This window comes from Geotrypetes seraphini, chromosome 2 (assembly GCF_902459505.1).
Source record: "Geotrypetes seraphini chromosome 2, aGeoSer1.1, whole genome shotgun sequence".
Lineage (NCBI taxonomy): Eukaryota > Metazoa > Chordata > Amphibia > Gymnophiona > Dermophiidae > Geotrypetes > Geotrypetes seraphini.
The window spans coordinates 389,666,499-389,738,587 of NC_047085.1; the positions used below are offsets into that span (position 1 = coordinate 389,666,499).

Here is a 72,089-nt window from a genome sequence, read left to right on the forward strand (position 1 = left end):
CCTCTGGAAAAAATTGGAGTTTGGGAGACAATTATCAAAGATCTGATTTTTTGTTTTCAACTATTTATAACCTAAGCTGTTGGAGACATTAAACACTCATTTAATTAACCAAAAATAACAAACTGTATTTAACCAACTCTGAAGAACAAGGGAGCAGAAAATGCGAATGGAAGGATATGTAAAGAACCAGATCTGGAGAAATGTTCATTATCAAAGCTTTTGCATATTCGCTAATTCGAGAGGGGATATGCACCCTGACCAAATAGCAAAATAAAACAGATTTGTTATCTAGTGTACTAGAAATTGAACACCCTCTGAACTGAAATTTTTTTCATATGGTCCATATAAATCTTTGCATTTCAAGGTAAAGCGGAAAATAGTGCAACTTTGAGAAATAGCCCCAGAATAATAAATATTTTTGTTTTTAACAAGCACAATCACATTTATGTGAAATACAGTGTTAAAAAAAAGTGTCTCACTTTTATTGTCAAATGGTAACAATCTGTAACACTATTCGCTGGGTGTCCCTATTCATTCTGTGTAAACAAAGTTAAACTGTAAAAAAAAATAAAAAAAACAAAACACCCCAAAAATCAAAAACACCCACTTAGCACAGCTCAGTATTGTATTTGAAATGTCAGGCTGAAAATCGTGCTTCATTCAGTAACAGACACTTCCAGCCAAATACCAAATCAATCCACTTTGCAATGTGCAATAATAAAGCAATATTTAAAAAATAAAAAAGTCAAAATACTGTAAACAAATTCCCTGAAAACGCATTAACAGTGCAAGAAAGTGAACGAAAAAAGAAAAAAGATGAACCGGTGAAATCCAGGTCTATAAAGCCTAAAAGGATAAACATTGTTGTTGTTTTTTTTGTTTTTTTTTAAGGCAAAACAGAAAAGGAGGCAAATGCATTTGATCCAATTTGCAGACTAGTGATTGTCTGAAGGAGGAGTTCTGTTTTCTAGATCACCTTAATCGCTTCCCTTGGCGGCTTGTTAGTGTCTGGCATAAGGTCTCTGTACAGAGAATATTATTATACATTTGACATTCAAAAATCCTCCTTACATATACATCACTTGTTAATTTCGTCAGTGTGTGCACTTTTTTTTCCAGCAGCTGAGAATAGAGAGGGGCGCTGAAAAGTTCTCAGCCCAACCAACCAACTTCTTAAATTATAAGCTGTTATTTTGCTATTGTAGCTGAAAAGGAGTGTTATCTTATTTCCTTAAGTGCCAATCTACATAAAGGAAATGTTATTTATTTTTTTTTTTTTTGACATTGTTTCAGATTAACCGATTGAACCATATCCACCTCATTCTCTTGGTTGGGCTGAGAACTTTTCAGCACCCGCTTAAGACGTTTGCTATTGTAAAGGAGACGTAGTTATAATCCACATTCTGGTAAAAGCCCTCTCCCCCCACTATAAAATTCTTATCCTGAAGAAGGGGAAGGGAGCAATGAAATATATCATGGTAGGAAAAGGAATATTTTATAAGGACTGAGACGCAGGCAAAAACGTAAAGAATTTAAATGAACCACAAAATATAATATACAGTCAAATTATTATTATTATTATTTTTTTTTAGTAAAAATGAATGTATAATACTGTCGCGTTGCACTTGAAAATCTTTCTTCCTTCCCCACCATTTAAGAATCAGGATAGATCTCTATGATTATTCACACATTATTTCCCTCCCTATGGACAGCATTTCCCTTTTCAAGTATTTCAGATTTTATTTCTTATCCATAGACGATTGTGCATAAGTTTATCGTTTTCTGAGCAGACTTGCCCTCGTGCACGGTACCGTCCAAAGGAAAGACAAAACGATGTCCTCTCAGATAATTTCTACCATTTGAGGTAGAAAGCAGCTAAACTCAATATTTGTCCTCAGGAGATAGAAGTCTGAATAAACTCTTTTTCACATAATCTGTCAGTGGATTTCTTTTCCATCCCATATCTTGGAATATACATTCCCCGAGATAAAAAGTCTGAATAAATTCTTCTTTATACCTATTCTTTGTCACATGTATTTTTCTCTTTCATATCTTGGAATGTACATTCTCCGAATATGAGTTTTGAATTTTAAGTCATTTCCCCTTAAACTGTCCCTTTACAGTTTACATTTAAAAAGGAAAAAAAAACAACCCCAAAACCAAGGACACAAAGTATTTCAACCAGATGCAAACTCGTAAAAGGATGCTGCGCACACCAGAGATGAAGATTTTATCTTGTTAAAGGGACTTCTTCCCTCTGGTCCAAGGATACTGACGAGGCTTTGCTCAACAGAGAAGGTGTGAAAGTGAGAAAAGTATCAGTCCTGGTTGTGGGGGAACAGGTGAATTCTGATCCTGAAGGTCTTTGTGCTAATCCAGTGGAGGGACTAGTGTGGCAAGCCAAACAAGAGCAAGGGCTTCCTCCTGCGCCAAGTCCATGAGCCGGGGATGGATACAGAGAAGGGTGTCTAAAGGCACACAGCAGTTCTGGTCTTGGATACGGATGTGAAAGCACCCTAAAAGTATCCAGTGGTCTTAGTGGGCTACTAAACGGAGCGGCAGCTGAAGCCGAGGCGGTTCCGATGCCCATGTGAGAGTAGTAAGGAAGGGGCAAGTGGGATGGGAAAGGATACGGGAGGTTGCCAGTAGCTGCTGCGTGACTCATCATGTAAGTATAAAAGGCAGGATCAGCAGGATGGGGCCAGGTCATCGCCAGCCGCTGTCTCTTGTCCTTCATCCTACGGTTCTGGAACCACACCTGACAAAAGACAGAGGAGAAAGAAGATTCCATTAACCCCCGCAGATTAAACAGCCATAAATACCAGCGTGGAACACACTGAATTACGCAGGTATTCTGATGGCGCAGACTCTCTAGGTTGAGAAAGTTGCCATCTACGATATCAAATGGTTTTATGACCTAGAACATCACTCTCTTTTTCCTTAGATTCACACAGAAGAATCTATAATGCGCTTGGTTTGAGATTCCCCTCATTGAAACATAAAACACCAATGCAAAGTATAAAGAATTCTTATCTGGGCAGGGTCTACATAACATGCAGGTATATTTGCTACAAGAAAAGTCTTGAAATAATAATAATAATAAAAAAAAAGGTCAGAGTTGAGCAACATTTGTTCTCTACTATTCCGTCATTGGATTTACCTTCCACGTGCCCTATGCTTGAGGATGTAGGCTTAAAATAAAGCTAGATGAAACAGTAGTTCTAGAAATATGGAACCGTTAGCTAATCAGATAAGGAAGTTAGCATATGCCAATTTATGTATTTATATACCGCAATGCCTGGTGGATATGCCACTTGACTACTTCTGAGAAGAGCCCAAACAGCTTAGCCTACGCAGACAGAACACATGAAGCTGGGGTTGTACCTTGATGGTGGTTTCGGGCAGGTTCAAGGCGGCGGCTAACTCACACCTCCGAGGCCTGGACACGTAGTTCTCCCGGTAGAACTCCTTCTCCAGTCGGGCGATCTGCTCACGGGTGAAGGCGGTCCGGTAGCGGCGCATCTGGTCCCCGGCGCAGGCCAACGAGCCCTGGGAGCCGGCGCCGCTCTTGGGGAGCTCCGCTGCGCTCAGGGGGCTACCAGCCATGGCCTCCGAGCACTGCCCTGCACACCACACACAGGCACGTTACACGGCCGTCACGTAGGACGTTATCTGTACAGGTCTATAGGTATTAGGAAGGCATTTTGCACATGCATTTTAGTCATAACTGGTGCACATCAAATAGGCAGCTCACTTTGAGCCCCACGCTCAGCAACCCTGCTCTCTGGGCCTTGCTCCTTGACACACGTCACCTTGAAACATTCTTGGCAGGCAAGGGGCATTTATCATCAACATTTACATCACTTCCTTATACCCCTGCATGCAGATAATATCTATAATCTATGTACACTTAGAATAAATGTGTGCAAAATCATACCCTCGCATTTTTCTTTTCGTACAGGTAGAGATAAGCAATGGTACAATACTTCTATCTATGAAATAAGACAATGTTTATTTTTTTTACCCCAATAGCCCAGTGCTCTCTTTTCAGATATTCAGCATCAAGCATCAAAATCTAGTTCCTTTACCCCTAACCTCTAAAGGTCAACCACCTCTGTGTTGTGGTGGGAGGGAGGTGTGGATATGGGTGCACACACAAACAGAAACCCCCCCTCCCACACATACACACACACACACCAATCCCAAAACTCACTGTCTCCCTTTCACCCTGCTTCTTCGCACCCTGTATCCCCCACATCAGATGCCCTGAGAGGACCTGAATTCTACACCTTTATGTTCCCTAAAAAGGGTCCAGCTATTGGGTGGTCAATCCAAGCAGAAGGAAAATGTGTCCATTACTTTACCTTTGGTCCGGAATTCTTTTCCGTTTCAGGGTCAATAGGTGTTTTCATTCCAATCAAGTGCTTTTGTTGTTGTTTTTAAAGAGGTGCTTATGAAAAACTTGTTTCCTATCATACCGTACTTTTATGAAAGCCATAAAATTCTAGTATAAATGGGTGTACTAGTTAAGTAATGGGCTTTTTTTAAAAAAACATATTTTCCTCTAAGAAAATAAGAATTTGGTGGAGTTTACCTTTTAATGATTTCGATATCATTCTGCACAATGACAGTCGCACAAAACACGCACACACTTCAAAATAAAAAGCACTAAATTAATTTCATAAAATAGAACATCGATGGAACCTTAAGACTCCCCAGATGAGCTTTTTCAATTTGATAACTTTCTAGAGTTCTGATACATTCTTTAGTGATTTCCCTCAGCCTCATATTTACCATGTTTGTCCAAACCTTCTGAATTGGGCCCGAAGAGGTGGAACCAACTAACCAACTTAATTGACTCTCCTGAACTTCCAACTTTTGGAAACAAGATAAGAGAGAGAGAGAGAGAGAGATCTGAGGGAAAGAGGAGGGGAGTTGAATTAAAGGCCTGCATTCTGCATTTTCTTTCAAATGCACCCAAATTTGATTGTGCCCGAGACCAAAGTCTGTTAGAGGGTTGGGACCATTTCCGAGCTGGCGCCACTGAGGCATGGAAGTGACAGGGTAATTTGGGGCTTTTTTAACCAACATGCAAACAGGATCCAGCGGTGCACCTTGACGGCCGGGTGTCCGCGGCTGCGATTTTACGCTCCCTTATAATTACTTCCGTGCTCATCTAGCTTGATTCAGCCGGAAAACAATTCCTTGCCAGGGAGACTCGGAGAGAAATCTTTGATCCTACAATCCCCCTCCCCCAATACACATACACATAAGTGGCGTGCCTTTAAAATACACTGTCATAAGCCAAAGTACAGAATTAAATAATACAATTTCGATTATTCAGGAAAAATGTCTTTGTTTCCTACTTTACTATCAATATGTATTAATAACAGTATATATGACTGCAACAAGCATTAATTAGTGATATATTTCTGCTATAATAAAAGCACTGCTATAGTCTAATAATATCACGTGTCTAAGTATATGTTACACCAGCTCTATATGACATGTTGAGTCTACAGGGGCCGCTGAAGTTTTCAGCCCAGCCAAGAAGAGAATGATGTGGGAGCCATGGAATTTTCAGGTCGTTTCACACTTTTCACGACACTTTTCGTTTCGTTTCGTATCTCTGAAACGAAAAGTGTCACGAAAAGTGTGGAATGAGTGGTGAGTTTCGTGGCTCCCGCATCATTCTCTTCTCGGCTGGGCTGAGAACTTTTCAGCGGCGCCCCCCCCCCCTCCGATTCAACAATGCGTTTACTTGCACCGTGAAACGTTGTGAAGCTTAATTTCGTTTTCAGAAAAGGATTTATTTAAATAAATAAATAAATAAACCAGCAAATAATTCTTATTTCCGGTTGCCCAAAAATGCGAAAAAAAAAGTTATCTGAAAGCCCAGAGCAGGAGTTACAAGCTGGAACCTGAGCTGTCCTGGCAATAGGCAAAGAGCTGGGCACTTAGGAGCTCGGATCCAGGATGAGAATTGGGGGGAGGTGGGCGGGGGAGGTTGTTTTGTTGTTGGGGGGGGGGGGGGAAGGGATTGTTGTACCTTTATTGTGTTGGTAATCGACGCTTCCTGGGGCGCAATCCGGGGTGCAGCTCACCTCGATCTCCTCGTAGAAATCCGATTCGGTGTCCGAATCGCTCTGCTCCTTGGCCGAAGGAGGCTGCTGGCAGGAGGACGGCAGGGCAGCCGCCGATCTGGACTCCTGGCCGGTCCCCGTCAGCGCTCCCGCCTCCTCCCGGCATCTCAACGCGCCCGACCTGGGGCTTAGGCAAGTGGCGGGGATCGATTGGTCCTGCGGCTCCGGAGCCGGGCTTCCCACCGCTTCCGACAAATTGGCCGCTCTCTTGCCAACTAGAGTGCCAAGTTGACTCCCCTCCAGGAACAGCACCATTTGCTTTCTCGTTTCCATTGCGGCCGGCCAAAGCCAGACCTTCCTTCTGTCCTGCGGAGGCGGCAGCCCCGCCGACGAGCCACGGGGGTGGAGGGGGGGGGAGGGGAGGCTGCGAGAGGGATGGGGAGGGTGACCTGGCGAGGCGATGCGCTGGCTCCGCTGCGCCGTACTGGCTCTGGGAGGGATCACCATTGCCCTCTTCTTTCTAAGCTGTCATCCTTAATGGTGCAATCGTCACTGCGATACCACTGCTGACGCCACTCATCGATTGCGAGTGGATAAATAGAAACGTCTGCCACCCTAAAGATGAAAGGAGGGCCCGAGCGAATAGTTAATGGTGCACCTAAAAGTCTACAGCTTGGACGGGGAAGAAAGTGACACTAACAAACCAAAAAAAAAAAAGAGATAGATGCTTACGGAATTAGCCAGGACATGGGGCCTATTGTAACGTCCTGAAAGTATACCTTAGGGAAAGCTCATTTGATGATTAAAGTAATGTTTAGCTGCTTCTCCCCCCCCCCCCCACCCCCCTTTGGTACAGTCTTGATGTAAAATTGATGAGCCAACTACATTTCTTGAAGTGTGAAAACACTCTTAAGCCTCTTCATTTGATGCATTATTTAGTGTTTCCCCCCACGTTTACTGTCGGCGCCCCATTTGGGAAATCTTTTGGTAGCAGCTCAAGGAGAAACCAAGGACTTGCAAATACTTCTGTTTAAGAAATGACAGAGCCCGACCCGGGAACTCAACGCTGGATTTATTAATACAAAACTAGGCGCGCTCTAAGTTCCATACGTGCCTTTTTATGATTTTTTTTGTTTCGCAATGTATTGTATACTGCCTCCCTATTATTTTCTGATTGGTACATAGTTCTGTAGCATTTACGACCATCCTCCCCCCCCCCCCCCCCCCCCCCAGTGTTGGCTTCCTCTTGGAAAGGTGACGTTTGGTGTAATGGTGTTTCTACGTTTCAGAGGCTAGTGGATGCTTTCGATTCTGTGGTATATACTGCTCACCGCTAGAAGAGGCATTTCCAGAAGAAATATTGTATTCTCTGGACTTACGGATTGAGCAACGAATAGGCAGAGACAAAGGGACGAAATGCATCGTATATGAAATATGGGAAATACCGCCCGCTGTATAAAATAGAAGTGGCCTATGTTAAAGAAACTGGGGAGATGGGGTGGTCTCTGCCGACATTCTCATCCTCTCTGTTTCGAAAATAGGACAGTCTCTGTGGAAGTGTATGTAGCAATGATGTATGCTTTTGGGCATATATTGTGTGTATTGATAAAAAAAAAAAAAAAAAAGAGTATAAAGTCATTTGTACTTTAAAACCTGGTTGATTTGATGAAAGAAAAAAAGAATAATTTGTTTACACAGTTTCAAAGAAATATTACTTTGATAGTAACATTTCTATAATTTTTTAAGTATCTTATTGCTTAGTTAACCAAGGTTCCATTCATAATTTTAGTGCCATTTATTCTGGGGTGATAAATTGGTAAATTGTATGGTTTTTGTTTTGTGGGTTTTTTTTCTATTAGAGATAAGTTAAGGTTGGATACAGAACACCTGCTCAAGTTGCGTCACCAATATTGTAACTGAAGTGTCCGGACCATAAAAGAGTCAACGACTGCTATTTTTTTTAAAGTCAGATTTTTGTACGTATTAGATTTACACACAGAGTAATACATTTTGGTGACTGTAAATATTAGAATGAAATACAGTATTTGCAAACGAGGAAAATAGTACAGGAATTACTCAGTAGGAATGTATTAAGCACTTTATGGGCAGATTAAATATTTTTCATTGTCCCTATACAAACAAGTGCTCCAAATTCTGCTTTTCCTCTCCCCCCTTTCAATAAATGTACTTTTATTTTATGGTCCTCAGCTTTAAGAATACATAACTTCCATTTCACACTATGCCCCCATAATATAGACACATCTCGTTAATGATCCAACCAAATATAGCTGTATAGAATCTGAACCTTATCTCCCCATCTCTCCCCAATAGATTTTTAAACATCTTGATCTGTTTATCTTTGCTAGGATATATTATTATATTGTCTTAGAGTATTGTCACTAGGTAACATTTTAAGTCATTATTTTTCTTAAGAAAGACGGCATAATAGCATTTTAAAATGAACACATCTGTTATATATGTGTGTACTATATACTGAACGAGGGGCCGCTGAAAAGTTCTCAGCCCAACCAAGTTGGGGCAGCCTCCATTGAGGGCTATATAAAGTGATTTTCCACTTTTTTTTTTTTTTTAGTTCCCTCAGAAAAATATAGAATGAAAAAAGGTGGAAAATCGCTGGACTAAGTGTATAGCCCTCTGTGGAGACTGCCCCAGCTTTGTTGGGCTGAGAACTTTTAAGCGACCCCTGGTGTGTATGTATATATATATATATATATATATATATATATATATGTGCAGGATTCTGGAGTATTTTGGATTAGAAAGTAGGTTGTTTTATTCCCAGGAGGGCACTTCAATGCTACTCTTTCCAGAGGGGTGCCATCTGGACAGTGAGAGGAATAGATATTAAGCCGTGATGGTGATGTTTGGGCCTGTGCAGGAAATTCGAGGTGTGGGGTGGAGAGGTACCTTAAGGCGGAAATTTCAGAAAACTCGTTAATATACAGTTATGGAAAAATTCTAAATACTTTAAAAAAAAAGGAAAAGAAATAAAGGGGAACCAAAATTCGAAGTGTTTCTTGTATTGTAGTAGGCAAGCAAAGTAGGATAATTTACTTGGCCCTTTGAAACCAGGCAGGGAAGTGACTTAGGATAAGATAGCTTTGGTGTCTTATAGAAACAGGCTATGCCTATCTTGGTTATTATGTTACAGCATTTAGACGATTTTAAAAGATTTCCAGTGGCAGTTAAAACAAACAAACAAAAAATACTGTCGATTGATTCTCATTCAACCTTTTATTTAATTTTTAGGTGATATTAAAAATTGGGAATGATTTTCTTGTTTAGCCACGCCCACCATTCCTAAATGAAGATACTGTTAAGCTTCAGCAAATCCCCCTGCAGACCCTATTCTAGTCAACGAAAAGTGAGCAATGATTAAACGAAAAGGGGAAGCAAAACCAGATTTTTAAAACAGGCATTGTGGGACTCTTATTGAGAAGAAATGTAAATATACCAGCCCTTTTTTGGGGGGGAATAAGGACATTCAATAAAACGGCCATTTCAGCCTTATTTCTCTAGTTTTGGGAATTTTCAAAATGCAAAGATTCGAAAACTCTCCCACCGTCCCACCCCTCTTGTTTTAACCAAAATGTCTTATTTTCCAGGTATCACAATGAGTGAAACCGCTTGTAACAGGTGTGCTACTTTTATCCACTATCACTGGCTTGGGAAAATAAGGCGCTGTTTAATTTATTTTTTCTCAATTTTAGTTTTCCGAGAGAAATATTAGCTGAAGACGCTCGTCTCCACCGTTGGATTAAGGCACTGTGTAGCACAGCCAAGTTAAACGAGAGACATCTTTGAAACACAGGACTAATGAGTACTGTTAACTGTACTTACGTCATTATCACTGTTTTATTAAGGCTATTTTTACTGCACTGTTAGGCGTCAAGGCTTGTTTAATCTGGAAGGAAATAACAGGGGTGTTAGCCTTTAACCTTAGGAGCGTAAAGGCTGTTCGAAACAGTAGGGGAATATAACATGAAGGTGACAATAGCATCATTGCGTTTGTCTTTAGAAGGGGTTTTTAACATGCCACATTTTCGAGACTCCTCACTAGAAAAGTGCAAACTGAACCGTAGCTAATTGTTTTATCTGTCATGGGGAAATCTTTCTGAGCTTGACTGATACATATCCCACGGAAAAACAATACCTGAACACTTTTTCGAATGTGTAATACTGTATATAGCTCATGGTATCCACAAAACCACTGACTCGCTTTGGCTGAATTGTTTCTGTAATATGGTGCTTATGCCATCATAGTCTTGAACTGGGAAAACTGAAGCCATGTAAAATTACTTCAACCATTACCAAAATTAGATTAAAAGGATTGTAACTGAACCACCTATCGAATAGTTTGTTGTATATGTTAACAACCATTTTAGTGTGAAATCTGTTTTATTAAAGTCATCAAAGGCAACAGCCAACAAGAACAAAGCAGGCATGGCACAAACACAATCAACTGGTACAATGGAAAACAAGTCACCCCATCATCCCCCTCCCCTTCCCCACCCTGGAGTAGGTGAATAAAAAACCAGAATAACTCAAGACGTAAAGCAAAGAAATCCAACATCGCAAGCCTACCTAACAGGAGAAGCCCCAAGAAGTGCAACCCAAAAGACAAGAAGTCAGGGCCCTGGACTCTGATGGGTCCTGAAAGAGCAAAGCAAGACCTCCCCCTCCCCCCCCAACACACATCTAAAAGCTACTAAACAGCAAACAAATCATATATGAATAACAGCAGTAACAAAAACAAACAAACCAAATCATTAAAAATGGAGGGGGGGGGAAGGGGGTAAAAAAAGAGGACATGAGGAATGGCCAGAAGAGCTGCATCAGCAGGAAATAAGTTCGGGCTCACAAACCCTTCACAGCTCTAAGCCAATCAAACCTTTAATGTATTAAGAATTAAACTACGAATACGGGGAGACAAGAAATATACATAAGGTCCCCCAAACCTGCAGAAAAAATTTTGATTGACCTAAGGAAGCACACACTCGCTCCCTCTCAAGCAACATCAGAACATGTAGACGGTTACGCCAAGCCCAATAGGACGGAGAACGATCAGAGACCCATTCTCCCCAAATAACCTTCTTAGCCACCAACCCGGCCTTACGCAGAAACAACCTGCCCACCCCAGGCGGGAGCCGAAAAGCTTCAAATTTATCTAATAAGAATCCCACTGGGGCAGCCTAATAAACATTCTAAATAATGAATCACTCATCTCCAAAAAGACTTAACCATGGGTCAGCTCCAAAAAGCATGAAAAAAATCTTGGAGGCAGATTTACATTTCTCACACTGATCCAAGTCCAGAATGGTACAACTGGTAAAATGGTACAACTGGTAAAATACGCACGATGCAAGACCCGGAATTGACATTCCCGGAGATCTGCAGATATAGATAGGAACTGGATCTGAGAAATAAGACAACCTATATTGAGAACGGCCGGCTACAGCCCCAATTCCAGCACCCAATGAGCACACAAGGTCTCCCAAGACCGGGCAAACTTCTTATCTACAAAATAGAAAGTATTTAAAAGAAACACAACTCTGCATTTTCAAGACATGGCAATTTTCAGTTTTGCAATGAAATATCCATTTAGGGAAACACTTAGGGCTCCTTTTACTAAGCTGCGCTAGCAGTACATTGCCATGTGTGCTACACGCTAACTCCTCCATAGAGCTGGCATTAGTATTTTTTGTGTAGCATGGGGTTAGCACACGCTAATCTTTAGCGCGCGCTAAAAACGCTAGCGCAGCTTAGTAAAAGGAGCCCTTAAAATCATGACCACAGCAACTAGGACCATTTATGTATCTGCACACCAGAAAGATAAAAACATTGATGCAGGATTTGTGTGTGTGTGTGTGTGTATGCAAAGAAAGAAAGAGGTGTGGTGGGGAGAGAGAGGGGGCAAGATTACCATTCTATAGTCTAAACATTGACCCCCCAAACCCCCTTCTGTTTTCTTCTAAAGATTTTATTTTGTGAGGTTATTTCCAGGGGAAGCCTTCTGATAGGGAAATCAATATCTGTTTTCCCTCTGAAGCTCATTAATAAGTATCTACATATTAGTCAGATAGATCTGAATATTGTTGGTGAATGGTGATGGATTGCCTTTCGAAAAGACAACATTTCTTTCTACTCGTCTGGTGTTCTAGCAGTTCATGATTAATTCCTCTTATAGGGTCTCAGGCTAGCACCCATTTTAGTATATTCCTATCTTGTCATACTGGAGGATATTTGGTGATGATTTATTTTAGATTAAACATTCAAAAATATTATAAATATATGTTTATAAACTTATATATTCAATTTTCTATACTGTTCTCCCAGGGAGCTCAGAATGGTTTACATGAGTTTATTCAGGTATTCAAGCATTATTCCCTGTCTGTCCTGGAGGGCTCACAATCTCTCTAAGGTACCTGGGGCAATGGAGAGGGGGGATTAAGTGACTTGCCCATGGTCACAAGGAGCAGCGAGGTTGTAGCTTTAACCACTGTGCCACACTAGAAATCAAAATGTAATAAAAGTGAGCCAATATAGAACAATGAAGCCATTGTGACATCACTGATGAGGCTGACTCTTAGGCACTGGTGGAATGAGGCATTATGATGTCACAATACTACCATGTTTCTCCAAAAATAAGACACTGTCTTATATTAATTTGGGGCCTGAGAAAGGCACTAGATCTTATTTTCGGGGATGCCTTATTTTTTTCATGTAATGATCATCTCTTCTCCAGCCCAATTCTTCCTATTTCCTTTCTTTCATCCATCCCCTTGTGCAGCATCTTTCCTCCCCTCTCATCCATCCCCTTGTGCAGTATCTTTCTAGCCCTCCCTCCCATCCCTTGTACAGCAGAACCATTGCAGGTTCTATTCCTCCCTTCCTCCCATCCCCCCGTGTAGCATCTTTCTATCCCCCCTCTGCTGCCCGACCCATCTCTCCCTCCCATCTGAACTGCGAGACAGGAATATCTTATAACAAATCAGCAGAGTCGGCACTCAGCATGCTGATGACATCATCATCAAAGGAACACCCAGGAGATAGAAGGCTGCGAAGCAGCCTGTGTAGATTGGTGCCGAATGCCAACGCTGCTGGTTTGTTATAAGGTATTGTAGTAAGATTTATGGTTGTACTAATCAGTTACATAAACAAATACGTGCCTGTTTTAGTTTTCTAGGGAAGACCATAATATCTCATCCAGGTTCATCAAGCTTTGCCTACTTACACGACACAGAGACCCAGTCTATGAGAAATACTTTATTATGAAAATAGAAAAATATAATTCATAAGCCAGCAGCAATAACTAATTATTGTTCACATAATATCCGAATACATATATGAAACTCAGTACATAATTATCACACCACACTTGTTAGATAAATGAGTAAAACTAATTCTTACACTCTAAATAATTCCTTATAATAATAATTCCTGAATAGCAGCAACTAAAAATATAGCTTATCGCCCTGAATAACTTTACATCTCCTTATCCCGAACCACAATAGAATTCTTTTATCTAACCCCAGCTGATAAGATAGATAAGTTCCTTATTCTCACCATCCAATTAGGTTAGGTGAAAGGGAAGACGTCTTCTACTCAGCACTGAAGATAAGAATTCTCTTGGTACAGGAACAAGAGTCCGTTAGTCACTGGAACAGCTGTAAATTAGGTTGGCAGCAAAGGTTTCCTTTATGTGATGGAATCCAGATCTGTTTAAAAGTCCGGCTCTCTCTCTCTCAGGCAGAGAGTCACAAGAGGTAACTTTCCAGGTCTTAATTATTATAGAAGATGTGCAGAAAACACCTATGATAAGATGCGAGCTCCCTCACATCCTAACACAGACTAAATTAATAATTAGCACATTTCACTTGGATCTCGTCAGATGACTTCTCCGGACCAATCCAGAAACATAACTTAGATGAATAGCCTTTCTGTATAGAGTCTCATACAGGCTGAAACAGAGGCGCCTTCGTTACATAAGACCAGCACATGAGCCATGACTCCCCCAAGATTCACACAGGCTGAGCATGTAGGCATAGCTGGATGTCCTTGATGGAATACAGTTCTGGTACATACCCAGAATGTATTAGGCATCATAACAGCAAAGATGTTTTCTTCTTTCTCTTCTTGCATTCATGGTTCATGCTGGAAAGATTTCTTGCAGACAATGGTTCAGGCTTGATGATGTCAGAGAGGCCTAACCTTCAGGTGCAAATAAGGAAACACCCCTACAGTATTCCTGTCTCGTGGTTTGGATGGTAGGTAAAGATGGGTCAGAGGTGGGGGGAGGGGTTGCATGGCAGCAGTGGGGGGAAGTGCTGCCGCTGCTGTCAGTGACTAGGGCTTATTTTCAGGGGTAGGGCTTATATTAAGTCCTACCCTGAAGATCATGCTAGGGATTATTTTGGGGGTAGGTCTTATTTTCGAGGAAACACAGTAGCTCTGGTTATCACAGGCTGAAGCTTTTCATACTATTTATTCAATTTTCTATAGTGTTCTCCCAGGGGAGTTCACTATATATAGGTACTTAACCATTTTTCCTGTCGGTCCTGGTGGGCTCACAATCTCTCTAATGTACCTGGGGCAATGGGGGATTAAGTGACTTGCCCAGGGTCATAAGGAGCAGTGTGGGTTTGAACCCACAACCTCAGGGTGTTGAGGCTGTAGCTTTAACAACTGCACCACACTCTCCCCTGTGCACATTTACTTTCAGTGCTTATTAAGGACTGCATTTGGTAAATGGCACCGAAATGTGGGTGCTGAAAAAACATGTGGTAAACACTATTGTATAAACAGTGCTCAAATTGGGGCACAATTTATAAGACAGCGCTTAGAGCTGGATTCTGCAACCGGTGTCTGTGTTGCCTTGCCCTCTAAACCTGGAGCCGGTCGCATTGTCATTAATGTACTAGCGCCGGTTGCAGAAAAGTAGGTGTCAAAAATGTAGGCCAGGGTTTCCAAGACCTATATTTTTGGCGCCTATCTTTCATGTGAATCATGCCTTTGAATGCGCTTCACAATGCCTAACACCACTTCTGGCATTAGCCACACCTACAGTGGCTTTAGGCGTTGTAAAATGCTCAGTCAATAAGTATCTCATGTCTGTGCCCTTCTCTGTGGATGGGCAGACTGGATGGGCAATTGGCCTTTATCTGCCATCATGTTTCTAATAAGTCCTAATAACAAGATTATGAATACCTCTTTGAGATTAAATGGGTTAGACCACCCAATTAATTCTACCATCAAAATCATGGGTGTCATCTTGGACTGAAGCTTGACTTTTGAAGATCACACTAACTCTCAGGTTAAAAAATGTTTTTTCACTTTAAGGAAACTTTGTACCATTAAACACTATTTTGACTTCTCTTTTCGACTGCTGGTTCAATCTTTGATCTTAAGTATCTTAGACTTTTGCAATATTATATACTTGAGTCCATCTCATCTACGGTCTCAAGAAATCAGATCATGTAAGCCTATATTACAAAAAACTACACTGGCTGCCTGTGGAAGCAAGGGTTATTTTTAAGTTTGCTTGCCTTTGCTTCAAAACCATAACAAGTTCATCCCCAATCTATTTCATTATTTTGACTTTCCAGGCACAACTTGTACACGCAGGCCCTGATTCTCCAAAAGTGCGTCCTGATTTTAGGCAGCTGTAGGTGTCCTACAGCTGTCTAATCAGCCAATCGGGATGCACGTTTTAAAAAAACAAATGCTCCCCAGGCAGGCCGCCTATATTGAAGGCGAGGTCCGCAAGACACCTAGGCCCTGATTCTGTATAGGACGCCCGGGAGAGGCGTCCTATTCAGAATCGGCCTAAACTAAACCCTGATTCTGTAACCGGCATCCATGTTACAGACGCTGGTTAGAGAATCGGGTTAGATTAGACACGGCCCGCTACACTTATCGCGGCAAGGGATCTCTCTGCCGCTATAAGTATAGCGGGCCGCGGCCTGTCCGATCGCTGGCAGGAGGGTGCCCAATCCCTCCTGCCCGAAGACGCACCCCCCCCCGACACTACCGACCGCCCCCCCCCGACACTACCGACCGCCCCCCCCGACATTACTGATCTCCCCCCCGACAATATCGATCGCTGGCAGGAGGGTACCCAAGACGCACCCCCCCCAGCGCTAACAACCCCCAAACCTCCACTCCACCAAACCTGTTCTTACGGCCAGATGGGTCTTGCACGTCCAGCCGGCAGGCACGCCTCGTCGAAATGAGGCGGGCCCGCCTCTTCCCAGCCCAACCCGCCGAAGCCTAAGGCCTGATTGGCCCAGGCTCTAGAAGCCTGGACTAATCAGGCCTTAGGCATAGCGGGTCCGCCCATCCCCACTTAATCTAAGGCCTGATTGGCCAATCAGACATTAGACTTAGTGGGGATGGGCGGACCCGCTATGCCTAAGGCCTGATTGGTCCAGGCTTCTAGAGCCTGGACCAATCAGGCCTTAGGCTTCGGCGGGTTGGGCTGGGAAGGGGCGGGCCCGCCTCATTTCGACGAGGCATGCTGGCCGGCTGGACGTGCAACACCCATCTGGCCGTAAGAACAGGTTTGGTGGAGGGAAGGTTTGGGGGTTGTTAGCGCCGGGGGGGTGCGTCTTCGGGCAGGAGGGATTGGGCGCAGCCTGTCCGATCCTGCCAGCAATCGGACAGGCCGCGGCCCGCTATACTTATAGCGGCAGAGAGATCCCTTGCCGCGATAAGTATAGTGGCCGCGTCTACTTACAATGTAGACCAGCATTTTGCTGGCCTACATTTTAAGCTTCTCTTCTACTAGGGAGACGCGTAGGGCCGCCTAGGTTCGCCTAAGGCCCGCCTAAGGCCCTTAGACGAGCTTAGGCATCTTGCGGATCTTCCTAGGCTCCCGGAGGTGCCTTCAGGCCTGCCTGGGGAGCATTTGTTTTAAAAAAACGTGCATCCCGATTGGCTGATTAGACAGCTGTAGGATGCCTACAGCTGCCTAAAATCGGGACGGCACTTTGGAGAATCAGGGCCGCAGTGCCTACTTGTTCACTTTCCCTCCTTGAAGGGCTGTATCTACAAGAGATTCCTCGATAGAACACTATCATTCCAAGCAGGCAAATGGAATAAATGTTTAACCAATTTTATCTAAACCGCACTTTCTTACCAAACTTTTAGGAAGTCAATCAAAACTTATCTCTTTGACAAATTTCTCTGACTCCATTTCTATCATGATGTACTTCTAAAACACTTCCAGGAAAAATTGATATATCTTACCATGTTAGTGTAATTTTGAAAGTTCTTTATAATATCACTGTCTGTATACAGTCTCTTTCTCTGTAAACCGCTCTGAACAGTTTGTGGTATTGCGGTATAAAAAAATTAAATTATTATTATTTCTATGTAACTCCAGACTCCATCCCTTCTGCCTTGGAACAAGCTGCCCGAATCCCTACAGCGGGCTTCGTCTCTGACAGTGTTCAAGGCCAAGTTAAAAGCCCACCTCTTTGAGAGTGGCTAAATAGGCACAAATTTCTTTTTTTTTAATATAAACTATTAATTTTCAAAACTTCAATAGTGCAATACAACAAATGTAACAAATAATTATACAATAAAAGCACATTCAGCTTACACATGTTCACAATCAACCATTTTCCTCCCACCCACCTACCCAATGATTATTCAATAAAACACAAAAACATATATTACCGCAAAAACCTTACCCCATTCAAAATACTGATATCTTCCCATCCACTCCAAGTGTAAGTATTTAAAAATCAATTTATAACAGAAATACCCCCCTCACCCACCCTTCCCTGGATATGTACCACAGTAACAAAAACTGACTCACATTCAATAATCAATTATAATGAGGTAATATACGATGTCAATGGGCCCCATATCAATTTAGATATATTACCATGTCCCAAATTCTCAGTGTTCATCCTTTCACTTCTATAACTAGAGCAAAGACTTACTCACCAGAATGAAAAATTTAAACGATCAAAGTTCTTCCAGTTTTGGGTGATCATCTGGATAGCTATAGAGGGCTTAACATGTACCACAAATGACGGCCTCATATGTTAGAGGAATTGATGATTCCAAAATGTTATTAATTCTACCCCATATTGACCTCCAAAAGCTAAGTATCAAAGGCCAATAGAACAACAGATGATCCAGTGTTCCAATGTCTAAATGACAATGCCAGCATCTATTAGATTTGGAACTATCTAACTTGTACAACTTAACAGGGGTCCAAAAAGATCTATGTAACAGAAAAAAACATGTTTGTCTCATAGATGCTGACGCTGTACATTTCATCCTCCAAGTCCAAATTCGTGCTCCAAATGTCACGAAGACCATTTTTTGTTTTTTTATTCAAGAACTCAGATATCAATTTATACCACCTGGCAGCCTGATGTCCTCCTAACAAATCTGTCTGGAAGGAAAGGATCTGCAGACTATAATAATTTTTTAGATTTTGCCAATCAGGGAACCCCTTCTGATTGGCTTACTTCAACTGCAACCATTTATAGTTTTGAGAGTTAGCTATACCAGATTTTTGTTGCAGTTGTGAAAACTCAAGCATTTTTCCATTTGAGATAACATCATTAAGTGTTCAAATCCCTGCTTGCATCCATTGCTTCCAATGAAATTCACATATCAGTCCATATGGTTAAACTCCAAGTAGGCACAAATTTCTGCAAAGATTTTGGGATTTGCTGAATGAAATAAGAAGTTTTTTGAAGGAGAGGGGAGAAGACCAAGCAGAGTTGGAAGATGAGGAGTGGTTATGTGATCTTGCATTTCTCGCTGACTTTACAGGCAAACTAACGGCCTCTTTTACAAAGTCTCACTAGCGGCTGTCGTGTGGTAACAGCCCCGAAGCCCTTTAAATCTCAATGGGCTTCGGGGCCGTTAGCGCAGCGCAGCCACTAGCGTGGCTTTGTAAAAGAGGCTGTAAGTGATATGAACCTTGATCTACAAGGTAAAAACAAATGCATTGGCGAGATGATGAGTTTCATCCTGCAAGAGCAAATTTGAGCTAATGATGACTGACCTTACAAACAACACTTTTGATCATTTTCCTAATACGCAGGACCATCTAGGCCAATATCTTAATTTTGTTTTTCAGAACGAGAAGTATGACAGAAATTTGTTCTGTTATCCAGGAATTCGAAAATAGATTCTGTGACTTCCAAAAAATTGGAACAGTTGTGGAGTACTTGTCATACCCATTCAAAGTAGATGTGGACATTAAAGAAACTTCAGCTGCTATCAGTAAAAATTACTCAGTGAACAAGCCATCTATTGAAAACAAAATATTAACCCTTAAAAATGACATTTTTCTCAAGACCCATGCTGAGCAAGAATCGTTTTGGAAGCTAGTGCCTAGAGACAAATTTCCCAACTTGAGAAGATGCAGTGAAGATGTACACTCCTGTTTAGGTTCAACTTATTTGTGCGAATCTGCGTTTTCCCATCTGAAAATGACAAAGAGTACATAACATTTCAACATGACAGATGAACATCTCCAGGATTCCCTAAGACTGGCCCTCAAGCAACATTCACCCAACTTCAAAAAGCTGGTGGATGAAATGCAGGCTCAGACATCTCACTAATGAGCAAGAGCGAAATATTAAAGATTGTGCAAAATCAGCCTGGATCAATACTCGACCTAATTTTAACACAAATTACTCAATAAAAGTTAAAGAAAGTTATTAGTCAATACAACTTTAAGAAAAAATGTACTTTCCATTTCCCCTTGCAGTTTTTACTGGATCTTCGTCTCTCTGTTTTGTTTTTGCTTAATTTGCTTAACAGCTGATCACATCCAAGTAAATGACAGAAGGTGCATGAAAAATTTTTTTGGGGGGGAAACCAACTTTATTGGGTTAAAATTTAATTTGAAACTTAATTTTCATGGTGGTAGATCACCGGCACTTTTGGCCGGAAAAAGTAGATCACAACCTGTTCGAAGTTGGACATGCCTGCTCTAGGGTATTGTGTTCAGTTCCGGTTGCTGAATCTTCAAAATGATATAGCGGAATTAGAAAAGGTTTAAAGAAGAGTGACCAAAATGATAAAGAGGAGGGATCTCCTGTATTAGAAAATGCTCTTTACCTTGGAAAAGAGATGGCTGACTAGTACAGAACGGGTAAAAGTGAAGCAATTTTTTACCCTTTAAAAAAATGCAAAGACTAGGGGACACTCAGGCTCGGATTCTCTACACAGCACAAGTTTCAAGTTTCTTTACTTTTGATATACCGTCTATCAAAATAAGTGTCTAAACGGTGTACAATATATAAAATTGCAACAAACAATTAAAATAAATAAATAAAAGCAATATTTTAACAAATAATTTTTTTAAAAAACCCTAGACGAATTTAGGTTAACGTACATGAAACAGAGGGAAAGTAGGGGAGGGAAGGATTGTTTAAAATACATCAAAGTAAAATTAGTAAAAAAGGGATGGTAAATGGGGAGTGGTAAAAACATTAGGATGGGAATCACTTCAGAGGAAGTTTTAGATGTTTCAAAGCTTCACTAAGATTATGGGATTAAGAGACGAAAGCTGATATTAAAGAGTAAAGACATCTTTAAAGAGGAAAGTTTTTTAGGCACCGAATGGCACCCAAGCTCAGTGAAAAATACAATTTAAATGACATTTTTCACTGATTTTCAATGTGCCTACTGGCACCTAAAAAACTGGTGCAGAATCGTACCTCCATAGGTGCTTTACAGTGCCTAATGTCACTGTAGGCATGGCTAATGCCGGAAGTGGCGTTGTGCGCCATAAAGCGCTTATGGAGGCACAATTCACATCAAAGGTAGGTGCCGGAAATGCAGGCCTACATTTCTAGCACCTGTCTTTGCCGGGGTACAGTTCTCTAACCGTCGCGGTCGCGTGATTGACATGCGATTGGCGACTGTTTTTTAAAGTGGCTGCCAACAACAGAGCCAGTTAGACAATTCGGGCCTCAATTAAGTTACGTGGAAATACCTTTAAAACAAATAGAAACATGTTGTCACTCGTGTTAAGATCTGGAACTCGTTGCAAGAGGATGTGGTAACAGCAGATAACGTAGATGGGTTTTATAAAGGTTTGGACAAATTCCTGGAGGAAAAGTCCATACTCTGCTATTGAGACAGGCATAGGGGAAGCCACTGCTTGCCCTGGGGTTGGTAGCATGGCATGCCAGGTAGTTGTGACCTGGATTGGCCACTGTGGAAACAGGATACTGGGTTAGACGGACCTTTAGTTCATATGTAAGCTGTGCATGCCATTGCAGATTAGCGCTTAGGCATCCTGCTAGCACTTTCACTGCTAAGAGTTTGTTGACATATGTAAATGCTAGTATTCTATACATTTACAAGTGCAAGGGGTGCTTACATTGGGTGCCTAGATCATAGAATTGACTTTCACATGCTTTTACAAAGTTTATCCCTGGATTCTATATATGATGTTTAAAACAGTGCACCATATCAGTCCTAGTCTCTATTTGTGCATGCAACTTCATTGGTAAATGAGCAGTAAATGAGCAATAATGGGCACTAATAATCTTTATTTTTTTTCTTCAAATTCTTTATTCATTTTTCATCTTACAACAAGTACACAATATTACATCATTTAAAACTTTTACACATCACTTGAATTTCTTTCTATTGTCATCGTAAATACATAAATTTATTCCCTCCCCACCCACCCTTCCTACAAAAATTTCAATCAAAAATATCATATAATCAATTATTAGCACTGCTTGGTAACAATTAAAATTTACATATGCATTTTCCTAGTTGGGATTCCATGAACATGTGCACATCAATTTTCCACATGGATCTGAAAAGTGAGCATGGCCATGAGAGGGGCACAGGTGGATCAGGGGCATTTATAGAAATTGGGTGCAGTGGTATAGAATATGGCAGATCCGCACCTAATTAAGGCAGAGGATTTACATCATGCTTCAGCTGGTGTAAGTCCTTGCACTGAAAACTAGGTATGGATCCTGGCACAAGGGCCCGGATTCTATAAACAGGCGCCTTAAGTTAGGCGCTGGAAGGCATCCTACCAAGTTGAAAATACCAAGAAAAAATGTTCTTAAAAGACAAAATTTAGGCACCTACTGGTACCTAAAAAATGGTGCTGGAACTGCGCCTATGGACTACTACTACTATTTATCACTTATATAGCACTGAAAGGCGTATGCAGCACTGTACATATTAATGTTTACTAGACGGTCCCTGCTCAGAAGAGCTTACAATCTAACTTGGACAGACAGACATGACATATAGGGTTGGAGGATGCAGAACCCTAGGTGAGAAGAGTTAAGAGTTGAAAGCACCTTACACATGTGTGCAAAATGATTTCCGCTGCCCCTTCATCAAGAGGAAGCTTGAAAAGCCGTCTTTGAAGTGATCTTCCGTGAACTGAATTTACAATTTTGAAAGTGATGTCCATGACAGTCTTTGTATTGAGTCTCTTGCTTGCCAAAACTTTCTGATGAATGATGCAGTGGTAAGAAAGGAAATCTGGGAACTCGTAATGCTGTCTACAGAGGGCTTTGAAACCCTTAACCTCACCTGCCATTGCTCTTGCTCCATCAGTAGTGATGGAAACAAGTCTATGCAATGGAAGATTACACTTTGTCACAAAAGAATGGAAAGAACTGAATATTTCTTGACCAGTAGTTCTCCCTTTTAAAGAAATCATTCCAAGTAGTTCTTCTTTAACAATGAAGTCTTCACAAACCATCTGGATAAAGACCAGTAACTGGGCTATGTCTCTTATGTCTGTAGATTCATCCAGTTGGAGTGAGAAAGCAACACAATTTGAAACATCCTCCAGCAATTGTTCAGTTGTGTCTCCATACATCTTTTCTATTCGCTGCACAACGGTGTTTCATGACAATTGTACATCTTGCATAGCAGCTATGATCTCTTTCTTATTTTTAAATCCTTCAAAAATATTGTCAGCTGCTTCAAAAAAACAATCTTTTACAAACTCCCCTTCAGTGAAAGGTTTGCATTTCTTTGCGATCAGCTTGCTGACCTTGAAGGATGCTATGGTTGCATTGACCGAATGAGACTTTGGCTTCGCCATCAACTGTTGTTGAGTAGCCAATTTTGATTTAAGTTCTTTGAGCTTCAGTCTACGAATTTCACTTTTGGGTGGAAAATCAGCATCAAACTTATTGCTATGCAGAGCCTTATAATGACGTTACAGATTAGAAAATGACACGGTGACAAAATTCATCACCGTTCCCATTCCTGCGGATAACCGCGGGAAACCATCTTCATATCATTCTTTAAGGAGCGAGGGAAGAATCAGAATATGAATGGCCACAACCATTGACCCTCAAGCTTTGCTTTGAAGAATGCTGGTATAGAAGGACTGAGGTTGAAACAGACACTAAAAAATGATATGGGATTATTTCCCGCGGTTATCCATGGGGATGGGAACGGTGATGAATTTTGTCACCGTGTCATTCTCTATTACAGATTACCCTTTTTGTGCAAGGATACTGGAGTATTACAAATTAGACAACAACACTTGTCTTTCACCATGATGAATTTCCCATTCATCATGAAAGTGGTAGGTTTTGCTCATTTTTGGAAAACTCATCTTCATTATACTGGGGTGGCTGGATGTATGAAGGCCAAATCTGCTAAGTTAGTATAAACACTGGCTGAATCTGTTCCAAAACTGTCACTGTCCCAAAGTATTAAAGATCAATAGTAAGTGAAGACCTCTGCATGATGTGCAATACAAGGACTGGAGATGCCAAAACCACACATGCAGTTCTAAAAGCAAAAATATGAATTCATCATACTGACACCAATAATCAACTATCACCACAAAATCATCAAAAAAACTCAAACACCTGTCCAGCAAACCAGATAAAATCAAATACTGCCAAATAAGTTCAAATAACACTACACACAATTTAAGAAATTCTGCACACAGTGTAGAATCAACGCAAAGGCTAGGAAAAATAAAATTGCAGAGGCAAGCAAAAGTCACAGTGGTTTGAGCCAATTCGAAGGCAAGGCATAGGCAAGTTAGAACAAAATTGGAAAAGTTTGTTGTATCTGCCCAAAAATATTTAATGAAAGCGACCAACGACCAGCACACGACATAACTAATACGGTAAATGTATTCAGGTAAAGCCTGAGTGAATGGATATTGCCCGGTATATAACACACTTCTAAGGGGTGTTGGGGCGGGGGCAGGAATGGGTGATTCTGAGAGGCAGGAGATCAGGTATGATGCTGGGCCTGTGGCGTATTGTCGTGGGGCATGGGCGGTGGCCCCCTGGGGTACCCACAAACTATTGGCACAAAAATAACAAGCGCCCCCAATACACCCAAAGGCAAGATTCCCACAGACAGGTTTACGTCACATTGCAGATCTTAGCAATCCTCCTGCGTCTTCACTACTCTGAATAACTTAGTATCGTCTGCAAATTTAATCACCTCACTCGTTGTGCCAATTTCCAGATTGCTTATAAATATGTTGAAGAGCATGGGCCCAAGAACCGAACCCTGCATCACTCCACTGGTGATGCTTTTCTAGTCCGAGTATTGTCCATTTATTCCCACTCTCTGTTTTCTATCCGCCAGCCAGTTTTTAATCCACGTGAGTATTTTACCCTCGATTCCATGGCTCGCAATTTTTTGAAGTAGTCGTTCATGCGGAACCTTGACGAACGTCTTCTGAAAATCCAGATATACAATGTCGACTGGGTCACCTTTGTTTATCTTCCTGTTTATTCCCTTGAAGAAGTGCAGCAAGATCTTCCTTTGCTGAAGCTGTGCTGGCTGATCCTCATCAGATTGTGTTCATCAAGGTGCTCAATGATGCGGTCCTTTATCAGTGCTTCTACCATCTTTCCCAGTACTGAGGTCAGACTCACCAGTCTGTAGTTTCCTGGATCATCCCTGGAACCTTTCTTGAAGATTGGCGTAACATTCGCCACCTTCAGTCTTCCGGAATCCTTCCCAATTTGATTGACAGAATGGCTATTAGTTGAAGCAGTTCAGCTATAGCCACTTTTAGTTCCTTGTTTACCCTCGGATGGATGCCATCTGGTCCCGGGATTTATCATTTTTAAGCCTTTCAATCTGCCGGCATATCTCTTCTAGACTGACCGTCAACCTTGTCAGTTTCACGTCTTTGTTTCCCGCATATAGCCTGTTGGCTTCCAGTATGTTGTGTATATCCTCTTCAGTAAACACAGACGTAAAAAATGTGTTCAGTTTGTCGGTGATGGCTTTGTCCTCCTTTAGCACTCCCTTTATTCCATGGTCATCCAATGGCCCCATCGCTTCCTTCGCAGATCGTTTCCTCTTAATATATTGAAAGAACAGCTTGAAGTTTTTTGCCTCCTTGGCAATTTTTTCCTCATAGTCTCTTTTGGTCCCTCTTACCGCCTTATGGCACCTGCTTTGATGCTGTTTGTGCTTTTTCCAGTTTCAACCGTTTTCGACCTTCTCCATTCCTTAAAAGAAGTCTTCTTGTCTCTGATCGCTTCCTTCACCGCTTCAGTGAGCCACGCCGGTTCCTTGTTCTTTTTCCTCTCAGATCCCTTGTCGATAAGCGGTATATATAGATTTTGTGCCTCGGTGACTGTGTCCTTATAAAGGGACCATATTGTGATCACTGGTTCCCAGTGTCCCCTCTACTTCTACACCTTGTGCCGGTCCTCATAGTCCATTTAGAATTAAGTCCAGAATTGCATTTCCTCTCGTATTTTCCTTAACAAGTTGTTCCAGGAAGCAATCGCCTACAGCATCCAGGAACTTGGTCTCCCTACCACAGCTGCAGGTGCCTAGGTTCCAGTCTATCCCCAGATAATTGAAGTCACCCATGATAACTGTATTGCCTCCATTGCAGTGGTCAAGGCCACCAGCGTACTCGACTTTAAGAATAAATGGGACATCCACGTGGGATCCCTACGGGGGTCGAGCTAAGGATCTGGGTCATTAGCACTCAGACTTGATGGGGTGGGTCAGAAGAGTGGGCAGACTTGATGGGCTGTGGCCCTTTTCTGCCGTCATCTTTCTATGTTTCTATGTTTCTATGTTTCTATGTTCTATTTAATCTCATCCGTCATTTCTCCATCAATTTCTTCGGACTGCCCTGTGGGTCGATCTTCGGACTGCCCTATAGCCGATCTTCATATTCAGAGATAGCCGGCTATCTGTGAAATAATGGTCAGTAGCCATAGCTGACTGGTTAAATCATTTTGAATAACAGACCCTCTGTTTCTTTAACTGATCTTTGATAGGTCTTGAGCAGGATGGAGGCTCTGCTTAAGGGACAGGATAAGCAAATATGCCATTTTCTAGGCAAATTTTGGAAAAATTTAAAGATTTGCATTGTAGATTTGTGGTGTTAGCAAAGAAATTTGGCGACCTTAAATTAGGGTTCCCAAATGTCCAGATTTACCCAGACATGTCCTCTTTTTAGAGGGTGTGTCTGGGCATCCAGACGGCTTTTCAAAACCAGGATACTGGAGTCTTTGGGTTGAAAGATAGTTTCCTGTAGTATTGAAAAAATGAAGCTTTAGAAAATTGTCATAGACGTAGGAACCTTCAATTTTTAAACTTTCTGGCCCCGATTCTGCAAACTGCGCATAACTTTAGGCATGGTTTAGGCGCCCGATTTAAGTGGTTAACGAGTGATTTAAGGGTCGTAACAAGCGTTAATTGGGACTTAGATGGAGTTAGGCTTCAGGTAGGCATTGTCAGAATATAAACATGAGTTTTTAGGAAAGTCGCATCCAAGTATGTAGACGTGGGCGTAATGAGGGCGTAACATGGGCGTGGTTAAGGATAGGCACCATATAGATCAGTGTTTCTCATATAATGGAAGTGACAAGTATGCAAATCTCTCTCATGCATATTCATTAGGGATATCTTGAAAACCTGACTGGCTGGGGGTCCCCCAAGGACAGGTTTGGGAACCACTGATATAGATGCTAATTGGGTGGCAGACCACGTCTAAACATCATGGAAATTGTAGGCGAATGAAAAGCTGGTCTAAATGTGGTTTCTGCTTGTTTTTTGCTTCGGCTGAATGCGAGTTTCTATGGGCGGAACATAGACATGCTTTGGGCTTCTGAAATGATATATTCTACATAGACTTCAGGAATCGGGTTTATCCTCTTTTCCCCCTCCTAATAGATTTAATAAGCCACCATATCAATAGGGCACATAAATACAAACATATTGCATGCAAAACATAGTACTTTTCTGCCCAAACAGCAATATGATTTACTAATTACACCACCTTTGGCTTTCCTGCTTAAAAACAACCCCCTTTTGTCTCACCAAACAGTGCTGCAATCAGCTCTTTCTTGAGAGCGAAGAAAGAACATGAAAAATATATAAATATTGCACACATTGCTTCATTTCTCAAAGCTTAAAAATAGAAAAACCAGAATCAGACCTTACATAAGCAACATAAGAACATAAGCAATGCCTCCGCTAGGTCAGACCTGAGGTCCATCGCGCCCAGCAGCCCGCTCACGTGGCGGCCCAACAGGTCCAGGACCTGTGTAGTAATCCTCTATCTATACTCTTCTATCCCCCTTTCCAGCAGGAAATTGTCCAATCCTTTCTTAAACCCCAGTACCCTACTCTGACCTATTACATCCTCTGGAAGCGCATTCCAGGTGTCCACCACATGTTGGGTAAAGAAGAACTTCCTAGCATTTGTTTTGAATCTGTCCCCTTTCAACTTTTCCGAATGCCCTCTTGTTCTTTTATTTTTTGAAAGTTTGAAGAATCTGTCCCTCTCTACTCTCTCTGTGCCCTTCATGATCTTGTAAGTCTCTATCATATCCCCTATAAGTCTCCTCTTCTCCAGGGAAAAGAGACCCAGTTTCTCCAATCTCTCAGAGTATGAAAGGTTTTCCATCCCTTTTAACAGACGTGTCACTCTCCTCTGAACCCTCTTGAGTAACGCCATATCCATCTTAAGGTACGGTGACCAATATCGGACGCAGTACTCCAAATGCGGACGCACCATCGCCCAATACAACGGCAGGAAAACTTCTTTCATTCTGGTAGTAATACCCTTCTTGATTATACCTAGCATTCTATTCGCTCTCTTAGCAGCCACTGCGCACTATGCCGTCGGCTTCGTTGTCATGTCCACCGTTACTCCCAAGTCCCTTTCTTGGGTACTCTCATTCAGTAACATCCCTCCCATCGTATAGTTGTACCTTGGGTTTCTGCTTCCCACATGCAATACTTTACATTTCTCAACTTTGAACTTCATCTGCCATCTTATCGCCCATTCCCCTAGTTTGTTCAAGTCCCTTTGCAATTCTTCGCAGTCCTCCTTAGTCCGAGCTCCACTAAATAGTTTGATGTCATCAGCAAATTTTATTATCTCACACTTCGTCCCTGTTTCTAGATCATTTATGAATATATTAAATAGCAGTGGCCCGAGCATCGAGCCCTGCGGAACACCACTCGTGACCCTCCTCCAGTCCAAGTATTGGCCCTTCACCCCTACCCTCTGTTTCCTACCCGTCAACCAGTTTCTGATCCATCTATGTACGTCTTCGTTCACCCCATGGTTCTTCAGTTTCCGGAGTAGACGTTCATGAGGCACCTTGTCAAAGGCTTTTTGGAAATCTAGGTATATGATGTCTATGGGGTCTTCTCTGTCCATCCGTTTGTTAATTCCTTTGAAGAAGTGCAATAAGTTAGTTAGGCACGATCTTCCCCTGCAGAAACAATGTTGGCTGGTTATCAGAAGTTCGTTTCTTTCAAAATGTTCATCGATGTTTTCTTTTATCAGTGCTTCCACCATTTTCCCCGGAACCGAGGTCAGACTCACCGGTCAGTAGTTTCCCGGGTCACCTCTTGATCGCTTTTTAAAGACGGGCGTAACATTGCCTATCTTCCAATCCTCTGGGATCACGCCTATTTTCAGGGATAGGTTGAAAATTTGCTGCAGTAGTTCCGCTATCTCCTCCTTTAATTCCTTCAGAACCCTTGGATGGATTCCGTCCGGACCTGGGGATTTGTCAGTTTTTAGTTTTTCTAACTGTCTGCGCACATCTTCAAGGCTCACTTCCATGGATGTTAATTTTTCTGCTTGATTTCCATTGAAGAATTGTTCAGGTTCCGGTATGTTGGTTGTGTCTTTGTTTGTAAATACAGACGAAAAGAACATGTTAAGTCTTTCTGCCACTTCTTTCTCCTCCTTCACCACTCCCTTCCTGTCTCCGTTGTCCAGCAGTACTACCTCCTCCCTAGCCGGCTGCTTCCCTTTAACATATCTAAAGAACGGTTTGAAATTACGTGCTTCCCTGGCTAGCCTCTCTTCATACTCTCTTTTGGCTTTTCGAACCACATGGTGACATTCTTTTTGATACTTCCTGTGATCTTTCCAGTTCCCCTCAGTTTTGTCCTTTTTCCATTTTCTGAATGAATTTTTGTTATTGCCTATCGCTTCCTTCACTATATTAGTTATCCACGCCGGGTCTTTTGTTCGACTCTTTTTGCACCCCTTTCTGAATCTGGGGATATACAGATTTTGCGCCTCACTCACCGTGTCCTTGAAAAAAGACCAGGCATGTTCTACCGTTTGCCATTTTTTGGAAGTGTTCCTAAGTTTCTTCCTTACCATTCCCCTCATTGCTTCGTAGTTTCCTTTCCTGAAGTTAAAAGTTGCCGCTATGGTTCTCTTTCCTTTCGGTATTCCTACCTCAACCTTGAACTTGATCATATTATGATTCCTGTTTCCCAACAGTCCCATTATTTTCCACTTCCTTTGCAGGTCCCCTTAACCCATTTAGGATTAGATCCAGAGTGGCATTTCCTCTCGTTGGTTCTCTAACAAGCTGCTCCATGAAGCAATCTTGTGTAGCATCCAGGAATTCTGTCTCCCTAGCGCATCTTGAGCTTCCAAGACTCCAGTCTATTCCGGGGTAATTGAAGTCTCCCATAATAATCGTGTTACCGCTTTTGCATTCTCGCTTCATCTCGGCTTCCATTTCTTCATCGATATCTCTGGTTTGCCCGAGTGGACGATAGTATAGGCCCATCTTTATTTCAGGCCCTTTCCTTCCCGGTATTTTAACCCATAGCGATTCCAGCTTGTTGGTCGTCACTGCTGTGTCCATTCTTGTCGATTGTATGCTTTCTTTTATGTATAGTGCTATTCCACCTCCTTTCTGTCCTGACCTATTCTGGCGATAGAGCTTGTACCCCGGCAGTGCTGTATCCCATTTGCATTCTTCATTCCACCATGTTTCAGAGATTCCAATGATGTCTATGTCCTCTGCATTGGCCATGGGTTCTAATTCCCTCATTTTGTTTCTTAGGCTCCTTGAATTAGTATATATGCAATTTAGATCCTGGTATTTTGTTGTCTTCATTTCCTTTCCCTGTGCTTTGGTCTTTAGTGTCTTCTCATTTGCTACAATCTTTCTAATCTCCTCTTCTGGGTTAGTTGACTCCTGTAATTTGTCTCTTGTTTCTTCCCAGCCTTGTATCCCCTTAGTATCTTCACGGGATACCTTCTTCCGAACCGTCGACGCTTGGTCGACTGTCGGCTTTCCCCTTCCTCTTAGTTTAAAGCCTGTTCTATTCCTCTCTTGATGTTGTTTGCTAGAAGCCTAGTTCCTGCCCCACTCAGGTGCAGTCCATCTCTCCTGTAGAGCTTGCTCTTGCCCCAGCACATTGTCCAGTTCCTCATAAAGTGGAATCCTTCTTCCTCACACCATTTCCTCATCCACGCATTTATTGATTGTAGTTCCTCCTGCCTTTTCACATCTGCCCTCAGTATCGGTAGGATCTCTGAGAACGCTATCTTCTGGGTCCTCATCTTCAGCTTCCTTCCCAGAATCCTGAACTGTTCTATCAGTGTGCTTCTTCTGTAGTCTCTCCTGCTGACATCATTTGTCCTGATGTGGATCATTACTGTGGTCTCTTCCGTCTCCGCTCCTTCCAAGATCTTTCCAATTTTGTTCACGATGTCCTTGGTTCTCGCTCCTGGGAGGCAGGTCACCAGTCGATCCTCTCTCCCTCCTGCTATGTGGCTGTCCACATGCCTCAGGATCGAGTCTCCCACTAGGATCGCTCATTTTCCCTTCTTCAATTTTTTGCTTTGGTCTCAGGTTAATGTCCTCGGTGTGCTTCGCTCTTTCTTCTTCTGGGCATCGACTAGCCAATTCCTCCCCCTCATGTGGTATTCCTCTGTGGGTGTCTTCTTTGAGGTCATCTGCTTATTGTTCTCCCTTCCATGTTGGTGTTGGTGTAACTTCATCTTTCATCTGAAGTTCGTTCTCTTCCACCCTCCTCCTGTATGCTTCCTCAATGAATTTCTCGAGTTCCCTGACTTCCTCCTCGATGTGGCTCTCATTCATGAAGTCTTCAGCTGTCCTGATTGGGTCCTCCATGGTGTAAAGTCCTTCTAGCTCTTGTATCTTGTCCTCTAGTTGCTTGACTTCCTTCTTCAAGCTTTTCAGCTCCTGACACCGACCGCATACATATGACTGTCTCCCCGATGGGAGGTAGTCATACATATATCTGTGCAGAACACTGGAAAGCTCATCTTCTTGTTTCCCTCTGCTTCTATTGTCATTCCTACTTTAAGATAACAGTTAAGATTACGTGTTCCTTCTGTGCCTGCTTCCTTCTGCGCCTGCTTCCTGCCTTCTTCTTGTGTGTGCTGCCTTTGCTCTACCTTACCTTACTTTTGCTTGTGTGCTTGCTCCTTCTGTGCCTGCTTCCTTCAGCACCTCCTTCTTGCCTTGCTGCCCTCTTCTTGTGTGTGCTGCCTTCTTCTTGTGTGTGTTGCTTTTGCTCTACCTTACCTTACTGTTGCTTGTGGGTGTTTGTTCCTTCTGTGCCTGCTTCTTCCTTACCTTTCAGTCCTTCCCTGGTGCTCTTGGGTGTAGTGACTTGTCCCTTCTTGAGGCCCTTCGCAAAGGCGCTCTCGCTAAGGCGAGCACCTTTGCTGCTCGCCTTCGCTGCACGCCAAACGGCTGGGCATCGTTGGCTTCTCCCCTTTTAAGGGGGAGTCCAGCGCTGCCTCTGACGCAGTGGGGGTGGACGGAGCGAACTCTCACCACTTTCCCGAGCCTTCTGCTTCCTCCTGTTTTTCATCAGCATTCTGCAGTTTACAGGCACAAGTGCATCAGATACATTCATCTGCTCTCAATTGTGGTAGGAATATATTTCTTTTTATGCTATATCCGCACAGGGCAACAGGTATAAGTTTACTAAAACTTCAGAGGGCTTGGACAGGTGTTGAAGGAAGGTACATGTTTTGAGATGTATCCTAGAGACATTACTATTGGTAAATTCAGCTTGGCTTTGGGGGAGGTGATATTGGGGTGGGGGAGGGGGTGTAGAATGAGAGAACAGGTGGCTTTAAAAATCAGACAATGGCTGCAGATAATTAAAGCTGAACCAAAATATGTTTAAGCAAAGGAATGGACAGAGTTTGAGGGTTTTATTTCTGGTAGAAAAATTAATAGCAAATATTTGCTAACCACACTCAAGACTTGAACCCCCTAATGTATGGAAGATAAAAGCAGTGCTTTAAGGCATAGAGCTATAGAGGGAACTTTGTTTAGAAGTTGGTAACTAGAGACTAAGCAGATGACAAATGACTTCTTGTCAAAGCTTTGAGAAGTGAAGGAAATTATTAAATGTTAGTGCAGCTGTGTTTGGCCAAACCACACCCAAAGCATGCCCAATCAGATTTGAAAGTTTTCTGGTGGGAAGTCCTAACGGTGCCTATGACATCAGACGCTACTTAGGCATGCACAGTATAAGAAGGTCCATCAGAGCAGCTTTTTCTCTTTTAGGACTCCTATTCTGTGATATTGCTTATGCTGATTTCTGAGACCTTACCTTTCATGATTATCTTTTAACCTTTTCTTTCCTATATCTGCCACAACTCTCTCCATTCTACAGGACCATTATCAGCTAAAGTAATTTGCAATTTTGATGTCTTTCTAACCTTTTTCATATTTCCAGCAATATATCATTCCAGGTGAGAATGATATATTGCTAGCTACTTAGGTGTCTTTATTAGAAAAAAATCTCAGGCAGAACTGATTTCTTCTTTTGGACTCCCATTCTGTGTTATTGCTTATGTTGATTCTCCATTAATTTTTTTGTCCCCCTGATATCTGCCACAACTCTCTCCATTTCACAGGGTCATTAGCAGGTCTGAGAATTAGTGATGATAAAAATTGGTTCCAGGTTTGTTGGCTGAAAAAATACGCCCATGCTGTTTGAAACTTTGGTTCCAGGAAAATGGATATGCAAGTTACATGAATATGTGGAACCTATAGCAGTGCTTTTCCTCACAGAGCTACAGGTAAATCTTTTTAGAGTCATAATTGTTAGGCATCCTTATTATAAAAAGGGAACAGTGTTTGTGCTTCTGTTCATTTTAGCTGTTATTTTGAGACTGTGCTGTGACATATTCTCCCACAACTTCTGCTTTTTATTTTTGCCACAGAAGTCTTTCTAACATTTTCCTCCTTTTCTCCTGATTTCAGGTTCCCAGAGTGGCTAATGACTCCCCTTGTGTTTCCCAGAAGCCAGAGCAGGTCTGTTCAAACTGGGTTCAGCACACCAGCTTGCACCTGGCCAAAGAGCCAGCAGCTCAAATACCAAAACAGAAGGAATAGGTGAGAATGATGTACTGCAACCTTTGTTTGCTTTGTTTGCCCTTGTGATACATTTTCACAATACTAACATGTTTCACACTTTTTCCTTCAGACAGGTGTAGTTATTGATGATTTTCTGAGAGAACAGTAAATTGGTAAGTTTTAGGCTCTCTTTTACAAAGATACGCTAAATCAATGCATGCGCTAATTGTTAACACGTCCATAGATAACATGCACGTGTTAATATTTACCATGCGCTTAAAGTGGTGTCATTTATGGTGCCATTAGTATGTGCTAAATGTTAACGCTTGCATGTTATCCTATGGAGGCATTAGCAGTTAGCGCATGTGTTGATTTAGCGCACCTTTGTAAAAGAGAGCCTAAAACTCACCAATAAACTCTTAATTTGTTTCAATCCATCTTCCTTTTTCTACAGCCTGCCTTCTCCTACCAGGAGCAGATTATGGGATCATAACAATTCTACCACAGTAAAATCTTGGACCTAGGATGGCTTACTCTATACATCTGTCATCCATTTCATTGAACTGCAGTTGCCTGATATTACACTTGCAAGCTGCTTTCCTAGACTGTGCAATCCATTTCATTGAACTGCAGTTGCCTGATATTACACTTGCAAGCTGCTTTCCTAGAATGTGCAATAAAAATCTTAAACCATTTATCACCTTATGCTTATTTACATTGAGTAGCAGCCGGGCATTAGTGTTTCCTTAATAAGCACCTGTTCAGCTACTTTGTCACATTGTCTTATCTAGTGTTCCAAGAGGCCCAGGCTGCAAAGGAGAGAAGTGGGGAGGCCTTTAGTGGGTGGCAAACAGGGTAGCTGGCATGTCTCCTATCTCACAGCCTGCAACCAGATTATTTGAGAAAATGAAATTATATGAGAGCTGGAGAGGTGCCTTAACTTGGTGAGCCAGAAATGGCTTCTTTCAGTCAGGGGAGAAGTTTTCTACCCTGACAGCTTAAGATATGCTTAACTGCAGCCGTTTCGGCGTGCTTTGGGTGCTCCACTACGGAGCTGCAAGCATGCCGTAGCTATAGCCATAATGACGCTTAAATGGAACAGTATAATCAAACCTGAATTGCTATGATTTTATGGCTCAGTGTGTAGCACAGAGGTTAAAATGAAGGTTGGCATGTGAGCCTAGTGTGGGTTTGACTCCCTCATGTACTTCAGCTGACACAATGCTCATTTTAATAAAAATTACAAGCTACAGACCAATCAAATCTAATTTTCATCTCAAACAGCACAACATTAGCAATACTAGAAGTAATCAATTCCAAAAGTGGAGTTTGCATTTGATAAAAACAGCAGTATTCAACTCCATGTCACATTTATTCAACCATACATGATGCATACATACATACATACATACATACATACATGCATGCAGGAGGCGAGTGTGAATGTCTTAGACGAGTTGTTGACCGGAGACACTGGATTTGGGGCTTCCGGTTTGCTGACAAGGATCGGATGACATCTGGAGAAGTTTGGCAGCCAAAGCAGTGAAGTCATTTCAAGCTGGACTTCGGTCTTGACTGTTTTTGTTTTTTATTTTTCACTTTCTTTTTAGTTTATGATATATTTTAAATCTCATTCATTGTTTTGCCACTTGTTTTTGTTTTTATTTTATTATTTAAATTTCATTTAAGTTTCCCCAGAATTCTATAGTTTCAACGGTTCTGCCTTCTGCTTCTATTTCCTATCTCCCCTCTTTTCAACCTTTCAAAGTCCTTCAGATCATTGTAGTCTTATTAAAATGTTTATTTTCTTATTTTTCTCATCTATCTCTATTTTTATTTCTTCATTACTCTACTAATTGTCATTTTCCCAGGTACTTTAGTTAGATTGTGAGCCTTCGGGACAGTAAGGGAATTTCTAAGTACCTATCTTACTTATAATTTTAATGCACCCTATTGTCTATTTTCTGTAAACCGCTTAGAATCCTAACGGAATTTAGCAGTATATAAGAAATAAATTACATTACATTACATTACATTACATTACATACTTGAGATTCTGGCTTTTAGGACAATGAAAACAGTGCTTTAAGCTATTGAGCTACCAGTCTTATGTCTCAGCTAGCTGTGATATGATAGCTAAGCAGATGATACCTTAGCAGATCACTAAGCTATAATATGACAGGGGAGCTAGAGAAACTGGAGCGGAAGGTGGTGTAGCTCTGTGCTGATCTTTCAGAGGTTGTGAGTTCAATTCCCGCCAATCTTTTCCTTGTGGCATTGTACCTTGCAGGTGCACCTTGATGATCTCACAATTAGGTCAGCATTGTGCAGCTGCACGCTTCCCTTTACAATGAACTAGAAGCCACATTCAGGTCTGTTCTGTGTTTTATTCTGTTTTTAAACTTTGCCAAATGAAGTTTTGGACTTTCTTTACTTTGAAAAATGAGCTGATTGGAGCAAAGTTTAGTGAGAAAAGATGTGTTATTTGGAGCTTGAAACCTAAAGCTGTGAATTTCATGTGCTGTAATTAGCTAATAACATTGCTTCTTTAGGTAGTTTTAAATTCAATATGCATGTATGGATGTGTCCTGTTTATGTGGTGACTGAATCAGATAATAAAATGCCTGAACTGTATTTAGAAGATCACTTTGGAAACATCCAAAATCTGACAAAACCCCATTCAAAAAAACGTCTATCTGAGGCTCAAAGCTCAATGGGAGACCAAAAGGGCAGCCTAAATAGCATCTATCCTACTAACATCTTTCTGAAGCCTAATCCACATCTAGCTAAAGCCCAAACAACGCTCCAACAGCTATTCTTTCCACTGCTTGAAGGAACTCATTTTACAATTACTATATAGCTGTCTTTCTGGCACAGTGGTTAAAATAACAGCCTTCTACACTGCTGTTTCCAGTTCAACTCCCAGTCAATCCATACTTCTCACTGAAGATGGAATATTATAATATAGCTATTATACCTGTTCAAGATGGCATACTGTGTTACTTTTTTTTTTTTTTTTTTATGTTAAAGCTTACAATCCTGACATAATGAAGAAAAAGAATATGACAGGGCAGTAAGATCAAGCTTGTATTGTCTCCTGGCATCTATCTTAGCAGAATTAAATGCCTATATGGAACAGTATAATAAAACCAAAATTGCTATTCTTCTATGGCTCGTTGTCTAGCACAGTGGATTAGAATGAAGATTTGCATGTTAGCATGTCACATTTTTTTCAAGATTCACTCTGTTCCCAGTTCAAGTCCCACTGAAAATAATGTATTATAAATATCATTTTAAAGATAGTATACTGTGTTTTTATTATCCTTTTAAAGATGGTATACTGTGTTTATATTATGCTAAAGCTTACAATCCTGAAATAAAAAAACAGAATCAGTAAAAAACACATTTTTACATATAACTAAATACATTGTAGGAATGTCCACCTGGCATCTACAAATAAAAAAATATATTATTGGAGATGCGTATCTGATGCCTATCTTACGTCTAAGTAACGCGGAGCATGACTTGTGCTCCGCAGACATCTGAACTATGCCTAACGTTAGGCGCAGTTTGCAGAATCGGGGCCTCTGTGTATACATTTGTAATCATACAGAGCTTATTTAGAAATTATTTAAAGGAAGTCCTATCTTTGGCTCCTTTTACCAAGCTGTGAGGGCCAGGAAAAGATACTCATCCAGGGGGTGATAAGTGGGCAACAGCCAGGGATCTGGGCCCCCAGCAGGGGCTAGCAGGCCAACATGTTACTTTGCCTATGTGGTCAGTGAAACCCATGTTTGGACTATGGCAGCAAGCCCCAGCATGAAGTTGGCCTGGTGGAGCAGCAGTTCAGCTAAGCGGCACAGCTTATTACACACCATGCAGCCAAGGAAAGAGTGGGAATGAGTCCAAAAACTCCCAACCAGGGATATTTTAAAACAATGTTCTAGATAAAACTTTAGGCCTTTAGGAGCATCAGAGCTTTTACTGCAGCGACTGGCGATAAAAACCTCCAATACGGCTTGATAAAAGGAGCCTTAATTTCTTCAAAAGATCTTTACTGCCTAATTGGATCTTACACGGTATGCATTTCAGCTGTATGAGCCTGCCTCAGAGGTCACAATATATGTATCTATAAAAGAGTGTCTCTATGTAGCTTTTTCAATTTGTCTTGTTTGTGCTTTTTTCTAAAATTCTCTAAAGTCTGTTGCAGCTCCCCCAGTTGGTCCTGAAAAAATGTAGAATCAGGGCCAGTAGACAACTGTTGAAACTTGTCATCAGATTCTCTAGTGACTTCTATGGTGGATTCATTAATAGTATCCACCATAAGGACCATCAGATCTAGTGAGCACTTGTTAAGTATGGCCGCCCATTTTTCCAAAAAAGTGATATTATCACAGAAAATTCCAGGATGTTTCTGGATGCGTAAGCCCCTGGGAATCATTAGCTTTTTTATATATTCAATCAAGGACATACTATGTAAGTCCATACGAATCAAAGTCCTCTGTAGATTCATCCACTGGTCCTTTAAAGTGGAGAAAGGAGATGATGAATCTTGATGGCTATCTTCCAATAAAGATGATTTGGAAGCTAATTATTGTACATAATCGCTAGAAAAACATAAAGTGCATTGCCATGCTGGAGTCTCCATGAGGTAAAGTATTTATCAACTCGGCCAACAAAAACCTAAGTATGTACCAATACACAAAATATAAATCAAAACACTAAAAATTGGTACAGAAATGATATGATCCCCGTACAATTCTTGACCATCGATGGTATGAGTAAATGCACTACCAGTTAAATCCTAGGAAAATTCAATCAAGGAAAAGGCACTATTCAGTACGAGCCTGCAGGAACCCTTAAGAAGACCAATGGCTCCAGGCAGGTATTTATTGAGTGACAAGCACTTTAGATTGAAATCTAAATAAATTCTGCCCCATTGAGTGACAAGCACTTTAGATTGAAATCTAAATAAATTCTGCCCCGTACATCATCATGCCACTTATAAAATGTGATAAATAAACTGGTACAATAATCAAGTGCATGAACGCCACCAAAGAGGTACCAGAAGGGGAAAATATCAACATATAAGGAGATGATAGAAAGAGCCCTACCAGGGGAATTCTCATAAATATATATATAAGTCCAAAAATAATCATAAACTAAAGACCGGGGTCAAAAAAATAAACAAAAAATCCCCCGGAAATCCAAAGTCCACACAATTAAACCAGTGAAAAACTCAAAAAAGTGAAAAAAATAATGAAAAAATGCACAGCAGAATAAATGTACCCCCAAAAGAAAAAATGTAGAAAAGTGAAAAAGTCCAGAATCAAAAGTAATATAAGAAGTCCGTGAACAAGCTGAAGACAAAAACTCCCTGACGCCCCAGCTGGAGCAGCCCTAAAGTTCAATCAAGGGACTAATAATATAATTCACTCTAAAGAAAGGGCAAAATAAAATAAAATGCCCCATCCACATCAAAGAGAAAATAAAGTACTTAGCCAAGCAGCTGGGGAAGTCAGTCAGAGGCGGATACCAAATCCATACTATAAATCCGAGCAAAATTCAAATGCAGTGATTAGTCCGCACTGGGTTTCCACTGCATGCTGTATCTTCAACTGCAGTCATAAATCCGCTCTTTTTTCTTCTCGCTCCGCTCGACAGGTCCTGTTTCAATGCCCTCATCAGGAGGGTGGAATAATCACCGAAAAACATTAAATAAATGGATGTCCAAAGAACCAGAACTTAATCAAAGGTTCAAGATGCCCACGGGCTGCGGCACAATCATGCTGCTTCCACAAACATATTGGAAGGAAGGGCCCTTTTTAAAATCACCAAAGAGGCCCCACCCACCGCAACGTACTCACGTCATAACGCTGGGGGAACCAGCAAACAGAAATTAGCATATACAAGGTTAAGTAAAGCACTTGTCAACATTTTCATTCAATCCATGAGGGGAAAATGCTTGTAAATTGAAGATCCAAAAGTTTTCCCTTACCAATAACTGGGTCTGAATGTCCCCCCTTGAACGTCTTAGGTATTTGCTCCAGAATGCACCATTTGAGATGAGCAAACGAACGGTGATATTTGAGATTATGAGTGACCATCGAAGCTGTAAGTTTAGCTGTGTTCAAATAGCTCCGATGTTCAATCAGTTTGATTCTTATGGCTCTACTTGTGCACCCAACATAAATCAACCCGCAGGGACAGGAGATAACATAAACTACGTTGGCCGAGTCACAAGATGTAATAGCCCTAAGAGGATAAACCCATTGGGTCTTAGGGTGGGTCCATGAGTTCCCTTGCTGGGAAGTGGCACATACCGAGCAACGACCACATGGCTTATGACAGCCATCTGCACGCTGAGGAAAAGATTGAAAAGAAAAATCAGAGAAAACAAAATGTTCAGACAAGTTTTTGCCTCTAGTGAAGGCAATGCATGGATGTTCTTTGAAAATGGAATGTAACTGAAGGACATGCCAGTGTTTACGTAAACTACGGGCCACGGCCGCAGATTGAGTAGAGTGGGAAATTACACAAATATGGTTGGTAGATGTTTCTTTATTCTGATGGTTAAGAAGCAAGTCGCGGTTAGCATAACGGGCATGCAAATAGGCTTTGCGTATCACCGAAACTGGGTAGCCTCTTTTAAGAAATTTATCCCATAACATTTTAGCTTCAGTCTGGAAATCAATAATGGTGGTACAAATTCTCCTAGCTCGCAAAAATTGACCTATGGGGAGGGCTGCTCCAGCTGGGAGGTCAGGGAGTTTATGGGGATGGTCAAGAATTGTACGGGGATCATATCATTTCTGTATCAATTTTTAGTGTATTGAAAAACATGACATTATGTCTATAAACTATAAATAAATGAATATAAGATGCATAAAAATATACAGAATTATAAAACACAAATGATCATAAAAATAATTATTAAAATAACTTATGTATCAATTAATTAATTTTTTTATGATTAAATTCTTTATTCATTTTAAATCATAAACAAGTGTACAATAATATATCCATTACAATTTCAATATAACACTTGAAATTCTGGAACATATCATCTAAAACAAAAATATATATCCCCACCCCCCACCCTACTTAACTCATAAAAATATATGAGGGTTATAAATAAAACCGAGGATTGGCCACTGTGGAAACAGGATACTGGGCTAGAAGGGCCATTGGTCTGATCCAGTATGGCTATTCTTATGTTCTTATGTTATGTTAAGCTGTGGTAGTGTGTGCTTATAATGGGATGTGCTTAGGCTTCCTACGTGTGTAAACCAAGTGCTAGAAATATTGTTTATTTTATCACAGATGGGCATGTCTAGGGGTGAAGAGTAAGGTCCAGATTCACTAAAGACAGCGACTCAATTGCTGTTGGCTGATTCTCTGGCTGATTTGCAAACAGCGATTGATTCACTATCAAGTTTGCATGCAAATGATTTGCACGGAGGTGGAAATCTTGCATGCAAACTCACCGACTCAATTGAGGCGGTGCAGAGCCATGACAATAGTGACAGGAGAATCAGCCTCCTCAATCCCTCTCTTTCCTTCCCTCCCTCCCCATACCAAACAAAATGCCTCCTTAGCCTTAGCTCCTCTCCCTTGTTTCTGGGATACAGAGTGAGCCTAAGGGAGTCCCCGATGCCTAAGATCCCACTAAGGGGAGGGGTTTGAGACACCTGAGCCAATCAGGGCCTTAGGCCCCTCCCCATGTACCACTCCTGACTCTGCAGACTTATTGAAAAGGTCAGTCAGCGGAGCCACCAGAATTCTCCTAAGTTCCTTCAGCACCCTCGGATGTACACCATCCGGCCCCATAGCTTTGTCTACCTTTATTTTAGCCAGCTCCTCATGAACACAACCCACTCCTGGTGCTTCAGCCGTGAACACAGAACAGAAATATTTGTTAAGCAATTCAGCCTTTTCTTTATCAGCTTCTACATATTTCTCCCCTTCACCTTTGAGTCTCACAATGCCACTTTTGCTCTTCTTCTTATTACTAATATATCTTAAAAATATCTTGTTTTACCGTGTTAGCTATTTTTTCTTCCATTTGCATCTTTGCTTTCCTGACTATGCAACCAGCCTCTCTTAACTTTTCCAGATATTTTTGCCTGTCATCCTCTTTCTGTGATCTTTTGTAGTTTATGAAAGCTAACCTCTTATTCCTTACCTTATCAGCTTCTACTTTTGAGAACCAATGCGGCCTTCTTTTCCTCTTATTTTTACTTACTTGCCACACAGGAAGGTTTGTCGCACTTACAATTATTTTTCTCAGTTTTGCCAATCTTGATAGAAGTTAGAGCTGAATATCTATATTTATCTGAGACTGGCACCACTATCCAGATAGCAAAACATAAGCTGGCTGATATTCAAAATGATTTAACTGGCTGGAAACGGCTGCTGGCTTATTAAATTGCTTGTTCGTGGCTATACGGCAGCAGCACTGAACTGGTTATCTCTACCAAAAATGACTGGTTAGAAAAGAATACAAAAGTGGCTAACTAGTAGTCTATATTTTATTATATATATTCTGCCTTTTAAACAAGGTGTATTACAACAATACATTGTCACGAACCTAGCCCTAGAGCTGGGCTCGTGCCAGGCTTTGCTAGTGCAAAAGCTAGCCCTGTAATTCAAAGGGCTAATCAGGGAGATAAGGTTAAGCCCAGAGGAAGAAAAATGCTGGACTTTCCCTTTATCTCTGAAGCATACAACCAGAAGGGGGTGGAGGGTTTAGAGAGGAACAGCTTAGAACAGCCTCTGAGCCATGCCTCTTCCTCTACTTGTCCCCAGCTGAAGGTAATCAGTAGGAAACCAGGCAAGGCTAGGCAAGCAGTGCAACTAACTCCTCCTCCTGTGAGAACAGGGCGTGGGCGTCTCTGCAATTTAGAGGCTGCTCTCAGAAGGAGAAAGTTAGTCTTTCCTGGGCCAGCTTCAGGAGAGGGCTCACCTGAGGAAGCGCTTCAGTCCCATGATATTGAAATGCTTGAAGCAGATACGGACCTGGGGCTCAGCCAGCAAGCAGTGTCAGAGCCCATGGAATGTTCACAACCTGATGATCTGCCTGAGGATAATGGCATGGATTTAAGCTAAGTAGCTGGATTGGGTATTGGGCAAGGTAACAGTAGTGCTCTGACTGTTTGTTCCTTAAAACAAGGTCCTATGTGAATTGTCTGAGGTTTGTGCTGCTGTGCTATCCTGAAGGAAAAAAAGAAAAAAAAAACGTTTTTGTTTTGTAACTTTAAAGAGTCATGAAAGCATGAAGTTTATATATTTTTCCACTGAAGAATGTAACTGAGGGAAGTTAAGCAAGTGGGGAGAATTCACCAAACAACTAGGTGGGGTTAGAGGGGCCAATTCGTGGCATTCTGTTTTCAGAAAGTTTAATGGTGAATTCACTTGCTCCCCTCCCCCATTAGCTTTGCTGAGCTGATTGGGGACCAAGCCGGTCTACACTGAAGGCTTGAACTCAGCACCGTTGGAAGTGCTATCTGGATTGTTGTTGGCCTGGTGAATCATAAAGGCAGCAGCATTTTTGGACTTTCATCGTTGGCTTTGAAAGGATTTTCCTTTTGAGTTTTGTTATGAGTTTCTACCTACCTAGATGAAGGTGTGAGCTGTAATATACCTTTTTTGTATCAGCTACATTTTGGTTTTTGCTTGGACTTACTTTATAGTGTGGAGTCTGGACTGTGTGCAAGTAGACTCTCAAGCCAATGTTCAATAAACTGTTTGAATGGAACCATGAACTGATTCTTTTGCTTTTTCCTGTTTCATGAATGGAGAAGGGTCCAGCAGGGCTTCCTACCTTTGGAAGCACGTCGGGGTGAATTAAAAGCGAACAGAGCCCAGCCCCATTGAGGATATTGAGGAAGGGGCTTTGTTACAGTTGGTATCAGGAGTGGGATATTGTGCCTCCTGCTGGACATTCTGAGAATTTTTTTGGGGGGGAAAAAAAAATAATAATTTTGAAAAAAAAAAAAAGTTTTGGACTTTAGCTAATTTGTTGTTTTAGCTTGTTATTTTAGTTTATTATATTGGTTCCTGTCCTGGAGGATCGAGTGGCCGGACGTTCTGTTGGGTGACCAGAGGGATTCTGCCTGTCCGTGGTGAATCGGCGGCCGAGAAGGATCTGGAGAACTGGTGGAAGTAATAAGAGGACAAAAACGCAGAAGCGACTGGGGGCCAAGGAGGCCTACAATCCAAAGGCTGACTCACCTTGCTCTCTGGTAAGCTGCTAAACCAGGGGGGGTGAGGGAATTGGCTACCCTAGTTATATAGTACCGCACTTGGGTTGGTCTTTCTGTTTGTTTCTATTGGCAGGCCACCCGACACGATGGACCAGCAGCAGCTGATCGCGTTCCTGACCGCCGAGGGGCAAAAACAAAGCAAAGACCTACAGGCTGTACTCAAGGCGACCCAGGACTTATGGGAGCACAGCCAGGAACAAGCCAGGCAGCAGCACAATGAACTTGTGATGGCAATGGGTGAGCAGACCAAACTATTAGCTCAGCTGCTACAGTGCTCATTCCCAAGTACAGCCGGTGGGCCAGTCCAGAGACTGGTAGCAGAAAGGACTACTTCCTTAGAGGCCCCTGAAGAAAGTAAGGAACAGGCCCGGGGGGATAAGAATACGGGATCCCAAAGTCGGACCCATAAAACGGGGTGGTTCAAGCCCAGGGAAGTCTCACGGGAGGGGCTACGTTGTTTCTGCTGTGGGAAAGAGGGGCATACACAAAGATTCTGTAAAAAGAAAAGAGATTTTGTGTACGCCCGGGGACTAGCGGACAAGCACCCTAGGGAATGTCGGGTGGAGGTCCTGGTAGCAGACAAAGAAGTCTCAGCAGTTGTTGATACAGGAGCCGAGCAATCGGTGGTGTCAGAACAATTGTGGAAACAGTTAGGGGGAAGCCCAGTCCCAGGAGTGGAGAAGGTACCCATAACATGTATCCATGGGAAGTCCCATGAATACCCTCTTACACAGTTGAACCTTCAGTATAAGGGAAAAAAAATTTGTTTGCCTGTAGCCGTGGTAGAAGCAGTACCCTATCCATTGATATTGGGTCGGGACTGGCTTGTACAGGCTCAGACAGGGGGGTTCAAGGGCTGTGAGAGACAGGGAGGATATGTGTGGGGAACTCAAGGGGATAGAGGAAGGGTGGTTGGAACAGCCCAGGCACGTGAATCACGAGCGCCGAAACCAAAACGGTGGAAGCCTACGATTAGGTGGGCCCCACTGTCGGACCAGGCCAGGGCACCCACAAGGGCGTACCCTAAGGCTGCGGGTTACGACCTGTATGCTGCGCACGACCAAGTTATCCCGGCTAAGGGAAGGGCCCTGGTAAAAACTGACATTCAAGTGTCTCCCCCACCAGGTGCCTATCTTAGGGTAGCACCAAGATCCGGATTAGCGTTAAAACAGCTAATCGATGTAGCCGCCGGGGTCATTGACCCGGATTTTAGGGGTAATGTAGCGGTGCTACTAGTCAACCATGGTGACAAAGAGTACAGAGTGCAAGTCGGGGAACGAATTGCCCAGCTAATCTGTGAACGGATTTGGCACCCCAACCTAGCACAGTGGTCTCGCCTCCCAGAGACAGACAGGGGGGAACAGGGATTTGGATCCACAGGGGTAGGGACTCTGGAAAAGGGAGCTCGCGCTGACTTAGGTCCCCTCCTGAGGGAAGAGAGTGAGGCTGCTAAGCTAGCCTGCCTGGACGCTGAGATATTGAAATTAAGGGATGAGCTGACATCTGCACGAAGGGATTGGGAGGCCAATCTAAAATTACAGGTGGAAGCCAAGTCTCAGGCGTGGGAGGGTCAGTTAAATAGGAATAGGCAGCAGGCTAGGGATGAAAGCACTGCCCAATTCCAGAGAGAAGCGGAAAAACTGGCTGGTCTCATGGCGCAGGTTACCTCCCAGCTGGAATTAGTCCAGGGTCAAGTTAAGGAAAGTCAGGCTCAACAGCAGGCGATCCAGAATAGTGTCAGGGAAATGGAGAACACTTGCGGTGAGCTAACCACCAGAACTGGCACGACAGAAGGTTGGGTAGCAAGGCAGAGATTGCAAGAAGAGCAAATAGAAGAGCACGCTCAACACTTTGAGAAGGTTCTAGATACGTTCAAAGGAATGTAACAGGACCTTGAGGAGGTGAGGCAGCAGATAGAAAATATGCAGGAAAAAGAGTTAGGAGGTATAACTCAGGTTATATCAGCATTGGCTCAGAGGGTGGATGGATTGGAAGGGGCCAAGAGTCAGGTTGATGGGGCTTTAGGAGACCCATACAAGCCACCGCTGTTGAGATGGCCCGAGGACTTTGAGGACCCCGACCCGCCAACTTTAGAGCCAACCAAGAAATTTAACAAACCAAGGAGACGCTACTAACTTGATGTCCTGCTAGCTCAGATGTTATGGTCAGACTTGGTGGCAATGTAAGAAGGGTAAAACAGAGCACAACCAAGATTTTAGGGTGAGGGTATGTCACGAACCTAGCCCTAGAGCTGGGCTCGTGCCAGGCTTTGCTAGTGCAAAAGCTAGCCCTGTAATTCAAAGGGCTAATCAGGGAGATAAGGTTAAGCCCAGAGGAAGAAAAATGCTGGACTTTCCCTTTATCTCTGAAGCATACAACCAGAAGGGGGTGGAGGGTTTAGAGAGGAACAGCTTAGAACAGCCTCTGAGCCATGCCTCTTCCTCTACTTGTCCCCAGCTGAAGGTAATCAGTAGGAAACCAGGCAAGGCTAGGCAAGCAGTGCAACTAACTCCTCCTCCTGTGAGAACAGGGCGTGGGCGTCTCTGCAATTTAGAGGCTGCTCTCAGAAGGAGAAAGTTAGTCTTTCCTGGGCCAGCTTCAGGAGAGGGCTCACCTGAGGAAGCGCTTCAGTCCCATGATATTGAAATGCTTGAAGCAGATACGGACCTGGGGCTCAGCCAGCAAGCAGTGTCAGAGCCCATGGAATGTTCACAACCTGATGATCTGCCTGAGGATAATGGCATGGATTTAAGCTAAGTAGCTGGATTGGGTATTGGGCAAGGTAACAGTAGTGCTCTGACTGTTTGTTCCTTAAAACAAGGTCCTATGTGAATTGTCTGAGGTTTGTGCTGCTGTGCTATCCTGAAGGAAAAAAAGAAAAAAAAAAACGTTTTTGTTTTGTAACTTTAAAGAGTCATGAAAGCATGAAGTTTATATATTTTTCCACTGAAGAATGTAACTGAGGGAAGTTAAGCAAGTGGGGAGAATTCACCAAACAACTAGGTGGGGTTAGAGGGGCCAATTCGTGGCATTCTGTTTTCAGAAAGTTTAATGGTGAATTCACTTGCTCCCCTCCCCCATTAGCTTTGCTGAGCTGATTGGGGACCAAGCCGGTCTACACTGAAGGCTTGAACTCAGCACCGTTGGAAGTGCTATCTGAATTGTTGTTGGCCTGGTGAATCATAAAGGCAGCAGCATTTTTGGACTTTCATCGTTGGCTTTGAAAGGATTTTCCTTTTGAGTTTTGTTATGAGTTTCTACCTACCTAGATGAAGGTGTGAGCTGTAATATACCTTTTTTGTATCAGCTACATTTTGGTTTTTGCTTGGACTTACTTTATAGTGTGGAGTCTGGACTGTGTGCAAGTAGACTCTCAAGCCAATGTTCAATAAACTGTTTGAATGGAACCATGAACTGATTCTTTTGCTTTTTCCTGTTTCATGAATGGAGAAGGGTCCAGCAGGGCTTCCTACCTTTGGAAGCACGTCAGGGTGAATTAAAAGCGAACAGAGCCCAGCCCCATTGAGGATATTGAGGAAGGGGCTTTGTTACAACATATATAATTAAAACAATAACAACAAAACCAAATTAAACATCAAAATAAGCAAAAAGTAGTACTAAGTCATATGAACAGCATCAACCATCATACTTCATTTTACAAACGAGATGATGCTTTAACTGCTTCTTAAAACTACACAGTTTTAAATTTCAGACTTTCTGCTTCTAAGGAAATAAATTTTAAAGCTGAAAATCGCCAAAAGTGTGCCTGGGGATGGGAGCTTCACACCTACACAGCCATTACTGCTGCCTCCAAGTTCCGGAAATCTGTAAATCTTAGAATAGCAAAGCTTAATGTTTGCTGGCTTTGCTATTCTACGCACCAGAGCTGCTCTTTGAGACGCTCTTTAAAGCTTTCAAACTCACGCTGAGGGTGCTCCTTATCTTAAAAATTTAGATTTGAGGTTTATATATTTTTGGTGGAGTCTAGGGAGTTAACCTTACTGCAATGTCCAAGGGCACGCCCATAAGATTGTGCATCAGACATGTCCACTTGCTTTGAACCACAGCCATTATGAGTAGGGATCTGGTTTACAAGTTTACAAGTTTATTAGTGCATTTGATTGATCGCCTATTAAAATTACTAAGCAATGTACATAATCTAATACAATTAATAAAAGAAGGCTGACATTTAACAAAATTGTTACATATTTACAAACATGACTCGGGAGGAAAAAGAATAAAGTTACATTTTAAGTTGTTGGTAGAAAAACAAAGGTAAAAACAAAAGGAAACATTATTAAGAGCATCTCCAAAAAAAATAAAAATTTCAAGTATAAATAAATCTCTAGGAGATATAAAAGTTTCAAGTTAAATAAGTATGACTTCAATAATTTTTTAAATGTTATGATGTCTTTTTCTGTTCTAATGTATTGTGGTAAGGCATTCCACCATTGAGGCCCCATAACTGTGAACATATCTGATCTTCGTGTTCCAATAATTTTTAAAGAGGGTACTGAAAGAAGATTTTGTCCTGAAGAACGGAGTGGACGTTGGGTATTATGTGGGGTTAAGTATCTGAGTATAAAAGAAGGTTCGTTTGCTGCTAATGTTTTAAAAATGAGTAGTATTATTTTGAAAGAGATCCTATGACTGATTGGTAGCCAGTGTGCATCTATTAGTAAAGGTGTAACGTGGTCATACTTTTTTGCGTTATATATCAGTTTGATGGCCGTATTTTGTATTAGTTGTAATCTCCTTTTTCTTTTTGGGTAATATTGAGAAGAAGAGCGTTACAGTAATCGAGTTTTGATATTACTAAAGAATGTATAAGAATCTTAATTGAAGTTAGGCTAAGAAATTTTGCAATTGAACGGATAAGTCGTAATTTATAGAAACAGTTTTTTACTATAAGGGAGATATGTTCATGGTAAATCATTTTGCCATCAATTATTACTCCGAGAATTTTGACTGAGGAAACTAAGTTGAGAGGGGTATTATTAAGAATAAAAGGGTTTGACAGAGTCAAACCGTTTTTCCAAGCAAATAACATTGTTTTTGTTTTATTTATGTTTAACGCTAGTTTGTTTGTGTTAAGCCAGGTTTGTACTATTTCCAATTTGTGATTAATGGATGCAATTTCTGAGTTATTTCCTGGGTCCAAGGGATGAATGAGTTGTATATCATCTGCATACGAAAAAGGAATAAAACCTATGGACTGGCAGATACCTAGTAGGGGAGAGAGAAAGATGTTAAAAAGTAAAGGGGATAATATGGAACTTTGAGGGATTCCGAAAGAGGAGGAGTAAGTCGTGGATTCGTCATTATTGAACCTTACCGAAGAATTACGGTTTGCAAGATATGAAGTAAACCAAGAAAGTACATTCTCTTTTATGCCAATTTCTTCTAATCTATTTAAGAGCAGATTGTGATCTATTGTATCAAAGGCAGCGGAAATGTCTAAGGAAAAAAGAATGACGGATTTTTGGTGGTCTAGAAAGTATTGAATGTTAGATGTTAGGCCTATTAAAGAATACTCAGTACTGTGAAATTTTCGAAATCCTGTTTGGTTAGGGTGAAGAGCGTTTGTATTTTCTGTAAAATCAGACAACTGATTGAAAACTAATTTTTCTGTTAATTTAGCTAAAAATGGTAAATTGGCTATTGGACGATAATTAGATAGTTCATTGATACTAATTTTATGGTTTTTAAGAATAGGGGTAATAATTGCAGTCTTCCATTGGGATGGGACTGTGGCAGTATGTAGGCTAGTCTGAATAAGAGAGTGAATGAAAGGTCCGAAATGTGAAAAATGTTTTTTTAGATAGACAGGTGGGATGCTATCGGAACGTGAAATTTTTAAATTAACTTGTTTAAAGAGAGACTCTATATCTTGAATTGACGGGATTTTGAAGTTGGAACATAGTGCTGTTGGTATGGATTTGACTTGATCAGAACCTAAAGAGTTATTTGTTGTATTGGAAACAAAAGAGTTACGAATTTTATTGATCTTTTGATTAAAAGCATCTGCTAATTCTTGGGCTTTTAATGTAGATTTTTGGGCAGTGTTATTTATATTATTTTTTGAATCTATTGTTTTTAAAATATTATACAATGTGGAAGGATTTTTAGCTTTATCTATTTTTTTCGAGTAATATGTTGTTTTTGCTTGATTAATTTTGATTTTGTATAATGTGACGTTATCCTTGTAAATTTGGAGATTAGTTATTGTTTTGTTTTTTCACCATTTTCGTTCAAAAGAGCGCAATTGTTGTTTTATTAAGCGAAGTTCAGCCGTGTACCAAGGGTTTGCAATTTTACGGATAGAGACGGTTTTAGTTGTTAATGGAGTTTTATTATCTAGAAGAGACAGGAGAGATGTATTCCAAGCAGATAATTGATTTTCGATAGAATCTGTGAAAGACGTTAGAATTGTTGGATCTAGAAAAGAAGTTATGTCTGTGTCGTCCAATTTATTGTAGTCTCGGGCAATAATAGTTTTAGTTTTCGGTAAGAATTGTGGTTTACTATGCTTGTACAAATCAAGTGAAAAAGATATAAAATAATGATCTGACCAGGGGACGGGTAATACTGACAAATCAGTAAAAGTAAGATGATGAGATGATGGGACAAAAATCATGTCTAATGTATGGTTTGCTATATGCGTTGGTTCAGTTATTTTTGGATGTATGTTGAGAGGTTTTAGAGTATTTAATAGATCTGTGGTGTGTGGACTAGAAGAGTCGTCAAAATGTATATTGAAATCTCCTAAGATAATTGGAGTAGTTGTCCTGGAACAGAAATCGAATATAATCTCTTGAAGGAGCGAAAGTTTATTTTGTCCAATAGGGGGGGGGGGGGGGACATAAAGTAATAGGAAGTTAAGTTGGTTATTTAAGGTGCATTTAAGGTGGAGGTATTCAATAGTAGAAGCCTTCGGAGAAAAGTCTTGTAAGTGAAAAAAATTGTGTTTATATATGACTGCTAATCCTCCACCTTTTCAGTTATGGCGAAGGTTAAATAAATAATCATAATTGGGGGGACAACAATATGATAAATAGGCTTCGTCGCCTTCAGTGAGCCAGGTTTCTGTAATAAATAGAACGTGTAAGTTATTGTAGATGATGTCATCCTTTATGAGGTGATATTTATTCTTAATGGATCTGGCATTAATGAGTCCAATTCTCAGACGATGGGTGATATTGTTTCCAATATTATTGCACGGGTGGATAGAAATTGGGATTTTTATTAAAGAAGAGTGATGTGAAGTAATTTCTTTATAGTTTATGGGGCGATGACCCCAAAAAGCTGGGATACTGTTCGCAGGTGTTTTGCTTATCATATTGAGCTGAGGTAAATGGGCCAAGTTGGAAAATAGGGTTCCTATGAAATATGTACTAAACAGTAATAAAATTATGAGCCCAATTTTTTTGTATGTAATAGCCTTATTGTAAGGAAAGAACAGTCTATTATTTGTTGCGCCCTCTGTTTGCGCACGAAGGAGCGCACAAAGGAGCAGGTCCTGCTCCTTATGCACGCTCCTTCGGCGCCGCAGAAGGCCCGGTTTTATAGGGCATCAGCTGACCTGTTGGGGGAGGTGTCCAGCGCGCCGCCACTGTGCGGCGGCAGAAGAGGTACAAGAACTAAATAAAAGATTAAACAATAATACAGTTAAAACAAGATAATATTAAAATAACGTCTAAAAATGCATAAAATAAGTTTTAAGGTGCAGAGTAGCTTGTGCAAAGTGTGGAGAGAAGGAGAAAGATGCTGGATACTTAAGGAGGGGCTAAAGAAGGAGGGATGCTGTGTACAGGAAGTGAGGGTGGGGAGTAGGGAAGGGGAGATACTGGCATAGGATCAAGGGGTTGGGGGCATATGGCTAATGGTTGAGATAGGATCTCTGCCAGCTCTGCATATTTAGATCAGAAATAACGCTTCTATACACAAAGAGGCTGATGCAGAAAGAATCACAATAAAGCTTCAGACAGTTGTCTGAGTGTGTGGCTTCTACTGTGAGCATAATACTGCACCATGCAGAAAGTTATATTTTAATCTTATGCATAAAAAATGTGCAGGAATGGGGGAGGGAGCATGGAAGAGGCATTCGCACAAGGGATAAGCTCAAGACCCTGTCTCAAGGGCTAAATTAACTGGGAATGGGCTGACTTACTTAGTAGCTTTGGAGGCTGTTCGAGGAAGGTGTTAGAAGGCAAAGTTCCAGAAGATGGTGGAGAAGATATGGGGGAACAGACAGAGGGGCATAGCAAGTAGGAGGCAATTAACCGTTTAATTGGCAGATGAGGAAATGGCTGCTTTACATAACTTCATGTTGAACGACAGCAACAGTGCCAAGTAACAGGGTTAAGGAAGTCTAAGTGTCAAATGCAGAGGGAGTGGATTGCCAGGTTTTAAAACTCCAAGCACCATGGAGCAGAGTGGAGGATTGACTGGGTGGATACTGCAGGAGAGATTTAGGAGAAAAACATTTAGGTCTGCCCCTCTGAAACACATTGTTTTTCCGCCCACCTCCTTATTTTTTTGTTTAGTTGTGGGAAGATAGTTTATGGGCTGCCGGGGGGTGGCCTAGTGGTTACAGCTACAGCCTCAGCACCCTGAGGTTGTGGGCTCTAATCCCTCACTGCTCCCGGTGACCCTGAGCAAGTCACTCAATCCTCCATTGTCCCCGGTATGTTAGATAGACTGTAAGGCCACTGAGACAGATAGGGAAAATACTTGAGTACCTGATTGTAAACTGCCTAGATAACTTTGATAGGTGGTATACAGTAGGCAAACACCCAAATTACTGGGGATTGACTGAACTTAAATTATATGGCAGGAACATAAGGTTTCAAGTTGGGGTCATTAGGCCTGGTGACCTAGGCATGGAGGTCCATGCCTGCTCCTTAAACTCTAGGTACTGTAGTTATGATAGTGTGGGGAATGGAGCATACCAGTAGGATAGATATTTGGTGATGCTTGCTGCTCAGCTGTCATGGCACGAGATAATCGTGTTCATGACAATATCTGTGACTGCAATGGCACTACTTTGGAGAAATTTGTGGTGAGTTGGTCAAGGTGAACTAACTTTGGCTCTTAAATGCCATCAACAACACTGTTCAGAAACCAGCCCCAACTGCCAGCAGTGGAAAGAATAACCAAGTGAAACTCATAGGTGCTTTCCTTTCTTTCAGGGAAAGTATTTTTGCCATTGGCCCCCTCCACAAACCAAAGTAACTGTTTAATGGCTGAAAGGGATGCCCAATCCTTGTCAGCTGATGAGATCTGCTGTCTGGAATTACCCCAGTATTGCCTCAGCAGGAAATAAATCAACAGTCTCCTTTCCAGCCACTCCTCACATGTGCTCAAATTGGCATGAGAAGGCATGGGGATTTATTTACTACCTTTTTGTGACTTTGGCATTCAAAACAGTGGATATGGGAAGATTCAGTAACTTGCTAAGGGTCACACGGAGCAGCACTGGGATTTGATCTCATAACCTCTGCAGCTCTACCATTACATTGCAATACATTAGTGACTTCTATTCCGCCTGTACCTTACAGTTCTAAGCGGATTACATTGGAAAATAACTGGACATTTCCAGGAAGTTACATTACATTGGAAGATAGCTGGACATTTCCAGGAAGTTACATTACATTAAAAATAGCTGGACATTTCCATTTCCAGTGAGCCACACCTTCCCTTGGAGCCATACCTTCCTTTGAGCATGTGTAAGAAGTGCCAATGTTAAGGCAGCACTGGGGCAGTTCCGGGTAGTTGATCTCATTGGTTGGTGGGGATTGGGCATCTCTACCAGCAAAGATAAAAAAGTATTAATACAATGGCAGTGGGGGAAGGGGAAGTATACCCCTGGGCCTCCCCAAAATTTGCATCCTGGCTCAGCCCCTGTTTGTTTCTTAGATAGTCTTAGGGTTATATTGTATGCTTATTTACAGTTTGATTCTTTACAGGTAATGAAATATAAAGAGTTCTCCTGTTGTCCTGGGGCTGAGGTCATGTGACCTAGGCAGTCAATCAAGTGTCTTCCAGCCCTGTTGTCTAATGAAGTCTTTTGCCAGTTTTGACCTGTGGCAGGGGTTGCCATGGTCCTGCAGGCAAAATCCTGCTCCATGAAAGAGACTATTGGCAGGTAACACACTTGATGATTTGGGACTTTCAAATACATTTTGTCTTTTTCCAGGAAATAGATCTGACCAACTCCAAAATCTGCTAATGCCACCCCCCCCCTAACATTAGAGTCTAGGACAATTCAGCCTGGCCCGCTCATCATGGCTGGTTCCTTGTGGGCAGTTCGGCATGGCCGATTCAGTATACCTAGTTTACCACAGCCGTTTAATTGCGGCTGTTTCTCCAGGCCTTTATCTCTCTCTCTCTTCCATGAGGGCAGAAAAGTCTCACTGCCAGTGAGGGGGGGGGGGAGGGGGAGGAAGAGGCAACCCCCTCCCCTCCCACACACACACACACACACATGAAACATTCAAGCAATGGCGAAAACCTAGAAATGTTTTCTCATATACAGAAAAAAAACAAGTTGCTTTCCCAGGCAAAGCGAAGAGAAGTTTTTTCAGACACAGAAAAACAACCTGCCTTCCTGGGCAAAACGGAGAGAATTTTCATGGTCAGCAGTGGGGAAGAGGAGGAGGTCCAGGGAGAAAGGAAGGGAGAAGATAGGCTGATATGGAGTACTTATACATGATTTTAAAGGCAACAGTCTTTCTTGCCTTGATGAAATGGCAGCGCTGATGTGGCCATGCTTAAAAAGCTGCCCTAAATCGTCCCATTCTGATAACATTACTGATGTAGGGTGCATAAAATTTAATGCCACAAAACTGTACTGTTCACCAGTTTTTCTTCTCATATGAAGCTTCACCTGTGAAAAGATCATGTCACCAAAAAAACTGGAATTTTCCTTTATGCATTTATTTGAGAAGTTCAGTTGCAGACTCTGATGTCACTCAGTTAGCAAGTATTTTCGGGGAGCAACTCAAGAAATCAACTCCATCTTAAGTTACTTTCACACTGTGCTAGCTCCAGCTTCTAAACCAGTTTGCTGTAGTTTTTGTTGAAGTCTTTTTCTGGACATAGTGGGTGCTCTAAGAAAAGTAATCTCAATGGCTCAAAGCTAATGAAGTGTTGCTTTTGTCCATTGCCCATAATTCAACCTACCTGAGGACTCTGATCCTGTTTCATGGTGTTACTTAAACAGAAAATGGAAAGAAAAAAAGTACATAAACATTACAGTCCCTCCTCTCCTGAATAAATAATTTTGCCTACTTTCATATTGTTACAAGAATTATTATTAAATGGATGGAACTCCACCAATAATATATATCCCTCTCTGGCTTAGAGAAACATATATTATAAAGAACTATTAATTTAGGGAAAATTAGCTCACTTGATTAAAACTTAGCTCTGCACCTAGGAAATGATGGCAGAGGGAGAGCCAACGCGGGCAGCGAGTCAGTGATGCTGCTCGCACCAGGGAAGTTAAAAGAGGTACAAGGTAGGGAAAGGATATGCACACATGGCAGTGGGCATGGTGGGTGGGTGGGTGGAGAAGAGAGCGGGGTGGGGGGCACCCCTCCGACGCCTCTCACCCTTGCTACGTCACATGGTGGAATCAATGGTCTGGAGCAATACAGGTTATTCAGACAAATGGACTAAAAACATGAGCCAAAGTGATGAACAAATTTCACACCCTAAGTTGGACAACAAAATCAGCAGCCAAAATAATACAGCACAATGTACAGTGCAACTTTATTCTTCTATACCGCCACAGTCGAAAGACTTCTAGGCGGTTCACATCGAAGAAGACTGGACAATCAGCGAATTACAGAATGCAAGAAGTGAAGGTACAACTTATTACATGGATGTTGCATTGTGTAGTCTGCCTATTATGTTATACAATTCCCTTCAACAATTATTATGCTCATTGTTGTTGTTTTGATTTTATTTTGCATTGTTCAAAACTTACAATAAGAAATTTGAACTAAAAAAAAAAAGAAATAGATAATGCATATTGCAGTAAAATAAGCAGTCCAAATGAAAAATATCGTAACGAAGGTATGCAATATGTTGGACAGAAGCAAATTGATGGTTAGAGACCCACAGTTCAACTGAAACTTATGACAGCAAAGATCAGCATCTAAAGGCCAATATGCCACCACAATAGCAATGTATCTTACTTATATTCCTGTAAAGGTTGTTACATATAAGCTATTAAAAAAAAATATACATGCAAACTAATAACCACATTTTCACTGAAAAGCGTTACGGTTCACAATTTTCCGAGCAGGACTGTATTTCAATTCAGCTTCCGGATTTGTGAAAAAAAAAAAAAAAAAGGCAGTTTTTCCAGTCATCTTGGAATTTCTCAGACTAGAAGTCGGTCCTACTTCTTGTCCAGCTGTGCAGAATGAGTGAATGTGGAAATTGGGGTAATCACGCGCTAACCCCCGCACCTAGCCAAATCTACCGCCTGCTCAAGAGGCGGTAGCAGCTAGCGCGTCCGGTGGTTTAGCACGCGCTATTACGCACGTTAAACCGCTGCCGTGCCTTTGTAAAAGGAGCCCTTAGTGTAAGGTAGACTAAGGGCAAAGCTGAGCGCAGACGTTAAGCAACCCAAGCAAATCCCGAGAAAAAGCAAAGGGCTGTTCTCGTTTATCTTTTATTTATGCATTTAGGGTCAGATACTCTCAGGAAAGAAGTAACCCCCACCCCTCTTTCCCGCCCCAAAAACAAACAAACTGGATGCATTGCTGACACCCCAAAACGCCGCTGAAACCAGAGTCCGAAACAATAACAAGAATAACCCGTACAGGAGGTATACACATTTTTTTTGTTTTTGTTTAAATCTTTATTGATTTTCAAACTTTGATAGTGCAATACAATTGGTAAATCATAAAATATTGCATAGAACGCACTAACTATACAATTATTACATTAAACAGTCATTTACTCCCATCCTCATCTTAATTATTAATACAGTAAAACATATGATGTGATTTCAATATTATAATTCAATAATTTAACTCCTCAAAGTACATTTCCCTCCCCCATCCACCCACCCTCCCTGGATGTGTAAAGAAATCTAATGAAAAGGGGAGAAACATGACCCTTACTGTAATGCAATAAAAGTAGTCAATGGACTCCAGCATACATCATTAAAGAACTTACTAGTTCCCCTCCGCGTTTTTAGATCCGCGAGGTCCGTGTTTTACCCCTTCCCGTCCCCAAACGTTCTGCCATCATTCTATCATACTTATATGTGGTAAACACATTTACCCACCAAAAGGAGGTATACACATTTAACGCTTCTTTCCCCACTCTAACATTTCAATTTTTATTTTTATTTTTTTTACCATTAACATTTTCAGTCTGCTTAAAAACGTGTTTATCTATAATCCAAGCTTACTTAGGTCTGAGTGGACGAACGCAAAAATACTTGCATCGAGCTTCCATGAATTGCTGATTCATGAAGACAAACGAAAGGTCGGAGTTAAATACGAAAAAGTTTGACGTCTGGAGCAGAAAAATCAAAAACTGGCGTGAATTCTTTCACTCGATTCAAAACGGTGCAGCGGAAATAAGGTGCTTAAAGTCCACAGAAGAAGGGAAGATCTCAAAAATGCTAACTAGTGGGGGGGTCAACAAAATCGGGCTACTACGAGATTCAAGCTCTTCCGGCAGTCTTTTTTCAGAAATAAATATAAGAGGCAAAAATTCTACTGTGAGAAACGTTTCAAAAGCCGCTGAAAAACAATAGTACTGAAGCTTCCCCTTAATGAGGACTGGAAGATGTAGATAAATGGATGTAAACGCGCACAATAACGTTTCAAATACCCGTATTTCCCCCCCACCCTAAACAACGAAATATCTTGGACTCAGCATTAAAACTGCAAAGATGTCTCAAGCTGTTAAAAAAAAAAAAAAAAAGCGAGAAAGGAAGAGAGAACAGAATAGGCCACGCCCATTCCGCTTGCATTACAGCAGAGTACTGAATATTTGTGTCTGGCCCCCACTAGCGTCCTGTGGTTGGTTTTTTTTTGCTGTTGTTGTTGCTAATACATTGCCACTGCCTATGGCACATCATTCCCATGATCAAAGGCTACTGGCTGGCTAACTGCTGTCTTCTTGCGCCCCCCACTGTTGATGGTGAGCAGCAATTCCCTTTCCTTCAGAGGTAGGAGGAAATAAATGCCACATCAGACCGTGGGAGCTGCTGCTTTTCTTTCTTCTTCTTGGGTTTTGCTGGAGCGCCGTTTGCACTGAAACACTAGCTGAAACTCTTAACAACAAAAAAAGAAGCTGCTGTTTAAGGAAAGAGTGCGTGCAATGATTAGCAAAAATACAGTGTGTACAGAAAACAGGCCACTTTAGTGAGTAATACATGCAATGTATTTCAAAATGATGCGTTCTTTTCGTTCTTATTCCATCTATGCAACTAGGCTAGTAACAGCCTTTGCGAAAAGCAGTGGCGTACCTAGGGTATGTGGCACCCGGGGCCCATCATTTTTTGACACCCCCCCCCCCCCATGTAAAAATTTTTTTTTTTTTTTTTGCAATAACCATGAAATGGAATAAATGGTCAGAATAGAAACAGGCAGTGAAAATTTTCTTTTATTGAACCTCATATATGTAACCATTATTCCAAACATAACAAAACATAAATTATGTCTAAATTGTCATGACATTAGAAGTACATATGGAGTAGTTGCAGGCAGTGGCGTACTTAGGGTATGTGGCACCCAGGGCCCATCATTTTTTGACACCCCCCCATCTATATGAAAAATATGATTTTTTAGTAACAATCCACATATCGCACAACAAGAGTGTACCTAGGAAAAGGCAGCATCTTAAACACTGCAGTGAGCACTAGAACACCAACACATACATTGTAAAACTAAACAAGCCAGATCCCGCACAGTCAATTGATCCTGTAGTCAATGCCAACTGAAAACTATGTCTTTTTCATACACACAGAACAGAGATACACCCTCGCCCAAAATGGAATAATCACAAACTAAAAATAGAAATATGTAGACAAAAGTTAAACTGATCCGCCAAGAAACCAGACCCTGGATACAATGCAACACCACAAAAAACAGTAACACATGTCCTCTAATACAGTGCAAAATATAAAGACAGTAGATGTAAATTTGAAAAAACTGATACATAACAATCACCACTTTATAAATTAACAAATAAAAATAAAACAAATAATGAGATATAAAAAAATACAATTTTATTGGACTAATCCCCGTAAACTCGGTCCCCATCCCCGCAAACCACCTGATTCCATCCACACAAGCCTTGAATTGTTTATATTAAAGTATAAAAAGAAACAATATTCTGTACAATTGTCAATTTATAAATCAGCGTCTTCTCCCCACTCTCTTCCCCATTTCCCTTCAGCATCCTCAGCCCACTCTCTCTCCACTTTCCTTCAGCGCACGCACATAAAAACAAGCAAGTAATTTTATATCATTTTCATTCTATTCATTCATAGAAATTAAAGTCTAGATAATGCCAGTCACATAACAAAACATGATTTTACAAAAATAATTCCCTGCAGTCAAGCCTGCAAGGATTATTAGATGTCTTTCAGCAGTTCCCCTCCCTCCCTCCCCCTTACCTTTGTGGCCAAGTCAAAATGATCTACCAACAATAAAATTTTAAAAACACAAAGCACGCTGTACGCAGAGAAAATGTTAATTATCATTTATATTCCGCGGGTTTTCAAAGAGGTCAAGGCAGATGACTTTATGCAATGTCACCTCAGTAACAACTATACAAAAATAGACAAATATTCCCCCTCCCTTTTTACTAAACTGCGATAGCGGTTTTTAGCGTAGGGAGCTGCGCTGAATGCCCCACGCTGCTCTCGACGTTCATAGGCTCCCTGCGCTAAAAAACTCTATTGCGGTTTAGTAAAAGGGGGCCATAGTGCAAAATATAGACAGCAGATATAAATTTTCAAAACGGACACATTTTGATCACTAAGTTGAAAATAAAATCATTTTTCCTACTTTTTTGTCTGGTGATTTCATGAGTCTCTGGTCCTTCTTCTGATCCTTCTTCTTTCTCTCTCCCCCTGGCTCCCCTCTTTATTTCTGCCTTTCTTTCTCTCTCCTCCTCGCCCCCCTCTTTCTTTCTGCCTTTCTTTCTCTCCCCCTTGACCCCCCTCTTTATTTCTGCCTTTCTTTCTCTCCCCTTGGTCCCCCTCTTTCTTTCTGCCTTTCTTTCTCTCTCCCCCTGGCCCTCCTCTTTCTTTCTGCCTTTCTTTCTCTCCCCCTTGACCCCCTCTTTATTTCTGCCTTTCTTTCTCTCCCCTTGGTCCCCCTCTTTATTTCTGCCTTTCTTTCTCTCCCCTTGGTCCCCCTCTTTCTTTCTGCCTTTCTTTCTCTCTCCCCCTGGCCCCCCCTCTTTATTTTTTCCTTTCTTTCTCTCTCCCCCTAGCCTGCACAAAGCCATCGTGCCGATTTCTCCACTTCCACGATTCTTTCCCTACCCTCACCCCCAAGCCAGCAGCCGATTTCTCCCTGCTCCTTCCCCGATGTCCTGATGTCCTGAACTTCATCGGGCAGCAGCAGCATTCACAATTCACTGATGTTGCCCGCTTCAGGCCTTCCTCTCTGTCGGGTCCTGTCTTCATGAAAACTGGAAGTAGGCAGGACCCGGCAGAGAACAAGGCCTGAAGCCGGCAACAGCAGCGAATTGTAAACGCTGCTGCTGCCCGAAGAAGGTAATGGAGCACCGAGGCAGTCCGCTTCTCCCCCCTCCCAGCCGAACCCCCGCTGACCCTCCTATCTCCCCCCCCCCGTGAACCTTTCCGACCTTCCCAGCGAGAGCAGCAAACCTCCTTCGCGGCTTTCTCCTCCCTCTGCCGCGTTACTGATGACGTCATCAGTGATGCGGCAGAGGGAGGATAAAGCCGACGCTACTGGAGGGAGGTTTGCTGCTTTCGCTGGGAGGGTCAGAAAGGTTCACTTGGGGGGGGGGGGAGAGAGATAGGATGGTCAGCGGGGTTTCGGCTGGGAGGGGGGAGAAGCGGTCTGCCTTGGTGCTCCAAGGCCTGGCGCCAGTACCTTTTTCGATAATGGCGCCGATGCTGCTTTCGCTGGGAGGGTAGGAGCGCGATAGGGACCGGGCCAGCTGTGCACCCCCCCCTAAGGCGGCACCCTGGATGGACCTCCCCCTCGCCCCCCTTGGTACGCTACTGCCCTGGGGAAACAGCCTGCAACAAGATCGCGCGATGCCAGAGATCTTTGCCTGCTTCGGCTGTTTCCTCCGCCGCGGTCCCGCCCCTCCTCTGACATCAGAGGAGGGGCAGGACCGTGGCGGAGGAAACAGTCGAAGCAGGCAAAGATCTCTGGCATCGCGATCTTGCTGCAGGCTGTTTCCAGACGCGACACCCGGCGCAGGGGGGGGGTAACTGGACCGGACCGGGAGCACCCCCTCAGGGCTTGGTACCCGGGGCGGACCTCCCCCCCTCCGCCCCCCCCCTTGGTACGCCACTGGCGAAAAGTAAGGTGCTTTGGCATTAATTAGGTGAAATAGCCGGTTTTCTTCCTTGCAAATACCTCATCTGAACGACTGCAATCTAACGAGTAAAGAAGATCTCCCTCAGACAAAATATTATTATTTAGGCCTCTATGTTGTACACCTATGGTGCATTTAACAATGGACGCTAAACCAGTTCAGCATTAAAATATTTTACCTACCCATGGACATAATGGCTCATCACCCCCATTGGCAGGCATCTCTCTCCTCTCCTTCCCTCTCCCACACCTCTCCTCTGCAATCCCTTTCCCTTTTCCCCCTCATTTTCCTTTCCAATTTATTTTCTGCATCTGTCTAGATTACTTTCTTACTACCCTCTCATCAATTTCCTTTTTTACTGTTTACTTACAGCTCGCCACCTCTTTCCCTCACCCCCTCCAGTGTTTCCCTAACTCAATCCTTTGCCCCCATCATGTGCCCTCCTTTTATTTATATCCTCCTTCCATCATGTGCCCTCTTTCTCTACCCCTTCCATCTAGTACCTTCTCTCTCTGTCCACTTCCATCGTCTGCTCCCCTCTTTCTCTCCTCCCATTTCCTTCCTGCATTTGCTCCCTTATCTCTTCTATCCGCACTTCCATCCAGCATAGGCTCCCTCTCTACCCGCCACACTACCGTCCAATGTCTGCCCTTTCTCTCTCCATCCACCCCTCTTCAATCAGCATCTGCCCCCTTTCTTTCCCTCCAATCCAATTCCATCCAGTATCCTTCTCCCTTATGTTTCTCTCCCCTTTCCCTGTACATCAATTCCATCAGCACCACCCTTCAATACCACCCTGCCCCCTTTCTCTCCCTGCACCACTCTTTCATTCCACAGTCCTGCTCCTTTCCCGCAATGACTGTAGCTGCCGGCTAGCCGGTTCACCCCAATCCGACGTACTAGTTCTGGAGCAGAGTTGGCAGCCATGTGCTGGAAGGTCCTGTGATGACTCATCTGCAGGCTTTGCTCCGGAAGAAGTAAGTTACATCGGAGGGGGTTGACCTGGGAGACGCAGGGAGTTGCGACAAGGTTCAGCGATGACTGCGTCTGCCGTGTCCACCCCCTCCGATGTAGCTTACTTCTTCCGGAGCAAAGCCGGCAGACGAGTCATCGAGGGACCTTCCTGCACCTCAGCTCAGCTGCCGACTCTTCTCTAGAGCAGTGTTTTTCAACCTTTTTACACCCATGGACCAGCAGAAATAAAAGAATTATTTTGTGGACCAGCAAACTACTAAGACTGAAATTAAAAAAACACATTTCCGCTCCGTCTCCGCAAGCTCGGTCCCCGCAAACCATCTGATCCCATCCGCACAAGCCTCAGTTATGATTTTATATTGAACGTATTTTATTAAAGTATAAAAAGAAACAATATTCTGTACAATTGTCATTTTATAAATATAAATATACAGAGCAAGAACTAACAAAACCCCTGTCTCTCCTCCCCTTTACATATATCCCGTCTACTATCAAGAAAACTGAACAAGCCAAATTATTACAGAATGCTACACAGAAATATCATGCTAACAGAATACTGCAGTCACACATGACAGGAATAGTGTTAGGGGAATGCTCCCTGGTCCAAGAGAGCCCTAAGCCAGCTGGAAGCTAAAAAAGCACTACCTAGGCTTTGCAGTCCCCAGTTATTTCTCTAGCAGGATATATATTTCAAATTTGATATATTATAATGACAAAATAGAAATAAAATTATTTTTTCTATCTTTTGTTTTCTCTAGTTTCTGCTTTTATCTTCTTTTCACTCTTTTCCTTCCATCGTCTGTCCTCTCTCTTCAATCCAGCATCTGCCCGTTCCATCCACTGTCTGCCCCTTCCAGAAACTGTCTGTTTCCCCCTGCCATCTCTCCTCTAGACCCCCCCCCTTTGGTCTGGCATCCCATCTTCCCACTGTTCCCTCATGGTCTGGCATTTTTCTCCTTTCATCTCTCTTTCCCTCCCCTCTGTGGTTTATAGCATCTCTCTCTTCTCATTTCCTCCGCTCAGATCTGATATCTCTGTCTCCTTCCCTATTCTCTGGCATCCCTTTCTCCTCTCTCTTTTCCCTTTCCTTATCTGGTCTTTCTTCATTATTGTCTGCCTCCATCTAAATTAAATTCTTTCTTCCTATGCAGTCCTTAGTTTATCTCTTTTCATTGTGTCTACCCAAAGCATGCCACCCCTTTCCTTCACCCTTCCTCTATCTCACTAACTCTATCTTCTTCCCCATCCAGCATATGTTCTTTTTCTTTATCCCTCCTTCCATCCAGTATGTGTTCTCTTTCTCCACTTCCATTCAGCATTTGCTCTCCCTTCTCACCACTTCTATCATCTGCCCTCTTCTCTCCCCCCACTTCCATCATCTGCCCTCTTCTCTCTCCCCCTTCTCCCCACTTCCATCATCTGCCCCTTCTCTCTCTTTCCCCCACTTCCATCATCTGCCTTCTTCTTTCTCCCCACTTCCATCATCTGCCCCTTCTCTCCACTTCTATCATCTGCCCTCTTCTCTCTCCCCCTTCTTCTCATTTCCATCATCTGCCCCTTCTCTATCTTTCCCCCCACTTGCATCATCTGCCCCCTTCTCTCAATCTCTCCATCCACCACAGGCCCATCTCTCTCACTTCCTCTCACCTTTCTTTCTGATTTTGGCAACAAGATCGGCAAGGCCAAAAGGCCCCTCCCCCCCGCGATGACACTCAAGTTCGGCAATGGGCTTCCATCTCCCCCCCCCCCCCCCCGCATCAACAGTACTTCAGATCGGCAACCTCGGTGCTCAGGCCAAAGCTTCCCTCTGACTCGAATTGCCTAGGTGGAAACAGGAAGCTGAGTCAGAGGGAAGCTTTGGGCTGAGCACCTTGGTTGCTGATCTGAAGTACTGTTGATGCCGGGGGAGAAGGATGCCCATTGACGAACTTGAGTGCCATCCTGGGAGGGGCGGAGACCCGTTGCCAATCTTAAATTGCGTCGTGGGGGGCGCTGATGCAGCCCAGATGCTGCCGATGGTCCCAATCTGATCTTGCCAGCCCTGCACGGATGGACAGGAATTTTCTGTGGACCGGCACCGGATAACCCAGACCTGGCCGGCTGTGCACCCCCCTAAGGCGTGCACCTGGGGTGGACCTCCCCCCCGCCCTCCCCCCCCCCCCCCCGGCGGTACACCACTGGATTGAAGTCTACAAAATCCTGAGTGGAGTAGAATGGGTACAAGTGGATTGATTTTTCACTCCTTCAAAAATTACAAAGACTAGGGGACACTCAATGAAGTTTCAGGGAAATATTTTTTCACTCAGAGAATAGTTAAGCTCTGGAACACAATGCCAGAGGTTGTGGTAAGAGCGTAGTTGATTTTAATAAAGGTATGGACAATTTCCTGGAGGAAAAGTCCATAGTCTGTTATTGAGAAAGACATGGGGGAAGCCACTGGTAGCATGGAATGTTGCTACTCTTTGGGTTTTGGCCGGGTACTAGGGACCTGGATTGGCCACCGTGAGAACGAGCTACTGGGCTTGATGGACCATTCTTATGTTCTTATGTGCCTTTTACCAGATTTTCCATCTGGTAAAAGAGGATGCATGGCCCCGTCCCGTTCTGCCCCTGGGCCTGCCCTGTTACTCCAGACCCGGCCCTGATCGCAACAGCTTTTCAAAACCTGGACAAAGTGCCGAGTTATGAAAAGATGCCCGGATGCCATGGGAAATCAGGACATCTTGTAATCCTAGCCCTGGAGGTTTTGTAAAATGTTTCTCTCACTGTAAAACGTTCAGCTGGTAAACCTGCCTCCCCCAAATGCCCCTTTAAATACACTGGAGATAACAAGACCAGAAACATATGTAGAAACGTGGTCATTTTGATTTGTTTGATATCCAAGTGCTGTTTAAAGTGTGCACATGTGTTAAATGCGCATCTCGTTTGTGTCTGTTAGATGTCATGCACGTGTGTTCTATGTGTAGCTGCAGGTGTATGTGTGTGGGGGGGGGGGGTGCCCATAATATTGGATGCCTTTAGTAGTAACATGAGTTAGGTAGGGGGTTATGGGCACCTGTTTTCTCTCTCTTTTCTCTAGCTCAGGAGGCCTTTATCCCTCCCTTTTTTCAGGAACTTTTTAAAATATTTTCATTCTATAGCAAACAAAAGGATTGGCTCTTGACCTTTTCATCTCTGTTCCTCCCCCATTCATGTGGGTTTATATAAACTGCACCCATCTCTGTTTATCTCATCTCTTCTGAGAAGATGGTGGAAGGCTCTGGTCCCCACAAGTATTGGTTCGCTTTTTCCTATGACTGATCGCATGGGATTAACGTGGACCTTTGTGAACCTCATTTGCATGCAAAGTTGTTTGAAGTGAACATTGATTATTGTTATTGGCACAACAGCGACCCACAGGATTTTAATGGTAATTTCACGAGCATCGAGGCCTAAACCTGGATAATCAGGGGCCAAACTTGTTCTGTGCCTATGGGCACACTTGAATAATTTTATGATTAATTGAAATTCATGCTGATGATAACCACATTTTTTATAATGCCAGGCACAGCATTTAGAATATTAAGGGCCACTACACAATAAGCCTTAGCACAGAATATGCACATGGCAGTGATATTCAGCCTGTAGCAATAGTGGCATAGCGAGGGTGAGAGGCACCTGGGACAGTGGTATCCTTTTCTTGCCCTCTTCTTCGCCCCCCTCCATCCAATCCTTCCCCGCCCCCTCCTGCCATGCATGCGCACCCTTTCCCCCATACATCTTTAACATTCGCAGTGCGAGTAATAACCCCAACCTGCTGCTCATGCCAATGTTGGCTCTTCCTCTGATGTCACTTCCTAGGAGTGGGTCCAGAAAGTGATGTCAGACGAAGAGCCGACGCTGACATGAGCAGTAGGCTGGCATTGCTGCTTGTGCCGCAGATGTTAAAAGGGAAGTGGCGCATGTACATGGTAGTGTGGGGGGCAAGGAAGGAGGACGGGTGCTGGTGCCTCCACCAAAATGGCGCCCGGAGCACACTACGCCACTGCATGGCAATAAGTGTCTGGTAAGCTGCTTCCAGACATAGTCTGAACATCCACCAACTTGAATTTAAGCTGGTTAATTCAGCATAAAGTGAGTTAACGACTTAGGTAAGTAGCTGCATAAAGTTAGGAAGGCGACAGCTGTCCTCACTTTGGGCCCTTTTTATAAAGCTGGGGAAGCAAGTCCTGGCACGGCAAATGTGATGCAGCCCATAGGAACCAAATGTGCTGCACCGTATTTTGCCACACAAGAACCGCTACTGAGGCTTTGTAAAGGGGCCCTTTATGCGGTTTGGCTCAGTGGGTCTAAGTCCACTCTCTCTAATGTCGCTTCCGGGACCCGCACCTAGGAAGTGACATCAGAGAGAGCGCCAAAGCTGACGCGAGCAGCAACTTCGTGGCTGCTTGCGCCAAACATTAAAAGGTACGGGGAAGGGGAACGCGTGCACAGTAGAGGGGGGCAGGGAAGAGGGCGGGAGGTGGGCGCCACTGCCCCAGGTGCCACTCATCCCCACTACGCCACTGTGCATGAGATAGATTTGCACACCGAGAATTTCATACATTGATTCGTTAGGGATATCCTGAAAGCTTGACTGGCTGAGTTGAGAACCACTGACTTAGCTGGTTAGCATGGTCCCCCTGGACTGCCCACAAACCAGTTGATTTTAGCTTAGGCGGTTAGAGGGGATATTTAGTGGCTGTATGGGGTTGAGTGCCACTGCATATTCCCAGATAACCTTGAACATGTGATTTCAGTGGAAATTAGGAAGTCATGGGATAGGAGGTAATGTCCTCGTATGGATTAAGAACTAGTTGACAATCAGAAAACAGTACGTTTAAACGGCCAATATTATTCTTGAATCATCTATTCCTTTATCTTATGAAACCATAATTTGTGGTACGTTGTTTTGGATAAATACAAGAGCCGTCTTTTATTGATCATGACAGGAATAGCTGTCCAAATGATCACAAGGAACTGGAAAAGTTATGACAGACAACTACACATTCTGGTGGGCAAGTGTGTGTAATACAGATAAATATGAAAGAATGAATGCGGAATGCTTGGGTCTTAGCAATACATTTAATAAAGTATGGAGCCCATTGACTGCATTTGTTAACATACAATAATAGAGATATATCTTTTATTTCTTAGATTTCCTTACACATCCAGGATGGGGGGAGGGGAGGGGAAAGTATTTGGAAGAGTTTAAAAATATTTAAATATAATATTGTAATAAATAATAAATTAATAATTGGGAGGAGGGGAGAAAATGGATGTTTTCTTTAATAATGTGTGTAATATGGTGTATTTTATGCAATCTGTTAAAGTTATATTAATTGTAATACACTGTCAAAACTTGAAAATTAATAAAGAATTTTATTTTATTATTTTTTTTTAAAAAGGTCAATATTCTCAATGGAGAAGGATAAAGAGTGGGGTTCCCCAGGCAGTGGCGTACCAAGGGGGGATGGGGGGATCCGCCCCGGGTTCACGGCTTGGGGGGGTGCACAACTGACCAAGTCCGGGTCCTCCTGCCCTTCCTATCCCCCGGCCTGCGCCGCTGCAATCTTACGTCCCCCCGCTGACAAGAAGTCTTTCCGACGTCAATTCTGATGTCGGAGAGGACATTCCGGGCCAGCCAGGCAGAATTGACGTCGGAAAGACTTCTTGTCGGTGGGGGGATGTAAGATTGCAGGTGCGGACCGGGGGAAAGGAAGGGGAGAGGTGCTTTTTTTTTCTTTTTTTCCACGGCAGGGAGGCTAGGATGTAGGCAGGCAAGCTGGCTGGCTTTAGTGCAGCAGGGAGGGAGGGAGATAGGTAGGCAGACAGGCAGACAGGCAGACTGGCTTTGGGGATTCTCCTTCCCCGATCAGTTTGGGTGGATGTGCATAGGGCATGGAGAATGGAGGCAATAAGGTATGTGTAGAATTATGTGGGTTGTGGAGTAATGAGGGAGGTTAGCACCCAGGGTGGTGGTGTTCAGCATCACCATGCCTTGCATCCCCACTCTCCCTGCTGTGCCATGTGTCCCCTCCCCATACTTTTTATTTATTTATATTCAATTTTCTATACTGTTCTCTCAGGGGAGCTCAGAATGGTTTACATGAATTTATTCAGGCCTCAACCATTTTTCCCTGCCTGTCCTGCTGGATTCACAATCTATCTAATGTATCTGGGGCAATGGGGAAGATTAAGTGGCATGAGCAACACCTTCCACCTGTGGCTTGCACTGGCCTTATCTCCATTCTGATGTTACATGGGAGTATGTGGGCAGTAAGGAAATGATTGTGGGGAGTGGGGCTGAGGGTAGGCAATGGGATGAAGACAGTGAGAGGGAGGTAGACTTTTTCTCTCTTCCTGGTAAATTACAGCTCACAGTCTTTGGTATAATAAAGTAGATTGATTTCTTGGGCTTTGGTCATTTTATAATTCAGCAGAAGATGGTTAAACATTGATAGCATCTCTGAAAAATCATTTTGACAATACTAATCTGTCAACTCTGAATCATACTTGCAGATTGCAACCCAGAGCCCCTGCATTGTAACTATAGGAGCCGACTTTTCAAAATGAGTGAGTGTGGTAAATGCAGCACAAACTACCCTACCCTGGACATGGTAATGGAGCCACAGTGAATATTCATAAGTTAATTTTGCTTACAATAGCAGTGTACATGCAAGTAGCTTGGATAAGAAAGGGAGGAAGAAGATGGGGTGATAGTTGGAGACGGATGTGGGGGTCTAGTGAGGGTTTTTTGAGGAGATGTGAAGCTACAGCATATTTGAAGACATTGGGAGCAATTGCCGTGGAGAGTGATAGGTTGAGGATGTGACAGATAGGAGGGGTGACAGTGGGAGAGATAGCACCAAGTAGGTCAGAGGAGCAGGTAGTGGGTTTGGAGAAGAAGAGAAGATTTGGAGTTTCCTCTTCAGTGATTTCAGAAAAGGTGGCAGTGATTGAAGGGAGGTTGGCAGAGTGGACAGCTGGAAGGGAGGTTGGGGGGAGGTGACCTGTTTGAGACCTCAAGGTGACTCTTGTCATAGAAGAACTCTACAGAAGAAAAGGCAAGGGAGACGTCCTTCCAGCCAAACAATACTGTTTGGCTGGAAGGACACCTCCCTTACCTTTTCTTCTGTACTGTTCCCATTGCTAGGCAAGGCTTTCTCTGTTCGTCTGTTTGGTCTTCATAGAAGAATTCTGCCATCATCTGAGGAGAAAGTGAAGGGGGATTGGAGGTGGGGCACTTTAAGTAGAGAATTGAGTATGGCAAAGAGACAGGAAGGGTTAGAGCTAAGAGAATTAGTTAAATGGGTGTAGTATTCTTGTTTGGCAAGCAAGAGGGCAGACTGGAAGGATGCCAGTAGGAATTTGAAGTGTATGAAGTCAGCATGTGTGCGGGATTTAAGCCAAAGACATTCAGCAGATCGAGCATAGGAGCAGAGGTAGCAGATGTTGAGGGTCAGCCAGGGCTGGAGTTTGGCGTGCCTTTTAGAATGTGAGATGGGAGAAGTGAAGGTATCTAGAGCAGATTTGAGAGTGGTGTTATAGGAGAAGACAGCTTCATTGACAGACTTGTATAGCATGGTAGTTGAAGGGAGGGATGAGACAGTGGTGGAGAGGGTGTCAGGGTCAATAGACTGAAGTTTCCTAAACATATAGGTAGTGATTGACCAGGTCTGGGGGCAAGGGTGATGAGTTGTCAAGGTTAGCAGATGATGGTCAGAGAGGGTAAAAGTTGAAGTGGTAGAGCAGTTGGAGGAGAGGACAAAGGTCAAGGCATTCTAGTGTGTAGGTATGGTAGAGCACAACTGGAAATTTTATAAGGGTGTTAGGGAAAGAAACCTGAAAGTGTAGGAGTCAGAGGGGTGATCAGCATGGATGTTGGAGTAACCAAGGATGAGGGAAGGATATGAGGGTTCAAGAAAGAAGGAGAGCCAGGAGTGAAAGTCAGTGAAGAAGGAAGAGAGGGGGGACTTATCAGGGGGTCAGTAAATGACTGCTACTTGAAAAGGTAGAGGAGTGAAAAGACGGTTGGAGTGGAATTCAAAGGGGAGAAAGCAGTGAGATTGAGGTGGATGAAGGGGTTGATATCTACATGATGGCAAGAGTAACAGTCCAATACCATCTCCATGACCAACCGGGCAAGGTTTATGTGAGAAAAGGTAGCCTCTATCACACAGGGTGGTAGCTGAAGCAAAGTCTTTGGGGAAGATCCAGGTTTAGCAGGTGGAGAGTTCACGAGATAACGAGGTTATGGATGAGAGTAAGTTTGTTGGATACAGAGTGGGCATTTCAAGGGGCAGATGAGAAAGGCAGAGAGGAGAGGAACAGAAATAAAACTGGTTATATTGCAGTATGATCCACATGAGTAGAATGAGGGCTGTTTGGGAGGATCGGGCTGAGCAAGAGAAGGAGTAAGATAATATGGAAGAGTGTGGGAGAGGCATGGGGGTGGCTTTGCCATGGTTTAGATGCATACAGATAGAATGGGGATGTTTGAATGAGAGGGAGAAAGTGTTGAAGCTTTAGGGGTGAGAAGAAGGTGTAAGATAAAAGGGAGGGTAAAGTGGTGAAGTCAAAAAATGAGTGGCAAGGTGGTGGGGGTTAAGTGGATTAGGGAGAAGAGAGAGATTGGGGAAAGTAAGTATTAGGAGGAGTTGGTGCGCAGGAGTCATAGGGAGAAGGAGAAGGAGTGGACACTAGGCACTTCCTTAGTGGACAATGAGATTTATCCTGGATATGGGAGAGTTTCCTAGGCTTAGACTGGTGATACAAATATGATTTGTGAGGCTTGTGAGACAGTAGTGACGTGGTCAAGATCAACTGAGAACTAGTAGTATAAGAAAAAGGTGAAAAGTAGCTTGATAGCATAGACTTACCAGGGAAAGTTCACATGCAAGACACATAGCTATGTGAGAATCACAGGTAAGAAGGTAGGGTTAAAGAATGGGTAAAAAAATTTGCACTACATAAAGAGAATGAATGGAGGCAGATATACAAGGGGGTGCTGAAATGTTCTCAGCCCACCCAACCAACTTCCTAAATTCTGTGCATTATTTTGCCACTGTAGCTGAAAAGAGTGTTATTTTATTTAATTAAGTGCCAATATACAGAAACAAAATTCTATGTTTTGACATTGTTTCAGATCATTGATTGAACCATATCCATGCCATTCTTTTCTTGGTTGGGCTGAGAACTTTTCAGCACTCCTTTGCAAAAACTTTTAAGGACCTTTTAAATACTTGAATAGGGGTTGGAAGGAGGGGCACTGCCAGATAATGAGATCACAGATTTATGTTCTGGCAAACTTTGACAAGACTTCCTCTATCTGTGGAGACAGGGCAATAGAAATACCGTATATACTTAAATATAAACCTATCTGAATATAAACTGAGATACCATTTTTACCTCCCTTTTTAGGGGAAAAATGGTACCTTGAATATAAATCAAGGGTTTATATGCTACTATTCCTCCTCTACATCCCCCAGACATTCCTACCCACCCAGCCACCCTCCTGGTGGTGTCCCTCTTCTGCCAGCACCACCACACAACCAGCCCTATCC

General features: G+C 42.6%; 1 protein-coding gene across 1 annotated transcript; it reads right to left on the reverse strand.

Moving 5' to 3' along the window:
• Nucleotides 1-2,230: 2,230 nt before the first annotated feature.
• EVX1 (even-skipped homeobox 1) lies at nucleotides 2,231-20,872 on the reverse strand. Its single transcript, XM_033932866.1, is given in 5 exon segments — nucleotides 2,231-2,758; nucleotides 3,385-3,623; nucleotides 6,050-6,437; nucleotides 6,533-6,778; nucleotides 20,801-20,872. Coding segments are annotated over 5 exon segments (1,473 nt in total).
• Between the last annotated feature and the right edge of the window lie 51,217 nt (nucleotides 20,873-72,089).